Source organism: Petaurus breviceps, unplaced genomic scaffold, assembly GCF_028583685.1.
Source record: "Petaurus breviceps papuanus isolate PSGF00001 unplaced genomic scaffold, PetGlider_PUasm1.0 90205, whole genome shotgun sequence".
Classification (NCBI taxonomy): domain Eukaryota; kingdom Metazoa; phylum Chordata; class Mammalia; order Diprotodontia; family Petauridae; genus Petaurus; species Petaurus breviceps.
In genome coordinates this window covers 1,523,647-1,595,735 of record NW_027187196.1, presented here as the reverse complement: position 1 = coordinate 1,595,735, position 72,089 = coordinate 1,523,647, and positions in this window count along the sequence as shown.

Genomic DNA, 72,089 nt, shown 5'->3' with positions numbered 1-72,089 from the left:
TGCTCAAGGTTACACGGCCAGGTGTGAGGAGGTAATTTCTAAATTGAGTGTTCCGGAAAGACTTCATAAAGGAGAGAACAAATGAGTTGGATGTTGTGTTGGCCACTAATATGTCCATAAAATTGAGGCATTTAGGGTACATGATATCTAAGATCTTATGCAGTGCTATTATTCTTTGATTCTGTGTATTGATGGTTCTATGTGTTTAGCATAGGATGATGGCTAGAATGCTATACTTTGAGGCTAGAAGGCCCGGGTTTCAAATCCCACTGTCAGGCAAATAGCTATACCACTCAGGGCCTCATATGGAAAAATGGATGATAATATATGTTCTAGCTACCTTATCAGGTTGTTTTGAGGCTTAAGTTAGGTAATAGGCATAATGTGGTTTGCAAAAGAATTTTTTAACTTGAAAATGTTAAAAAAAATATTTGATAAAGTTATCTGCCCTTTCCAATTGTTCTCACTCTGTTAAATTAAAAAAGAAAAAATAAGACCCTCAGCATAAACATGTATAGTCAGAGGGTGGGGTTGATATGGTAGAGTAAGAGGTAGCAATTTTATATTAGCTCCTCTACAACCTAATCTTACAACAACATAGAGATGTGCCAGACTGAATTCTGATTGGGAAAGCCAAGATAAACTCACAGTGAGTCCAGTAGCAGTCTATGGAAATTCAACTACACACAAGCCAACAGACCCAAACCTGGGTCAGGAACTTGCAGAGCACAGACCAGGAGGGCAGTGAACAGATACCTCTCCAGATCACACCACTTTGGAATCACTGAAAACTTACAAGCTTCTCTGACTGAATTGGGAAAACAACAGGATGTGAAAAGACAGAAGCTTAGCTCAGACATTCTCCCCAGAAGTGAACAGGGCTCAACCCTTACATAATGTCCAAAGTCAAGAAGTAGGCTAAAAAATGAACAAGCAGAAAAAGAACCTGACCACCATAAAAATTATTATGGTGACAGGGAAGCTCAAGACACAAACATAAAAGAGAGTGACTTTAAGACAGCTACAAACAAAGCCTGAAATGGGATTAGACAAAAACCCAACAAGAATTTCTAGAAGAGTTAATGAAAGAGATTAAAAGAACAAAAATGTATTTTTTAAAAATCAAGTAAGAGTAGTAAAGGAAAATTGGTAAAAGAAATAGGACCTATACAAAAATATGTGAAAAGAGAATTAACAACATGGTAGAAGAGGTCCAAAATCTAACTGAAGAAAATAACTCCTTAAAAATTGTCAAATAGTAAAAGAGGTATAAAACCTCACTGAAGAAAATATTTTATTAAAATTTAGAATTGGTCAAGTGAATGCTAATGGCTCCATGAGACATCAAGAAACAATAAAAACAAAGTCCAATGACTGAAAAATAAAAGACATTGTTAAAATATCTTAAAGGAAAAAAAAACAACTTACTTGGAAAAATAGATCAAGAAGAGATAAGAATCACTAGACTGCTTGAAAGTCATGAAGAAAAAAGAGCCTTGATCTAATTTCAGGAAGTTATAAAGAAAAACTGCCCAGATGTCTTAGAACCAGAGAGCAAAGTAGAAATGGAAAGAATTTACTGGGCACGTCCTGAAAAAAATCCCCAAACGAATACTCTGAGAATTATTATAGCCAAAATCCAGAACTTTTAGGTCGAGGAGAAAATATTGCAAGTGGCCAGAAAGAAGGAATTCAGGTACCAGCAAACCACAACCAAGGATCACATACATTACCCGTAAAACTGAGTGTAATTCTACTGGGGGGGAAAGAATATTTAGTGAAATAGAGGACTTTCCAGCATTCCTGGTAAAACACCTGAGCGGAACAGAAAATTTGATGTTCAAACAGAAGACTAAAGAGAATCATAAAAAGGTAAACATGAGTGAGAAATCATAAGGGACAAGGTTAATTAATTAACAAGGTTAATTAAGCTGTTAGGTTAAAATGTTTATAGTATCAGAACTTTATCATCAATAAGGATCTTAGAAGGAGTCCACCAAGACAGAGAGGCTAGGGGGGCGGAGCCAAGATGGCGGAGTAGAAGCAGGACCTTCCCACGGCTCCGGCTTCCACCTTCCCCAATCCATGTAAAAAGGGGACTCTAAACAAACTTTGGAGCTGCAGAACCCAAAAATGACACAGAAAAGCTAACCTCCCGCTGAGGAGAGCCCGGCAGGCCGGCAGGGATCCAGCACAGTGCTATGGGAGCCGAACCCAGCCCCACATCAAGGCTTTAGGTCCAGGGCGGGCCTGACCAGCCTTGGCCAGAGGGACTCTAGAACAGCAGCAGCAGTGGCTGTTTCCATATTTATCAACACAGAGATGCAAAGGACAAGGTGAGAGGCCAGTGCAGTCTGGACTTTGGGACCAGTAAGTGGGAGTGCGTGGCTATTGCCCCCAGGGCGAGAAGCCACTGAGACGCTGGCACAGCCAGCCAGCACCACATGACGGCTTCAGCTCCTGGCCTGCAGAGTGTAGGGGGAACAAGCCCCAGTCTGAGGGGTAATCGCTCTTGCTTTAACATGCTTGGATCTGGATTGCAGTCTAGGGTAGAGGTCCTAGGGTGTGTGTCCAGCTTGCCAGAGCATGTGAGACCTCAGAGAGGGCACGCATCTAATACCTCCGGCAACTGGGAAAACCCCAGCATTTGGGACAAAAGCTCCCCTGTCTGGAGGCAGAGTCCTACTGTGACAAAAAGCCCAAAAGTCAAGTAATTGAGTGGCAAAATGACCAGGCAAAGGAAACAAAGCAGACAGAAGATTCCAACATTACACTCCTGTTTTAGTGACAACAAGGAGCAAGGCATGGAACAGGAGGAAAACAGTGAAGTCATAACTCCTGCACTAAAGCTTCAAAAGAAAATACGAGCTGGATACAGGCCATAGAGGACCTTAAGAAGCAGATAAGAGAAGTGGAGGAAAAATTGGGAAGAGAAATGAGAATGATGCAAGAAAATTATGAAATGAGAGTCAACAGCCTGACTGAGGAAAATAATACTTTAAAAAACAGACTGACCCAAATGGCAAAGGAGGCCCAAAAAGGCAATGAGGAGAAGAATGCCTTCAAAAGACAAATTTGCCAGATGGAAAAAGAATCTGAAAAGCTCAATGAGGAGAATCATTGCTTCAGAATTAGATTGGAGCAAATGCAAGCTAATGACTTTATGAGAAATCAAGATGCTGTTAAACAGATCCAAACAAATGAAAGAATTGAAGGCAATGTGAAATATCTCATGGGAAAAACCACTGACATGGAAAATAGATCCAGGAGAGATAATTTAAAAATTATTAGACTACCTGAAAGCCATGACCAAAGTAAGAACCTAGAAAGCATCCTCCAGGAAGTTCTCAAGGAAAACTGCCCTGATGTTTTAGAACTGGAGGGCAAAATAGAGGTTGAAAGAATCCACCAATCACTGCCTGAAAAAGATCCCAAGAAGAAAATTCCTAGGAATATTATAGCCAGGTTCCGGAATTCCCAGATTAAGGAGAGAATATCACAAGCAGCCAGGAAGAAACAATTTGAATATTGTGGAAACACAATCAGGATAACCCAGGATCTGGCAGTTTCTACACTGAGGGATCGAAGGGCTTGGAATGTAATATTCTGGAGGTCAAGGGAGCTGGGATTAATACCAAGAGTCACCTACCGAGCAAAACTCAATATCATGTTTCAGGGGAAAATATGGTCATTCAGTGGAATAGAGGACTTTTAAGCATTCTTGCTGAAAAAACTAGAGTTGAATAGAAAATTTGACATTGAGATACAAGAAGCAAGAGAAGCATGAGAAGGTAAACAGGGAAAGGAAACCATGAGGAACTTATCAAAGTTGAACTATTAACATTCCTACATGGAAAAACAGTAATTGGAACTTATGATACTTTTCTCAGTAGTTGAAGGGATTAGAAATATATATATATATATATATATATATATATATATGTGTGTGTGTGTGTGTGTGTATATATATATATGTCTATGTATGAGGGTATGTGGGCATATGAATACATATGTGAATGTGTATATATATATGTTTACAGGTATACATAGATAGAGGGCACAGGACCAATTTAACAGGAAGGGATGATACAAGGTGAAATTAAGAGGTGAGAGAGGAATATAATGAGAGGAGATGGGGAGAGACAGAATGGGGTAAACTATCTCATATAGAAGAGGCAAGGGAAAATGGTTACAATGGACTGGAAGAATAGGAAGGCAAAAGGGAATGGGTCAACCTTATTCCCGTTCAATTTGGCTTGAGGAGGGAATGAAATACACACTACATAGGGTATCTCACCCTCCAGGAGAGTAGGGGGGAAGGGGATGAGAGGGGGGATGATGGAAGGGAGGGCAGGCTGGGGGGGAGGGAAGTTGGAAGCACCCACTTTTGAAAAGGGACGAGATCAAAGTAGAGAATAGAACAAGTGGGAGGTGGGATAGGAGGGAAATATAGTCAGTCTTTTACAATATATCTACTATGTTATTGTTTTGCATTAGCCACACATGTACATCCTATAATGAACTGCTTATCTTCCCAGTAAGGATGGGTGACAAGGGAGGCAGGGAATGAATCTGGAATTGAAAGTTTTAAAATCAAATATTCAAATATATGTACATATATATGTGTGTGTGTATTCATATATATGTGTATATATATTCATATATATGTATATATACTGTTATTAATACCATCTTACATGTAATTGGGAAATAAGATATACAGGCACTGAGGCATAGAGATCCACTGGAAAAGTCGAAAGGGGTATGGGAGAAAATATGGGAGAGAGGAGATTGGAGGAGGGGATATCCTGTGGGACTGCAATTTTGGGGCAGTGGGTGGGGGAAAAGCGGGGAGAAAATTTGTAACTCAAAATCTGGCGGAAACGAATGATGTAATTCAGAAGTTAATAAAGCATTTTTTTAAGTAAAAAAAAAGGCAGAGAGCCTAGGTCTGACTCTGTCATGTTGGGATGATCTCAAAAGAAGAATGGAATGATGAAAAAGGGATATATACTGGGAGAGGAAGGGAGAAGAATGGAGAAAATTATCTTGTGGTATGTTATTAAATTGATCAGAAATCTGAAGTCTCTCAAAGTTGATTTTTTTCCCTCTATAATATTGCTGTCATGATTTTCCTTTCTCTTTAAATAAGCTTATCTAAAAACCCTTTGGGTTTTTTTAGTTTTTTTAAAAACACTTAGTTTTATTCGTCAATTTCATGGAGTTTCTTTCAATTTTATTGATCTCTTATTTAACTTTCAAAATTTCTGTTTTGTTGCTTAGGTTAAAATTTTATTTGTAGTTCAAGTGTTTTTTGGTTTCATTTGTAATATATTGAGCTTTTATTTATCTTTTATTGTTGATTAAAATATTTAAAGATATACATTTCCCTGTAGGAATAGCGTTAATTGCATCCTATAGGTTTTGGTACATTTTCTCATTGTAATTTTCGCTGATGAAATTTTCTGTTGTCTGTATAATTTGTTCTTTGACTCATCAGTTCTTTAGTATTTTATTTAATTTGGATGTATCTGGTGAGAAAAGGAAAGTCTTATGCTGTAAAGATCAGTATTGCATAGCAACCAGGAATGTAAGATCTAGGAACCAAAGTAAATTGGGTATGGTCAAACAGGATATTGAAAGATTAAAATCAACATCTTGGGTGTCAGTGAACTTAAGTGGATGGGAATGGTGAATGTAATTCAGGTGATCACTATATATACTTCTGAGGGCAAGAATCCCTTAGAAGAAATGGAATAGCCTTCATAGTCAAGAAAAGTGTGAAAAAAGCAGCATTGGAATAAACTCTCAAAAATGGCAGAATATCTGTTCAGATCTAAGACAACCCATTCACCATCACAATAAGATAACCCTATGCTCCAACCACTGATGCCAGAGACCAAAGTTGATCACTTTTATGAAGACCTACAACATTTTCTAGAAATAACACCCCCAAAAGATACCATTTTCATCATAGGCGTTAGAATGCTAAAGTAGGAAATCAAAAGATAATTGGAGTAACAGGTGAGTTTGGCCTTGGAGTACAAAATGAAGTAGGGTAGAGAATAATAGAGGTTTGCCAGGATAATTCACAGGTCATAGCAAACACACTTTTTCAGCAACCCCAATGGGTTTCTCCACTGGTTGTAGAGAACTGGTGGCTGTCTAAAGGTTGTCTCTACTTGTAGAATCTTAATGTTCAAGTCCTTAACACGACTGTGGCTTATATAAGGAATATGGATAATAGTCCTGTTGCCCACCTAGTATGCAAATTTAGCGATCTGAACCATATACCCAATGAACATTATTCTATGTGTTAGAATTATTTATTTCAATATGTAACATTTTCATCATTTTAGTAGTATTTTAGAATGTGCATTAGCTTAATAGACTGTTTTTGCTGAAATATGCTGCTGCCATTGATTATAGCAAAACATCCTGGAGGTGATCTGTAAATTCTTTCAGTTGGTGCTTTGCTTTTCTTTATTCAAAAATTCCAGATAGTTTTCTTGTATTATGTCATATATTACTGTATACAGACTTTGGTCAGGTTTTTCTGGGAAATCTATAATCCTTCGGTTGTCTCTACACTTCATGTCTTTGAGATCAATGACTTTTGCTTGTGTAGAGATATGTTCTTTAACATTATTACCTTCTGCTTTTTTCTTCCATTTTGTCCTTCATTTCAGTATTTTTGTATTTCCAATCTGTTATTCTTCCTTTTGCATTTTTAGAGAAACTTGCCACCACAGATTCACATTTTTCTACTCAGAAAATTATCTTTGCTGTGAAAACTATACATTTGGCATTTGTTCCCTTCTAACTTCTTCTTTATGATTTTTGTTTCTCTTTTGCACCATTCTGGGATGTATTGTTCTGTGATTTCTTTATATTTCCTAGGCATTGGTTTCATCCAGCATTGGTACAACTTCCTTTATCTTGTAAAATTTATTAAGGTAATTTTTAATCTCTTGGAGAGTCTTGAACTTCCTTCTGATTTTAGTTTCTGTTCATTTACCTAATTATTCTTTTTTTCCTTGCTTTTTGGAGGGGGGGTAGGGCAATTGGGGTTAAGTGACTTGCTCAAGGTCACATGGCTAGTTTGTGTGTGTGTGTATGAAGTGTCTGAGGTCGGATCCGAACCTAGGTCCTCCTGACTCCAGGGCTGGTGCTCTACTCACTGCACCACCTAGCCACCCCTCACCTTACCTTATTATTCTTTAAGTTTTTAATTGAAATCTTTGGTGGTTTTAAATAAAATGAAATCAAATTATATAATAAAGTGCTTTTTGAAACTTAAAGTGCCATATGAATGTGAGTTGTTAATGGTTATCTCTTTGTATTTCCCTGTCACATATTTATATATACATTTATATACTCTTTCCCCTTCTTTGGTGGATACAGTACCAGGTCTGTACTGCTAAGTTGCCTCAGCTTTCTTCCACATTGGAGCACTTATTTTTCTCTGTCCTAATTAGCTTCTGAAGGGATAGAACTGGCCCCAGCTGGATTTCACTCCTCTTTTGCTGTGTCCTGGTGCATCCTCTCACATTGGCTACATTGTCCTGCTGCCCTAGTTTCTTTCTTGACTCTAATTCTTTCTTTCTCTGTCTGGGTTGAATCAGTGTCTGCTACTTTCCGCAGGGTCTGGGAAGGGTGGAGTAAGTGTTTTAGGTAGAAATTCTGTAACCTTGGGCTTCCTCAGCCTAGGGGCTGCCCCATCCAGAAGGATTCTAATCTCTCCCTCCATATACATACATACATATATACATATATATATATACACACCTGGGAAAAATCAATATTTTTTCTGTTTGTTCAAGGGAGTGGGGAATGGGTAGAAGGTGGGGTGTGCCATCAAAGATTCTGAATCAGGAATATAATTTTTGTGTGGGTCCCAGGCATAAACCTGAGTCTGTTTGTACATCCCTACCAGACTATAGAAGTTAGTGGGGGAAGGGATGCTGATTGGGTATTCTCCAGTTTTAATTATTCAGGCTTTTCCCCCCTTATTAGGCTTCTTGTTTTCTTGTTCTGTGAATTCAGCTGTAATTGAGCTGCTTCTGGAGCATAATTCCTCTTTTGGGAGGGTTTTGAAAATTAGAGAGACCAGGAGAAAATGTATAGTCTTACATCATGTTGGTCACATGACATAGAACAAGTAGTTCCCAAATTAATCAACTGATAACTCTTCTGGTGATGAGGCTCTTCCAGTTTAGGGTAAAATGGTCCTTGGATCACAGACAATCTTTGGTCCCTTAATATTAAACCTTTGTAGCATAGTACTTATACTAGACCTCCCTATGCAAGTGATCTACTGGCATATCCTTGAAGATCCCTTTTAATCTTTTTCATGATTGTTTCAGCAGTCAAAGGCCAACAGAAGTTTGCTAAAGGATCATCCTTCATAGCAAAATAGACTTAAGAGAGAGAAAGCACAAATATAGGAATGACCAGAAGCAGTCATACAAGAAAATGCTTGTGTTTCTTCATTATAGAAATGAGGGGGAAAAGGAGAGCAGTGACGAAATGCTCAGGCCAATTCTGAGATCAGTGTCTGAAATTGAAGCTTTACTTCATAATGGGTCATCAGAGCACTCTAGGAGGTGTCCATTTTGTACTCACTTCTCTTCAGGTAAATTTACTTTTTTATATGACTATTGCGGGGAGATAGAAGTTGAATTAGCACTTTCTGCTACATAAAACTAATGATATTTCCTCCTCCGCTTGTTTATGTGCAGTTATTAAGGCTGGTGGTTGTTGGCTAGTTGAGTAGAACCCCCCCCCCCCCGCCCCGTGCTGTCCAACTATAGTTTTTTAAAGGCACCTGCCAAGGCTTAGCTCCTACTTAGAGAAATGTGGTGATTGAAATGCCTATCTCCAGAAGAGCTTTTCTCAAGCAATCTAGAATGTGCTGAAATAGGTGTTTCTTAACCTATCTGCTTGTTCTTTATATCATGTGCTTGGTAAAATCTCATCATCATGTTGATTGGCTCAGTTTTGATACTCCACACCATCCCAGCTCCCTCTGTCACCTCCCCCCCATATGATTGGAGGGTGGGAGGGTAGAGTGTTCAAATCCTCCCAAAGCCTTCCTTTATGAGGGGCTGGGATCTAAGTTTTCCAGGTAACTTTCCACTTCCTTTCAACAGCTCTGCTTGGTTGCCACTCCACAGAAACATCATGCTTCCCTCTCTGAGTACCCTCTAGTTCCCCCTCCCTTCCTTGCTTTTCAGCTTCTTTTTGTGTATTGTCTTCCTCCAGTAGACTGTGAGCTCTTTGAGGAGGCCAAGGGTTCTATTTGTTTTTCATATTTGTTTTCTCAGCACTTAGCACATCACCTGGTACACAGTAGATGCTAAATAAATGTTTATTGAATTGGATGTCTGTGGGTTTCAGTATATACAGTGTCCTTAGTTTGCAAGTACTTAATTTTATCACACTTAGCTATATCAGCACCAAATATTGAGGTGGATTGAGTTATAGATCTTTCAGTTTTTGGAGGGTAGAGAATCAATCAGTCAACAAGTACTTATTAAGTATTTGCTGTGTGTTAGGCACAGGGAATGTAAAAACAGAAGTGAAATAGAGCCTGCCCTTAAGGAGCTTACATTCCATCAGGAGAGATAGCATGCACATATTTTGTAAGAATACTATATAAAATATATAAATATATTTACATATATAAAACATTTGTATATTAACATTTATACACAAATATTTAAATAGTGAGAAGCAGAGGTGAGTGTATTCCAGGCATGAAGACAGCATAGAGAGAATAAGGTCAATTTGAATGGATTATAGGAGCACAGAGGGAAGTGACATGTAATAAGGCTTCAGAGATAGTTTTGGAGCAGGTTGTAAAAGGTATTAAATGCTGAAAATAACAAGTGATGTTTGAGCCTAAAGGTAAATGATGTCCGTAATTTATTGAGAAAGGGGAGAGACATGGGCAGATCTGGACTTTAGGAGAATCCCTTTGACAGGTTCATGGAGGATGGATGGGGGGGTGGGGAGGGATGAGCCAGGAAGGTCAATGAGGGGGATATTGCACTAGTGTAGGTTAGTAGTCATGAGGATCTGAGTTATATTGGTGGCTGTATGACTAGGATGAAGATGCTACAGATATTTTTAAGGAGAAACAATAAGCTCTGGCAATGAAATACATACGTAGCCATGGTGAGAGAGTGGGGAGCTACACATCACACCAGGGAATGCCAACCTGGGCGACTTAGGAGTATGGTGCTGCTTTCAATAAAAATAAGGAAGTTCAGCAGAGGAGCACTGCATTATGAGGAAAAGACACTTAGTTCTTCTGAATTTGAAATGTCGGTGGGATATCCAGTTGACAGTTGGTGAAATTGCTCTGGTGCTCAAGAGAGAGACTAGGTTTGGCTATATAGATATGAGAGCTATATATATGATAGGTATATATGATAATTAAATCCACAGGAACTTATGAGATTACCAAGTAAAAGTATATATGGAGAAAAGGGACATATTCCTGGGCTCATTGTCCAAATTCAGATCACTGCAGCAGTGTATATGGGAAGACCCAAATTGTGCTTCTGGGCCAGACATTCACTAGCTATAACTGTGGATAGGTTCTTTAACCTCTCTCAGCCTCACAAGTAAAAACTGGATGCTAAACGCTGCCTAAAGTTATGTGGAAGCTCTTCAGAAACTACAAAATAGAATGTAAACTCCTTGAGGGCGGGGCTTATTAATTTTTGTACTTTTTATCTCCAGGATCTAGTTCCTAGTGTTTAATAGCCATTTAATAAATGCATTGATTGATTACAGTGGTCTGTTTAAAAAAAAAGTACAAATCCTAAAACTGGATCCATCTCAATCACTAGTTCTAATTGATGAATTGGAATGGCAGGTATAGACCCTTCTGAACCCCACCCCTCCAAAACAAAACCCAAGGTGGGAAAGTCTTACTATGGAAACTCCCTTCCGAGATGTGGTTTGGTGGCATGTTTGTAATTTACAGTCTTAGAGAGTTGCATGGTGGCAATGAGAGATCACGTGGATCTGCCTTTAGTCACAGAGCCAGTTGGTGTCAGTGGCAAAACTTGAACCTAGGTCTTCCTCGTTCCATATCCATTTTATTTTATTTACTTCTCAGTGGATATATATGGAAGGGTATACTCGATAATAGCTGTGCTACAGTTTGGGTTCTCTGTAGTCTCTGTCTCACATTTTTCTCTAGTTGCCCTGGTTTTCCTCCTTTCTCCTCTTATGCCCAGTTCGTTGATTGGTACCCATTTAAGCTCAGTGTGGTTCCCAGATCTTGCCGTCACTGTAACAAATGTTCACCTGGCTTCCCCATGGAATTATAGGAATCTATACCTTCCTTACTTTCCATTGAGTCAGATGGTAGGATCACATGAAATGGAGTGGCATCTTTGAAAGCACATTATGAACTGTGCCGAAATGCTATGTGATTGAGGTGTGGCATTATTATTCTAGGGTTTGTGGCCCAGCTCCGAACATAGGTGGAGCAGCAGAAGCAGGAAGAAGGCTTAATGTTCTCCTCCCAAAGGGATCTGTGAATGCTTTGGTTAGACTCTTTAATCATGTATTACTCTTTGTAGTCTCTTATTAGATAGCAAGATCTTTGAATGCAGAAACTTTGTTTTCTAGCTTTAGTGCAAGAAGCACTATGACTGAATTGTACAATCAGATATTGGTTATATTGAATTGAATACGAGATTCTAGAGATAGAAGCAACATTGTAGTCATCTGGTTTAACTTCTTGCCTTTATGCAGGTATGGTAGTTTTCTTATGTTATGGAAAGACAACTAAGGCCTGGTACTTATGTTTTGACTTGCTGGATGACATATTGAATCACTGTCTGTGAATTTAGCAGATATTTTCCTCGATGTCTAGGCATTAGTTAGCTTTAGAACAATAAGTGCAGAGGAGGCAAAGGAGAGGAAACCCAGGTGGTCTCGTTTGTAGCTAAGCTGACTTTTACACGAGTGTTCTACTGTCCTGGATACAGACAAATGCTTGTTTTCAGAAAGTACATAGATAGAAGTCTGTCAAGGTGACTGAACCCTGCTAGTGAAGCCAAATAATGCAAAAGTGCAGTAGCATTGAAGTGGAAACAAAGAAAGAATTTCTCAAAGAGAAAATTACTAGAGTTACTGAAAAAATGAGTAAGGTTAAATTAAGTTCTGTTACAATGAATAAAATACTATGAGATAAAAGAAAGAAAGGAGAAAAATCTCAGAAGAAATGAGTAATAATGAAAAAAGAACAGTTCATTCCCAGAAGAGATAATGGAACAAACATAACAACCTCCAGGGTGGCTTAGCAGTTCAGCAAAAGAATATTTGATATCTATAATTATGGTGATAAAAATCTCTTCAGAACATAAAAAAGACAAACATGAGAATCAACAGCTTAGAACAGATGGTAAAAAAATAAAATAAAATAAAGTAGTGAACTCTGAAAATAGAAACTAGCCAAGACAGAACCTAAAAATTCAAAGATGGAAGAACAAGTATCAGATAAAAAAACCAAGAGATAGTGAAACTCAAAGAATACTTCAGATCTCTACAAACTGAAATGCAAAGCTCTGGATGACAACTGAATAATTACTGACCTGCCAGCAAAATATGATGAAACTTAGAGCCTAAATGCCACACTCCAGTACATAGTACAAGAAAAGTTCATGGAAATATTGAAAACAGAGGCCAAAGGGCAAATACATAGAATTCACAAGATGCCATTAGAGATTCTAAATTTAATCATTGAGAAATATAATTGCTAATTTCCAGAACTTCAGAGTCAAAGAGATTTTTAGCATGTTGTTAGCAGCCAAGAGGGGATAATTTTCATTCCATCCATAAATTAAGAGGGTAGGAGATAGATATCTCCCGGCTATAGTTCCCATTTTCCACACAGATGCCAAAGTGTTTTTCTGAAAGGGCATTTCTGAGCAGGTGTAGTGGCAATGCAATATTTACAGCATCCATGATCACAATGAAGACTGGGACTATAAGTATCACATGATGTTTGATTGCAAAGTATACCAAACTCACCAGATAGAGGATAGAACTGAAGCATTTATTTAAACACCAGAAAACCGAATCCCCAAACCAGCAAGCTGATTCCATCATAGTACCAAAGATATTCAGAAGCCATAATAACACTGAGAGCCACAGCATCCTTCATCCTTCCCACAAACCAATACAAGATCAATATTTACTCACAAACCTCTCTATCTCCTTAATGAGTGTCCTCTCTCTCCCACCATGTGGCTAGCTCTGACTAGATTCCTGTGGGCTCTTCTTCCCTTCAGCAAACTCCTCCCACCACAGGCTCCATGTGACTACATTCAGCCTATTAGGGGGCAGAGTTTATTTTCAAAGCAGGGAAGGTCTTCATACTCCCCCCTAGGTCTATTATGGTGCAGAAGATCTTCAAATTCCCATTCCCATTACACTGTGTCAACCCCTTCCCCACATAGCATAAGATCCAGCAGCTCCCTATTATCTCTAAACTCAAATATGAACTCCTCTGTTTGACATTTAAAACTTTTCACAACCTAATGCATTCTCATCTTTCTTATCTTCATACAAATTATTGTCTTCCATGCACTCTACACTCCATTCATACTGGCCTACTTGCTGCTCCTAGCACATGGGATGCTCCATCTCCATCCATGCCTTTGAAATGGCTATCTTCAAGTTCTGGAACATACTTCTGCTTCTTTGAGTCCCTATTTTACTTCAAATTAGTCATTGGCTCAAGGGCCACTTTATAGATGAAGCCTTTCCTTATCCCTCCCAGCTTCCAGTACAACTCCCTATAAAAATTGGCTTTATTTTGTATATGTCTTCCCTGATAGAATACAAGCTCCTAAAATGCAGGAAGTGATGCAGTTTTTTGTCTCCCCAGCATCTAGTGTAATTCCTGGCACATAATGGGTACTTAACTAGTGCTCGTTGGTTTATTGATTGCTTACTTGACGATAGAGGGAACTGCCTCACTGGAATTTTCCTACATCAATGAAAACACAGGTCTGTTCTAAAAGAATTACAATAAGTAGAATTGGCCAGATGATAGTTTTAGAGGATGACTTAAAAAGTTTCTATTTTAGCAAACCACACTAATGTTGCTTGATTGGAGGGAGGCTGATAAAAGTCAACAAAGTCTGTGTTATACAAAGACACTATATAAACTAACTTCTGCAAATTTTTATATAGAGAGATCCTTAGGATCCCTGCTATAAAGAATAAATAGCAAGACTTCTAATTAGATCGGTTATTTGAAAATAGATTGATGTTTTTGCTGTACTTAACAGTATATGAAATCTTAACAATCTAGTTATTTTAAATAGTCTTAATATTTGTCCCCAAGACCTTGTTCCCAGCATTTTAGAATGTCTTTGGTGAATTTTTCTCCCTGAAGTGTATGGTGGTAAATCTTAACTCAAGCCTGAATTATTCCCAATTCTAAATAAGTAATATCAAAATAGTCATGTTTTATTGTAGATAGAATCATGATAATTCCATCCAATGGCAATCACTAGAGCCAAACAATTTGCTAATGCATTGTGGAGTGACAGTGTTCCGTTGGGTGATGATAGCTATTCACATATAGTTAATATTATATTTAAGTCCAAAATCAGTTTCATAAGTACAAGATGGGAGAGGCATGGCTAGATAGCAAATTGTCTGAAAAAGATCTGGGGTTTTTAGTGGACTATATAAGTTCAGTGAACCAGCATTCTGTTATTTCAGCCAAAGAAAAAACTGATGTTGGGGGATGGAGCCAAGATGGTGGCATAGAAGCAGGAAAATTCTGTGTGCTCCCCCCATAATCACCTCAAAACCTATAAAAATGACTTCAAACAAACTTTAGGGCTACAGAACCCACAAAGTGACAGAGAGAAACAAACCTCCCGCTGAAGGCAGCCCGGCAGGTGAAGAGGAAGGGTCCATTGTAGCATGCTGGGAGCAGAGCCCAGCCCAGTATGAGCATGAGGTTTTAGCCTCAGGGAGGCCCTGACCCGCCGGGGATGGAGGGACTTCAGGACAGTGGATCACCAGCAGCTATGGCAGTTTCCAGAATTATCAGCCCATAAATGCCAAGGACAAAGTGAGAGGTCAGTGTGGACTTTGGGAATAGAGGGTTTTGGAGTGTGGTCCGGCCTCTGCCCCTGGAGGGAGAAGTGGCTGAGGTGTGGTGGCCACCACCACATGGCTACTTCAGAGCTCCTGACCTGCAGATTTTAGGGGGACAAGGTGACCATTCTGAGGGGTAATTGCTCTTGCTTTAAGCTACTTGGATCTGGATTGCTGTCTAGGGTAGAGGTCCTGGGGTGTGTGACTAGGTGCCAGAGCCTGTGCAGGCTTCAGAGAGGGTACCCAACTAATACCTTCTGCAGCTGGGAAAACCCCAGCAATTTGGGACAACACTTTCCTCTCTGGAAGCATAGTTCTAATGTGGCAAAAAGCTCAAAAGTCAAGTAATTGAGTGGCAACATGAGCAAACAAAGGAAGCCAAGAACAGCAATCTGACTTTAGATTCCTATTTTGGGGACAAAAAGGATTAAAGCATGAAACAGGAGGAAGACAACAAAGTCAGAACTCCTGCACCAAAACTTCCAAGGAAAATATGAGTTGGCTACAGGCCATAGAGGAGCTTAAGAAGGATTTTGAAAACCAAATGAGAGAAGTGGAGGAAAAATTGGGAAGAGAAATGAGAATGATGCAAGAAAATCATGAAAAGCAAATCAGCAACCTGTCTGAAGAAAATAACACCTTAAAAATAGACTAACTCAAATGGCAAAAGTGGCTGAAAAAGGCAATGAGGAGAAAAATGCCTTAAAAAGCCAAATTTGCCAGATGGAAAAAGAATATCAAAAGCTCACTGAAGAGAATCATTCCTTCAGAATTAGACTGGAGCAAAGGGAAGCTAGCGACTTTATGAGAAATCAATATACTATTAAACAGATCCAAACAAACGAAAAAATAGAAGGCAATGTGAAATATCTCAGTGGAAAAACCACTGACCTGGAAAATAGAGAGATAATTTAAAAACTTTTGGACTGCCTGAAAACCATAATCAAAAAAGAACCTAAAAATCATCCTTCAAGACATTCTCAAGGAAAATTGCCCCGGTGTTTTAGAACCAGAGGGCAAAATAGAGGTTGAAAGAATCCACTGATCGCCTCCTAAAAAAGATCCCAAAAAGAAAACTCCTAGGAATATTATAGCCAGGTTCTGGAGTTCCCAGATCAAGGAGAACATATTACAAGCAGCCAAGAAGAAACAATTGGTATATTGTGGAAACACAATCAGGATAACTCAGGATCTGGTAACTTCTACACTGAGGGATTGAAGGGCTTGGAATATGATATTCTATAGGTCAAAGGAGCTGGGATTAAAACCAAGAGTCACCTACCCAGCAAAACTGAGTATCATGTTTCACGGGGAAATATGGTCATTCAATGAAATAGAAGACTTTCAGATATTCTTGATGAAAAAACCAGAGTTGAATAGAAAATGTCACATTCAGGTACAAGGAGCAAGAGAAGCATGAGAATGTAAACAGTGAAAAGAAATCATAAGGAACTTATCACAGTTGAACTATTTACATTCCTACGTGGAAAAAAGATGATTATAACTTATGAAACTTTTCGCAATGTGATAATAGTTGAAGGGAACATGAATATGTATATATATGTGTGTGTTGTGTGTGTGTATACACATATATATATATATGTCTATGTAGGAGGGTATGTGGACGTATGAATACATATGTGAGTGAGACAGAGGGTTACAGGACCAATTGAATAGGAAGGGATGATACTAAAAAGGTGAAATTCAGAGGTGAGAGAATAATATAATGAGAGGAGATGGGGAGAGACAGAATGGGGTAAATTATCTCATAGAAGAGGCATGGGAAAACTTACAAAGGAAGGGAAGAGCAGGAAGGCAAAACGAAGTGGCTCAACCTTATTCTCATTGAATTTGGCTTAGGTAGGTAATGACATACACACTAAATATGGTATCTCACCCTATAGGAGAGTACGGGGGAAGGGGATGAGAGGGGTGATGATGGAGGGGAGCATGGGTGGTGGGGAGGGTATTTAGAATCACACACTTTTGAAAAGGGGCAGGGTCAAAGTAGAAAATGGAACAAGTGGGGGGTGGGATAGGATGGAGGGAAATATAGTCTGTCTTTCCCAATATATCCACTATGAAAATGTTTTGCGTAGCTACACACATACAACCTATATTGAATTGCTTATCTTCTCAGTAAGGGTGGGTGATGAGGGAGGAAGGGAAAGAATCTGGAATTCAAAGTTTTAAAATCAAATGTTTAAAAACATTTTTTCACCTGCAACTGGGAAATAAGATATACAGGCACTGGTATAGAGATCCATCTTGCCCTACTGGAAAGTTGGAGGAGGGATGGGGGAGGATATAGGAGAGAGCAGATTGGGGGATGGGGTATACAGTGGGGTTGCTGTTTTGGGGTGGTGGGTAAGGGAAAGATAGGGAGAAAATTTGTAACTCAAAATCTTGTGGAAATGAATGATGTAAACTAAAAATAAACATTAAATTTAATTTTAAAAAAAGAAAAGAAAACTGATGTCCTCTTGGGCACCATTAAGAGAGACATAGATTCATAAGGCAGTTTTGATGTACTTCACTCTTGTCAGACCACATTTTTGGTGTGGTTTTCAAATCTTGGGCACCTTTTTTTTAGAAAGGAAATACTGGAGAATGTCCATAGGATGACAAGCAGAGTGGTGAAGTACCTGATGTCTATGCCATTTGAGCATTGGAAAGACCTGTGGAGACAAGATGATGAAGTAAAGACAGCAACCTGGTTGAACTCTCCCAATATTCCCCTCCAAACAACTTTAAAATAACCCTTCAAATCAAATTTTTGAGCGGCAGAGCCAATAAAAAATCAGAGTGAGACTTTTTTTGGCCTAAGACAATTTAAGAAGTTTGTGGGAGAGGTCTGTGACACCTGAATAGAGGCTTGTTTGCAGCACAACAACAGCAATAGTGGTCTTGGAAATGGCTTGGAGATCAAAGAGAGATATATTGTAAAATTTTATTTTAGACTCAAACATCAGAACACAAATACAGAATAGAGAAAAGAAACAACGTATTGTAAACTTAAATACAAAGTAAGAAAGGGGGGAAAGCATATTATGTGCACAGCAGAACATAAGAGATGTTTCAAAATATGTAACAATAAATTTTCATTTCAAAAAAGCCTATGTGATAAATACGACACTTCTTGTTGAGAGCTGGCCATCTTTTCTTTGTTTTCTTGTAAGTTTTCTTTTGTTCTCTGCTATGCATCTTTTTACTTTGTTCTCCTTCTCCCCCAAAAAGGCTACAATTAAGTGTGGCTATATTTATCTATAGCTATAGATACATATACATATGTACATGGATATTTAGACACATACTTTTCCAAACATACTCTATTCCTGATCTTTGTTTTTATGTATTTGCATATCTCTTTGTTTCCTGTCTCTCCTAATTCCCCTACTTTACTTCCACCTGCTACCTTCCCTTTCTGTTACTTTCCTATTCCCCTCCCAGGATCTCTCCCCTAACCTCCCATTCCCATAAATCTAAACACTGTTCTATAGCCCACTATAACCTATTCCCTCACCCTCCCTTCTAGAGATTCCTCCTTTTTTCTCCCACTCCCATTGATCTAAACAACCTTCTATACTCCCTTTTTACTATTCCATCACCCTCCCATCTAAAGATCCCTCCCTTGTCCTCTCCCTCTTCCATATCCCATTACCTTTTTATTTCTTTGGAATTTAGAAGACTTTTTATACTCTTCTAAATATATATGTTTTCTTCCCTCTTAAACCCATTCCCAATGAAATTAGGTTACCAAAACTACCAGTATTCCTCCCCCATCTAATTCCTCTGTATCAATTCTTCCCTTTTACCTCATTTGTATAAAATAATTAACTCTTTTTAGCTGTTCCTAAATGGTTTTACTTTTTAAATTCATATCATATTCAGGTATACCCCAATCTTTCTTATGAGCTACCCAGTTATTAATAAGAATCTTAGACATACATTTTGCATTTTACATATATAAAAAGTAAAAGGTCTGTCCTTATTGAATCCCTTATGTAATTCTTATGTAATCAATCTTTGGTATGTACCTTGTGTTTCTCTTGGCTCTTGTATGTCAAGTTCAGGTTTTTTTATGAAATCTTGAAAGTCTGCCATTTGATCAAATGTCCATTTTTTTCATTCAGGATTACTTTTGCTGGGTATGATATTTTTGGCTGAGAGCCCCAGTTCTTTTGCTCTTTGATATATAGAGTTCCAAGACCTGTTGTCCTGTAATGTCTCAACTGGTAGGTCTTGTGTAATTCTAAATGTGGCACCATCATATTTAAATTGTTTTATTCTGGTTGCTTTTAATATTTTATCCTTGAACTGAAGATTTCAAAATTTGACTATAATATTCCTATGAGTTTTCTTAATTGAATCTTTTAAGTGGTGATCAAATAATTTTTTTTCTATTTCTTTTCCCCCCCTTGTTCTAATGCTTCAGGATAAATTTCTTTAATTATTTCCTGTATTATTGTGTTAAGATTCATTTTTTGCCCATCGCTTTCAGTCAGTCCAATTATTTTTATGTTTCTCTTCTTGATTTTGTCTCCAAATCTGTTTTGGATTTTTTTTTTTGCTTTTTGGAGCGGGGAAGGTAGGGCATTTGGGGTTAAGTGACTTGCCCAAGGTCACATGGCTGGTTTTGTGTTGTGTCTGAGGCTGGATTTGAACTCAAGTCCTCCTGTCTCCAGGGCTGGTGCTCTACTCACTACACCACCTAGCTGCCCCTGTTGTTTTTCTTATAAGATGTTTCACTTTTTATTTTTTAGTATACATATTTTGTTTAATTATTTCTTGTATCTCTTATGATTTCACTGGCTTTTCCCTGCCCAATTCTAATTTTCAAGGTGTCATTTTATTCCTTAAGTTTTAGATCTCCTTTTCTAATTGGTTGACTTTCCTTTCATACCCTTCTCGTTTTTCTTGGATTATTTTCAGTTTTAGTTTTTAGTTTTTCCTCCATCTCTGTCGTTTGATTTTTAAAGTCTTTTTAAGATCTTATATGAATTCTTTTTGGGCAGGTGACCATTTGATGTTACCCTTTGGGGTTAGAAGAGGGTTTCTTTACTTCAAAATTCTCCTCTGTAGATCAACCCCAGTCTTTTCTATTCCCATAATAGTTTCCATGGTTGGATTCTGTTTCCTTTACCTGTGCATTTTTTGTGGTAATAGCTAAATTTTTGTAATCACCTCTAGCCCTGGTATGTGGGGATGGTCCCTCTTGCCCCATATCGTCAGTTCTCCCCTGTAGCCTGGAACTGAAGCCAAACCTCCAATCTCCTGCAAGTGCCCACAGCTGGGACTTTCTGCCGCACTGCTTCTACATTCACTGGACCTGTGCCGGTTCCTTCTGGCCTGGCTACTCTTCACAGCACAGCCGGGTCTGGCATTCCTTGTTAGCAGAAGTTCACTCTATCTTTCCTATCTCAGATGCCCAACACCCCTCACTATCCCAGGGTAAAAGTTCCCCTATGACTGGGGCCAAGGTAGCCTCTCAAACAAATTTACCCCAGGGCTTACCACTTGTTGTTAAAGTGGACTCTACACCACACCCAGAAATAACTGGCCTTGTAACCTTGAGCAAGTTACTTAACCCCAATTGCTTAAAAAAAGGTGAAATTAAGAGGGGAGAGAGGAATATAATGAGAGGAGATGGGGAGAGACAGAATGAGGTAAACTATCTCATATAGAAAAGGCAAGGGAAAATGATTACAATGGAGGGGAAGAATAGGAAGGCAAAAAGGAATGGGTCAACCTTATTCCCATTGAATTTGGCTTGAGGAGGGAATGAAATACCCAATAAATAGGGTATCTCACCCTCCAGGAGAGTAGGGGGGGAAGGGGTTGAGAGGGGGGATAATGAAAGGGAGGGCAGGCTGGGGGGGAGGGAAGTTGGGAGCACCCACTTTTGAAAAGGGATGGGATCAAAGTAGAGAATAGAACAAGTGGGAGGTGGGATAGGAGAGAGGGAAGTATAGTCAGTCTTTTACAATATATCTACTATGTTATTGTTTTGCATTAGCCACACATGTACAACCTAGACTGAACTGCTTATATTCCCAGTAAGGGTGGGTGACAAGGGAGGAAGGGAATGAATCTGGAATTCAAAGTTTTAAAATCAAATACTCAAATATATATACTATTATTAATACTATTTTACATGTAATTGGGAAATAAGATATACAGGCACTGGGGCATAGAGATCCACTGGCAAAGTCGAAAGAGGTATGGGAGAAAACATGGCAGAGAGCAGATTGGAGGAGGGGATATCCTGTGCCACTGCTACCTGGGGGTCGTGGGTACGGGGAGAAACAGGGAGAAAATTTGTAACTCAAAATCTGGTGGAAATGAATGATGTAAATCAAAAGTTAATAAAGCATTTGGAAAAAAAGTAAAGTGGATTGTAGCCTGGAGGTGTTTACGCTTCACAGGGACCAAACCTCATGCTGAGATTTTTCTTCTGATCTTCTCAAATTGTCCCAGGAAAACCCTTGTTGTTCCCCTGTTCTTATTTTATTTTTACATTCACTTTGTTTGCCCTAAGTTGATTTTTTTGTGGGGGAAAATCTTGAGAACTTGGAATTTTCTGACCTACTTTGCCATCTTCCCAGAATCCTCTGATGAGAGATAAATGAATAATTATTGGACTTCCTGAGAGGCACGACCAAAAAAAGGAGCCTAGACATCATCTTTCAAGAAATTATCAAGGAAAACTACCCTGGTATTCTAGAACCAGAGGTTAAAATAGAAAGTGGAAGAATCCACCAATCACCTCCTAAAAGAGATCCCAAAATGAAAATACCCAGGAATATTAAAGGAAAATTCCAGAGCCCCCAGGTCAAAGAGAACATATTGCCAGCAGCCAGAAAGAAACAATTCAGATATTAAGACACAAAAGTTAGCTTCACAGAAAGTTTAGCAGCTTCCACATTAAAGTAACAGAATGGGGTGGCTAGGTGGTGCAGTGAATGGAGCACTGGACCTGCAGTCAGGAGGACCTGAGTTCAAATCCAGCCTCAAACACATAACACTTACTAGCTGTGTGACCTCGGGCAAATCACTTAACCCCAAATGCCCTGCATTCCCCTTCCAAAAAGCAAAAAAAAAAGTCAGAATATGATATTCCAGAAGGCAAAGTAGCTAGGATTAAAAGCACAAATAACCTACCCAGCAAAAGTGAGAGTTATCCTTCAGGGGGATATGGATATTTCACGAAATAAAGGACTTTCGAGCATTCTTGAAGAAAAGACCAGAGATAATAAAAAACCTTTTGCATTCAAACACAAGACTTAAGAGAAGCATAGATAGATAAGCATGAAAGAGCGATCATAAGAGACTTCATGAAGTTAGAGTACTTACATTCCTGTGTGGGAAGATGATAAACGTGACTCCTAAGATTTTATTATTATTATGGCAGTTAAAAGGAGTCTACAGAGAAAGAGGACATGAGTGCAAGTTGATTATATTGGGATAATCTTAAAAAACAAAAGGGGGATACACTGGCAATAGGGTTGGGAGAGGTAGAAGGGGGAAAATTTTCTTACAAAAAACCATGCAAGGAGGAGCTTTCATACTTGAGGAGAAAATGATGGTAGCAGGACAATGCTTGAACTTCACTCAATGGAATTGGTTCAGAGAGTGAAGAATATATGCATATGTACATATACATATATGTGCATATGGAAATCTATCTTACACAATGTGGAAATAGGGAGAGGGGACAAGAAAGATATGGGAGATGATAAAAGGGAAAGTGGATTAAGGGAGGCAGTGATCAGAAACAAAGCTAACTTTTGAGGAGGGACAGAATTAAAAGAGAGATGAAAAAGTAAGAGAAGATAGGCTGGAGGGAAATACACAGTTAGTAATCATAACTGTGAATGTGAATAGGATGAGCTCACCCATAAAACAGAAGAGGATAGCAGAATGGATTAGAAACCAGAATCCAACACTGTATTGCTTACATCAGACACACTTGAAACAGAGAGACCAATGCAAAGTTAAGATAAAAGGTTGGAGCAGAATCTATTATGATTAAGCTAATGGAAAAAAGTCAAAGGTAGCAGTCATTATCTCAGACAAAACAAAAGCAAAAATAATGGGGGTTTTTTTTGCCTTTTGGAGGGAAATTAGGGTTAAGCAACTTGCCCAAGGTTACATGGCTAATTTTTTTGTATGGGTGTTAAGTGTCTGAGGCCAGAACCAAGCTCGGGCCCTCCTGACTCTGGGGCCGGCGGTTTACTCACTGTGCCACCTAGCTGCCCAATAAATGTAATTTTAAAATATAATTAGGGAAACTACATTTTGGTTAAAAAAATACCATGGTAAATAAAGTAATATAAAAAATTTACAGCAAATTTCCCTGGTAAAGGCCTCATTTCTCAAAAATAGGAAACAGTCATATTTTTAAAAATCAGAACCATTTCCCAATTAATAAATAGTTATAATCAGGCAATTTTTAGAAAAAGGAATCAAAGATATCTATATAGTCTTATGAAAAAATGCTCTAAATCATTATTGAATAGAGAAAGGCAAATTAAAACAACTCTGAGGTATCACCTCACACCAAAAAAAATGAGAAGTGCTGGATGAGGGAAAATAGGTTCACTTATAAACTCTTGGTGGAGTTGTGAACTGGTCCAACCATTCTGGAGAGCAATTTGGAACTTTTCGCAAAGGGCTATAAAGCTGTTGATCCCCTTATACTGCTATTATATACTATGCTATAGTATACTATACTATATCCCAAAGAGGTCAAAGAAAAAGGAAAAGGACCTATATATACAAAAATATTTATAGTAGCTCTTTTTTTCTGGTGGCAAAGAATTGGAAATTGAGAAGATTCTCATCAATTAGAGAATGTCTGAACGAGTTATGGCATATGATTGGGATGGAATGCTACTGTGCTATAAGAATTAATGACGGAGACCGTTACAGAAAAAAAAATGCAAAACATAGTAAGACCTATATGAACTGGTTCAAAGTAAAGTGAGAGGAACTGGGAAACTGTTGTGACAGTAACAGCAATGTTGTAATGATGATCAATTATGAAAGACTTGGCTATTCTGATCAGTACAATGATCAAAGATAATTCTGAAGGACCTGTGATGAAAAACTTCTGCCCACCTCCAGAGAAAGAAGTGATGAACTCTGAAAGCAAACTGAATTGTAATTTTCTTGGTTTCTTAATTTTGTTGGCTTGTTTTACAATATGGCTAATATAGAAATATGTTTTGTATAATTTCACATATATATTAGATATCTTTTTCTGCCTTCTCTATGGGTAGGTATGGGGTGGGAAGGAGGGAGAGATTTTGGAACTGGAAATTTAAAAATAAGAGAATGTTTAAAATAAATAAATGATAATAAAAAAGGAAAGAACTGAAAATGTCATCCTGGAAAAGAGAGAACATAGGGGAGACATGATATCTGTTTTAATGTATTTGAACTTCTGTCATATGGACAAAAGATTAGAATTTGTTCCGTTTGCCCCCAGAGGGTAGAACTGGAAGCAGTGGGTGGAAGTTACAAGGAGCCAAATTCCAATTTAACGTTAGGAAAAGCTTCCTAATAATTAGAGTGGTCCATAGGTGAATTGGCTCCCTCAGTGGGTAGTGAGTGCCCCTTCAGTGAAGAGTTTAAAGCAGATGGCAATGACTACTTGCTGGCTATGTTCTTGAAGAGATCCTTTTTCTGGTTTAAGTTGGGCTTAGCTGGACCATTGTGGGAGGGGGAGAAGGAAGAATGGCAGTGAAGGAGAGTGAAAGCATGGGCCTAACTGGAGAAACTGGTTGTTTTGGGGAACAATGGAAAATAAATTTGGTTAGCTAGGATGAGTTTAGAATATTATTATTATTATTGTTATTTAGACTTGATAAACTGCTAATAGGAAACCATTGAAGGTTCCTGAACAAGGTAAGTGAAAGAGTAATAATGAAAGTATATTTTTGGAAACAAAATAATCTGGCACTGGAGAATCAGGGTAGATTAGAATGATGGGTGTCAGAGAGAGAAGTCAGGAGCCCAATTCAGTAATTTAGGCATGAGATGATGAGAGGCTGGGTCATGGTGGTATCAGTGGAAATAGAGAGGAAGAGTCTGATGACTCAAGTATCTCAGTACCCGAATCTGAGCTGATGGTGGGTGGTAAAAGTGAGAATAAAGAGAAACATTTTAAAGGAAGAATTAAGATAACTTGGTGATTGATTCAACTAAATGGACAAAGGAGTGAAAGAAGACTGAATGTTCCAAAGGGTCTAACTTGTGTGACTGGGTGAACTGTGGCAATCACAGACACAAAGAAGGGTGACACATGAAAAAGATGATTGTGGCTCAGGATAATCAGAGAAATTTCACTAGCCCTTTAGTTGAACAGTGTCTATTAAATGAAAAAGGCTTCTCTTCCTTTCTGTGTTGTGAATATTGACTCAAGATTTCCCTCTGCTGGGCTACTAGATTATTGAGACACAAGTGATATCCTGAAGCCACGCGATTATTCAGTGCTCGCGTTTTGAAAAAGAATGTGAACACCGTTTTCGTAAATACCTCTAGAACCAGGAGGAAAAGAAACATACAATAATGAAAGCACCACTAGAAGTCAACCAAGCTCATATTAATTGGAAAAACCAACGAGATGATGAAACATATTTCCCTCCTATAGAATTTATAAGATCTGGGGCATCTTTTATTCCAAGTTTTGGGGTACTCCTGAGGGGTGAAAGTTCCTCTCGAATGCCATTGACTTGAACCCCTATTCCTGTATGTTATCCTTATTATCAATTGCCAGTTAGAATTAGTGTCTCCTTTATGCCTTGGATACTGTTACATTCCTTTCAGTAAAGTGGGGAGAAGGCTATAGGTACAGAATGTAGCTAAAGATGCTTTGTTGATCAGTTTTACTTACTGTTTTTCTCTTTATGTCTTTGTAACAAGGGAAGGTTCGTTCATTGGTTAGGTGAAGTTGATATCTAGAAATATTATGATGCAAAAGCAAAAGACACTGATAAAACTGTAGGGGAAAAATGCTGCAGAATTATCATGAGAGTTCTTAATTCCCATTCTTTACTCTTTGCAATCATAATTGTCAATGCCAGATTTCTGCTATTTTCCTTTCACCTTTATTACCTCCTTGTTCCCTGGGACAAGAATTACAGGGACAAATTTTGGCTTGATGTCACGAAAATCTTCCTAACAATTAGAGCTAGCTAAAGATGGAATGGGTTCCTTCAAGGGTAGTGAGTTCCCCCACAATGAAAGTCTTCAAGCAAAGGCTGAATGCTGCATTATTGGGGATAAGGTAGGGGAAATTCTCAGGTATATATGTGACTAGATGGCTGTTGAGCTATCTTCCAACCCTTAGATTCTGTGCTTCTTTGACCAGTAAGGACAGTGTTGTAATAAAACAAATGAGAAATAATTAGGACCTGAACTACTATGGTGACAATATAAATAGAAAGGAGGGGGTGGCTATGAGGGATATTACTGAGGAACAATCAACAAGACTTGATCATCATGTAGATGTTGGAGATCCCCCCATTAAAGGGCTTTAATCAAAGGCTGGGCGTCACCTGATCAGACTTGTTGTGGATAGTGTTTCTGTTCATGTATGGATTGGACTAAATTACCTTTGAGGTCCCTTCTAGCTCTAAGATTCTTTGATTCTTTTGTATCACCAGGGATTGTGCTCAGATGAGTGTCACAAGAAAACTTACCCAAGGTTTATGGCACTCTGTAAGTGAAACCCCATTGAAAGTCATGGTTCACAAATACCCATTATTGTGTCTCCTTTTACCAGTCAATGAATGCAGTAGTTCAAAGTCAGATTGTTAATCAGACAGCAAAAACTAACAAGATACATAGATAAGATACACTTTCCAAATATTTATTATACCACAAATGGAAGGGACACATACAGAACATATGATCAAGGAACATACCTGGAGGGTTCACATGTATGGAACAAGGGACTATGCAAGGACTATCCTCTGAGAGTTTTGTCTCTTCAAGAATCCACTCTCCTCACCTACCACCGATCCCCAGTAAACCTGTAGAAGTAAGCCGGAGTTCAGTTGTGATACCCTTTGGCCAATATTTATGATCAAGTTCTTAAAGTTATCTCTGTCAGAGATTTCATAGAGTATTGTGTCACTTTATTGTATATGTGGCAGGTGCCTTTAAGGTGACATTTTGCTCTAGTAAGTCAAATAACTTTGTAATAGTCACCAAGCATGGCATCATTTTGTATGTTCTGTATGTTTAAGATAATTGAATGACTATACAGCTTGAGTCTGCAATAGAATGCTGTTTGTGAAAGCTTCCCTTTTTCCTTCACATTTTTTTAAAGATCAGTCCATCAGTGCCCTCAAAGGAGTGTTCTTTCAAGAACCTCGTCTTTGTATGTATATTGGGTCGACTCCAACTGTTCTTATCATCTTTATTTTCTTTAGGGTCCTTTCTGTGTAACACATAGGACACTGATGTTGTAGACTTAAATGTGACAGTTATACTGTCATTGATGGAGAAAAACTTATTATAGAAATTTCGACAGATTTTCTTCCATTTTTACCTGCTTGTTGTCCTCCTAGTTTCATTGTTAAATGCTCTTGGTTTTATACACACACACATACACACACACACACACACACACACACACACACACTTTGGATACCTTTTTTAAAATGATTGTTTCTGTTCTTTTATTCCATAGCAGGGTTGTTAATCTGCGGTCTGTGAACATTTTTATATTAAATTTTATATTTATTTTTAGTTTACATCATTCATTTCCACAAGATTTTGAGTTACAAATTTTCTCCCCATCTTTCCCCTACCCACCACCCCAAAACAGCAATCCCACTGTATACTCCCTCACTGAAACTGCTCGCTCCTATATCCTTCCCCATCCCCCCTCCGAATTTCCAGTAGGGCAAGATGGATCTCTATACCCCAGTGCCTATATATTTTATTTCCCAGTTACATGTAAAAAATAATAATAATGTTTTTAAACATTTGATTTTAAAACTCTGAATTCCAGATTCTTTCCCTTCCTCCCTCATCACCCACCCTTACTGGGAAGATAAGCAATTCAATATTGGTTGTATATGTGTAGCTACGCAAAACATTTTCATAGTGGATATATTGGGAAAGATTGACTATATTTCCTTCCATCTTATCCCACCCTGCACTTATTCCATTTTCTACTTTGACTCTGCCCCTTTTCTTTTCTTTTTTTTTGAAGCAATTGGGGTTAAGTAACTTGCTAAAGGTTACATGGCCAACCCTGCCCCTTCTCAAAAGTGTGTGCTTCTAACTACCCTCCCCCCCAACCTGCCCTCCCCTCCATCATCGCTCCTTTCATCCCCTTCCCACCTACTCTCCTGTAGGGTGAGATACCGTATTTAGTGTGTATGTCATTCCCTCTCTTAAGCCAAATTCAATGAGAGTAATATTGACCCATTCCCTTTTGCCTTCCTGTTCTTCTGCTCCATTGTAATTTTTCCCTTTCTTCTTTTATATGAGATAATTTACCCCATTCTGTCTCTCCCCATCTCCTCTCATTATATTCCTCTCTCACCTCTTAATTTCACCTTTTAAGTATCATCCCTTCCTATTCAATTGATCCTGTGCCTTCTGTCTATGTATACCTGTACACATATATACACACGTTCATATATGTATTCATATGCCCATATATCCTCCTATATATACATATATATATGTATATATACATATATATGTTTATATTCCCTTCACCTATCCTCATACTGAGAAAAGTTTCATGGGTTTACAATTATTGTTTTTCCATGTAGGAATGTAAATAGTTCAACTTTGATAAGTTCCTTATGATTTCTTTTCCCTGTTTGCCTTCTCATGCTTCACTTGCTTCTTGTATCTGAATGTCACATTTTCTATTCAACTATGGTTTTTTCATCAAGAAAGCTTGAAAGTCCTCTGTTTCAACTTTTTAAAATAACGATGTTTCAATTTAAGTAATCCAGAGAATTTACTAAATTGCCCAAAGGATCCATGATACACAACAGTATCAAGAATGCTTAATCTTTAGGGTTTTAGATGTAAGTGAACATTTTATGTTGTCAAATGCTTTTCCCCTAATATCTATTGATATGGTCTTGTGATTTGGGATGTATTATTTTTACTGACTAATGCAACTTGTTTTCCTAATGTTGATCAGTTCTTGCATCACTGGAATAACTGCAAGTTGATCAGAATGAATAATTTTTCAATGTATTGCTTCTGTTTCTTGCTGGAAAAGAGGTCAAAGAGAGATAGTTTAAGAATCATTGGAATCCCTGAAAACCACAATTTTAAAAACCTAGGGAATATATTTCTTGAAATCATAAATAAAAATTGCCATGACAGTCAGAGGGGAAAATTAAGACAAAAATAATCCATTCATCTCTTTCTTTAAAAAAATCTTATGAAATGTCACAGCCACAAGCCACATCTTCCATATCAAAGAAAAAGTATTGTAAGCATTCATAAAAGCAGTTCAAGTATCAAGGAACTACAGTTAGGATCACACAGTAGTATTCCAAAAGGCAAAAGAAGCTTACAACCAAGAATAACTTACCCTGAAAAGCCAAGTATAATCAGACATTGGAACATATGGATGTTTAAGGAAATAGAAGACTTTCATCCATTTCTTTTTTTTAAATAGTATTTTATTCTTTCCAAATTACATTTAAAGACAGTTTTCAACATTCATTTTTTATAAAATTTTGAGTTGCAGTATTTTTCTCCCTTTCATGCCCCTCTCCCCAAGACAGCAAGCAATCTGATATAGGTTATACATGTGCAATCATGTAAACATATTTCCACATTAGTTATGTTGTGAAAGAAGAAACAGAAGAAAAGAGAAAAGCTAGGAAAAACAGAAAGCAAAAAGAAGTCAAAATAGTATACTTTGATCTGCATTCAAACTCCATATTTCTTTTTCATCCATAGTTCATCCAGGATGTGGATAGCTTTTTCCATTATGAGTCTTTTGGAATTGTCTTGGATCATTGTATTGTTGAGAAGAGATATGTATTATAGTTGATCATCGCACAATATTGTTACGTTGTACATTGTTCTTCTAGTTCTGCTCACTTCACTTGGCATCAGATCATGTAAGGCTTTCCAGGTTTTTCTGAAGTCCACCTGCTCATTTCATGCATTTCTGATGAAAAGACCAGAACTAAGTAAGAACTTTAAAATGGGAACACAAAAATCCAGAGAAACCTAGAAAAAAAGTTTATGACTATGTAGGACTAGTGTTCTAAAAGAGGGAAAAGAAACAAGTGTCCCTTTCAGAAAGTTAATGTCTCTAATGGTTATTGAGGGAGTTAAGTAAGAAAATCAGACGTCCTGGCGTTAGATTGGCTCTATTCTGAGGCTACAAAAAGGTCAAAGAAAAAGAATTGTTAAAGGAATCATTAGTATCAAAAGGAGGGAAAGGGGTGTAGAACTTTGAATTTCTCATAATTGGTATGAGTGAGAAGAGTACAAAAGCACAGAGCAAGGGATAGAGGGACTGAGCATCAGATAAGCCATGAACCCCACTTTTCTATGAAATGGCCAAAGAGAGTAGGACACACAATTTTTAGAAATACATCAGACTCAGCAAACAAGTGACGATCAAGAGTAACAGTTAAGGGGGAAAAGAATAGCTTCAAAAAAACCCAACTTGCTGATGCTGAATGAGGGGGGATTTTAAAAAATTCTGGCATGTGGTTTTAATGGAATATTATCACACTATAAGAAATTATGAAAGAGATGAGAATCCCGCATAGTGGAAATTGATAGAGATTGAAGGAACAGGACCACAAGAACAATTTCTCGAAAGACAGCAATAGAAAGAAAAACAACTTTGTAAGATTTAAGAACTCTGGTCACTGCAGTGTCTAAACACATTTCTCAAGGTCCTGTGATGAAGTCTCTTCACCCACCTGATGGCAGAGAAGGGATGAACACAAGGTCCAAAAATCAGACAGATATTTTTTGGACATGGCTACTACTGTGTGCATTTGTTTTACTTTGATTGTTCTTATTTGTAATAAGGCTCTTTCCCCTCTTCATTTTTAATAGTGGGGCTAAGGGTTGTCAGGGATAAGAGTAGCATGAGGAATAATGATGCCAAAAAAGAGGGCTTTTGAAATTTTTTTTTAATTCACAGAAAGGAAGTGGAACAAATTCAGAAGGAAGCACAGAAAAGTAGGACAGTTTTGAAAGTAAAATGTGGAATTCTATATTAAAAAAAAAAAACCAGTGCTATCAAATAAAGGTTCACTGATTAATATGCAATCCTTTTTGAAAATGTTCATTTTGGTGTTTAAGTTCAAAATGAACAAGCATACTTTTTTTTAAAGGAAACAGATTCACTCCTTTAAATTGAGAGACTTTGCCTAGATTAATAATCTCACTCCTATATTTACTATATAGTATCATAAATCTTCCTAATTTTTCCAGCAGCTCTTAGAGAATATCTGTTTTATAAGAAGCCAAGACATCATTAATATCCTGTATTTGTCATTACTTCTACCAGTGAGGAGATAGGGTACTTGATTTGTGTACATTGGGCATTGTAAAATAGATTTTTCATAAGAAGAACAAAGGCAGTACCCAAAATAGTTTTCTATGACGAGTACTAGAAAGATTAATGTGGGATCATGCTAGAAAGCACCGACCTTTCCCTGATCTATAAGAAGAGTTTGAAATGTATGTGTACCTGCTTCAGTCACAAGGCATTATATAACCTTGGATTTTCTCCAGTGAACTCACTATTTCTGACCCAAGACCTGACCTTCTTGGGTAATCAGCATCCTGAGGAATTACTACCTAAGCACATATATGGCATATATGTGTATGTATGTGCCTCCTCAAGTTTTCAAATCATTAAACTGGGGATTGGTTACAAATGGATTTCGTCCTTCTGAGGTTTCAGAAAATTTTCTAACTGCTATTCTGTGGCTTGTCATATCTTTTCATAGTTACTATGGGCTTTTGTAGTTGCCTGTAGTCTTCAGGTTTGATTAGTCAGATGAGAAATGAAAGAGAGATGGAAACAATTGTGTTGATCTCTGGAGAATAGTAGTCTTCTTAGAACATAAAGTAGAAAAAGAAGCTCTGGCAAGTCTCGTAAAATAAAGGCTAACTTTAACAGATTAATAAATCACCAGTGGAATGCACTATAGATAACTCAAGGCCTAAGTAGAAATAGAAGAAACCAGTGTTGTTAAAATAAGTATTTGGGACCTGAAATAAGTGTCAGATGTTAAGCTTTTCAGAGCTGAACAGAAATTAATAATACTGAACCTGGAAGCTAAATAGTACAAAGGCACAGTCTTATTCCCTCCCACCAGTCACTGAACACTACTCAGGATGGTGTCATCCCCAGAGAGAAAGGTTGGCTCCACATTGCTAAGTTCTTTGGCTTGTTGGATTTTCATAGTATATTTTCATAACTAATTTACAGATTGTACTGCTGATGGATCTGTTGTCTAATAGGAAGAATGATGCCAGTTTGGACATAAGTTTTCAAAACAGAAGGTAGCTAAAAAAGGAAAAAGTTGCAGAAATAATTTTAATGCCAAGTTGTGCCCTTTTTTTCTTTTCAGGTCAGGTATTACACCTCTGAGCTTTTCCTGAGAAGCATTTTCAACCTTGTTTGGGTAGGATTTGCACATTTGAGTGATCAAACCACAGGAACACGCACACACACACACAAATACACACAAACACACACGGACAGAAGGACTACAAAGTGAGATCACTGGTGTCTTTCTAGCTAGCTCACCATAGAGAAGACAGTAAATGATCCCTCGGTAGCTGGCATCACTGAACCTTTTCATAATTAGAATTTAGGCCTTCTCTTGTAATTTGATATATACCCTAACGAGTTTTTGTGAAATGGTCATTCAGCTTTTACAGTGTAATTAATTGAAACCTCCTCCTGATCCAGTCTTGCTTCTCTTAGCACATTGAGATGCTGCAACCTGTCTGATGAACCTGTTTTATCACACTCACCTCCATTCTCCAAACAGCAGGAGATGAATGTTTGTGATGGCATGTCAGCACTTTGCTAGTGGGGTTGCTAAGGTAAACTGCTGCACACACAGTCCTCAGTGTCCCTAGGCCCAGCTTTGGGTTACATATTCAGGACAAAATGTCACTGAGTTGCATTACCGACTCAATGGGCATTTCAGTGAAATTATCTTGGACCTCAGAATCGGTCCCAAGAGAATGCAATTCCCTGGAATAATTCACAGGTGTTAGCTTCTAATGAGTTTTCTTATTGTTTACTTTAACAAGCAGCATTTTCATTTTGATGAGTTGTTCATATATTATTTATTTAGTTAGCTAACATGAACAATGGATAGTAGCTTCTGGTGTTCTTCTTGGGGACTGGGGATAGACAAGTCAACTTCTCTGAGTCTCAGTTTTTTTTACCTGAAAAATTATGGTAACAGCTCTGCATCATAGAGTTATTGTGAAAAACCAGTTAATGGCAGCTTCTCATGAAAGGGTTTTAGAAACCATTAAGTGGTGCAGAAGGTGGCAGTTCTTATTATTGCTTTCCCCCTATACCTGGAGGGATATTGTGTCCTTCATTCCAAACACTCTTCCATCATACATGTATCTGTGCCCTCATCTTTTCCATTTTTCACATAATAAAAACTGAGCTTTAGATACTGTTTTAAAATTTGCAAAGCTCTTTAAATACATTATGTGATTGGATCTTCACAACAATCCTGTGAATGTAACCTGGAACTCAAGTTCATTTGCATAAAACTGCCATACTTGTGGAGAATGGTTACTTGATGCTCTGCCATTTTCACTAATGAAATAGTGAAACGATATAAAATATAGAATAAAAATAGTGTAATTCATAGTGTTGCATTCATTCCTACTTTATAGATAGGCAAAATGAGGTTTCGGTAGGTTATCATTGTCACACAACTAGTGTCGGGTAGAATTTGAATCCATATCTCTAGCTGAAATTCTAGCACTCTTTCCTCTATAGGAAATTACATTTATATGTGCTTTATGTTTTATAAAACTAACTTTCTCTGTCTCTGTCTTTCTGTCTGTTTCTTAATCTTGTATTCTGATAGAATAAATAGGCGAAATATGTGGTACAAATACTATTATCTTCACTTTACAGATAAAGAAACAAGCTCAGAGTGTGGAGATGACTTGCTTGAGCCTTTAAGTGGATTGCAGACTTTGATTTCCTGGTGCTCTTTCTGTTACCTCATGTTCACGTTACTGTTTTATGCTTCTTTTGGAAAAGAGAGGTGGTATGGCATGGTGTGGTAGAAATAGCACCGGATCATGAATCAGAATCAGGGCTTTAAGTGTCTCAGGTAATTCGTACCTTCTCTGAACCTCAGTTTCTTTTTATCTGTAAAATTATGGTAAAACCTGCTATACATCACAGAGTCACTGTGAAGAACAAATAATGTCCATTACTCAAGAAACCATTAAATGCTATAGAAAAGTAGCAATTATTATTACTCCCTTTTCCCACCACCTCAGTTCAACCTGCGCTTACCAGTTTCTTCTGTTGATACCATTGTGAGAGAAGAAAAACCACCTCAAGAACCTGATTGACATCAGCTTCTTGGATGCTGCTTCCTTCTTCCTAGGACCCCACTCCCAGATAGTTTAGGTAAGACCAAGGACAAAGCTGGCCCTGAGACCCCATTGGTCCTGGATTTACTGCTGCTGCTTCCTGGTTCTATATAACATATAAAAAAGGAGCATAAAAAGTCACAACCACATGGAAATAAGGACCTCTCAAACTTGATAGGTGCCACACGAATAGCCATATCCTGATAAACTACTGATCGATTCCTTTCCAGATGGATATGGGGAGGGGGGGGGGACTGTACACCTATCATGTGTTCTTGCTGCATCAGAGCAGTAAAGTAAACCTCCTTTGTCGAATGTTCAATTACTTCCAAGTACCTTGTTTTGATTTAGCTTTGGACCTGGACTAAGAAGTTGCTGGAATTAGAGCCATGCCCCCAATATTCCTTTACTTATCAACTCTTTCCATTATATGCCTATGTAATTGATCATTTTTATCATTATTCTTTTTTTTTATCTTTCTACACCCACCCCATGTTCCACTTTGTCCCAATTGGACAATGTCTATAGTACTTTATTTCTGGGGGCGGTATTTCAGGAAGGCCCTTAATATATGAGGTATAAAGCAAGATGTATAAGTAACTGTCTCATGGAGGATGTTTAGCACCAAGGCAGATGGAAAAAACTGATTCTCTATAGGGCTTGAATTCCTCCAGATGCTCCAAATTTTGGAGCATTTGATTGTTATCAAATCTCTGAAATATTTCAGAGATCTCTAAATGAGATCCATAATTATTCACAAGAGTTTATCTTAACTATTCTTGTAGGAAAAAAAAAACACCAAATATATGAAGAATCAGTATGGTCCAAACTGTGATATACAGTTGACTGGACAGCTCATAGAATTGATTCATTAGTTACAATTATCCTAGACAGATGCTGGTGATAGACACTGAACTAAGTCCAGAATTAAACTAATAGAAAAGAACAGCCTGGATTGATTACGTTTGAGAAACTGAGCAACAGTATAAATGTCCCTCCATGAAACAAACAAAAATCACTCTTTTCCAGTAGAATTTTCTTCCTGAGATGTTATATGGCTAACAATCGTGGAACATTTAAAGAGATTAAAGGCATTAAGAAAAGAGGAGAATATTCTGAATTAAGGTTTAGAAAATCCTAGAAATACTACCAAATGTTAATTTATAGTTTTAGTGCTTTACCAATCAGTCTGTTAAAGGGGGAAGGGTTATGGGAGAGCGATTTAATTCCTTGAGGAATGAAGAAACTAAAGAAATATGTTGTAAGGATCATGAGTTAAAGAATAAAAGCCTAGAATAGGCAGAAAGGGACAAAATTAGATAGAATAAAGGAAAGAATGTTTTTGGTCTTTATCAATTTGTTTACTTTTAGTTTACAAGATTCAGTTCCACAATCCCTTGAGTTTCAAAGTTTCTCCCCCTCCTTCCCCTCCCCTCCATGGTAGCACGCAATCAAGTTATAGGATGTGCAGATACTTTCACATTAGACATTAGATTATAAAGAAGGATTGTATCAGATGGAATGAACAATGGGAAAGAGGAAACAAACCCAAACAAGATAAAGAAAGAGCAGGTAGTTTGCTTCAATCTGTATTCAAACTCTGTTCTTTCTCTGGATGTAGACAACTCTCTCCATCATGAGTTTTTAGACTTGATTTATAACCCAGCATTGCTGGGAAGAGTCCAGTCTATCACACATACGTTGTGTCTGCAATTGTGTACAGATTTCTCCTGGTTCTACTCTTCTCACTCAGCATCAGTTCATATAAGCCTCTCCAGGTAAATATGAAGACCTTCCGCCCCTCATTTCTTTCTATGTCTCTCTTGCATCTCATCATTGGAGGCTGAATTTTCCACTGAGCTCTGGCTTTTTCATCAGGAAGGTCTGGAAATCCGTTGTATCATTGAATCCTTCCTTGCCTGGAAGAATATGTTCAGTTTCACTGGGTAGGTGATCCTTGGTTGTAAACTGAGTTCTTTTGCCTTGCGAAAAATCATATTCCTGTTCCTCCAGTCTTTCAGTGTAGAAGCTGCCAGATCCTGTGCGATATGCACTGTGGTTCCAAGATATTTAAATTGTTTCCTTCTGTCTGCTTGTAGTATTTTATCCTTTACCTGGTAGTTCTGGAGTTTGGCCACAACATTTTTCAAACTTTTCAATTTGAGATCTCTTTTGGAGGTGACTGGGGGATTCTCTCAATTTCTATTTTACCCTCTGGTACTAGTATCTCAGGGCAGTTTTTCCTTGATGAAGTCTTGGAAGATGTTGTCCAGGCTCATGTTTTCATCATGATTTTCTGGTAGGCCTATGATTCTCGGATTATCTCTCCTGGATCTGTTTTCCAGGTCAGTTATTTTTCCATTGAGATATTTTACTTCTTTTTCTAATTTTTCATTCTTGATGTTTTGTTTGACTGATTCTTGGTTCCTCATAGAGTTATTTGCTTCAGTTTGGTCGTTTCTAGTTTTTAGCGAATTATTTTCCTCTGTTACTTTTTGGAGCTCCTTTTCCATATCACACATTTTTCTTTTCAAGGAGCTGTTTTCTTCATTGTAATGTTTTTCTAATTTTGCAATTTTGATTTTAAAAGAATTATTCATTTTATCTTCTATCTCTCTAAATTGGTTTTCAAAGTTCTTTTTGAGCTCATCTAAGAATGCTTTCTGTGCTTCAGACCAATTCCCTGTTTGAGGCTTCAGTTGTGGGTGTGGAGTCAACACTGTCTCCCTCTAAATTTGGTTCCTCCCTCTCACAATAGTAGGACTCCAGAGTCTTTGTCTTTGCAACCTGCTTTTTACCCATTTTGAGGCAGGGTCCTAGCCATGCGCTTCCTCTAGGGTTTCCAAGCCTTTACAGTTTAAAGTTTTACTCTGGGGCAATAATTACTGTGTTTTCAGGGTCAGAGGGGGGATTGGAGCAGCCAGGGTGTTCACTCTGCCATCCTGGTCCTTGGAAGTTTAAGTAGGGGCTTTTTAAATTTCCAGGCTGTGCGTTGGTAGTCCCAGGAGTAGCTGCTGCCCCTGCCAGGGGCCCTTCATTTGACTCTTACCCTGCTCTGTCCAGTCCAAGATCTGCAGTGATAGGCCTGGCAATGGCCCTTGTGGTTGGTGGGTCAACTTGCCGTCGTTTTCCAGGCCTCTGTGCCGGCCCCCATGGTCCAGAAAGAATTTTTTTTTTTTAGAAAAAAATTACAGAACGTGAAAAATCTGAAAAAAACAAAAGAAATTGAAAAGCAGGTGAAAGGTGAATTTTATTTACCTATTTAAGAGAAAAAGTGAATAACTCAATAAACTTCAGAAAAAGAATTAACAAAATAAAACTCCAAAACTATGGAAAAGAATGACAAACAGGAGGGGTACCTTGAGTAGGAGGGCAAGAGAGTCTGTATGAATCGGGTACCTTAAAGTAGAGACAAGAGAAAATAAGAATAAGAGAGGAAACTCTAATTCTTTGTTTTTTGGAGGGGGGAAGGCAAGGCATTTGGGGTTAAAGTGACTTGCCCAAGGTCACACAGCTGTTAAGTGTGTCAAGTCTCTGAGGCCGAATTTGAACTCAGGTCCTCCTGACTCCAGGGTTTGTGATTTATTTACAGTGTCACCTAGCTGCTCCAGAAACTCTAATTCTGGGGAAAAAAATTGAAAATAAATGGAGGAAAATATAAACCTCTCGTAACTTTAAATGTTAGTGGGTTAAGCAATCCAATAAAATTAAAATGTAAAAAATTGGATAAGAAACCCTCCCCCCCACATGTTGGTTACAGAAAACACATCTAAAAAACAGACACAATAAAAATGAGGGTCTAGAAAATAGTTTACTGTAAAACAGGTGAATTTAAGAAAGAGGCGTAATTGCAGTTGTGCTATCAGACAAGACAAAAACAAATCCTCATGACATAGAGAGGAATAAACAAGGAAACCACATTGTGCTGAAAGGAACCATAGACAGCCAACCAATATCAATATTAAACTTAAATGCTCCAAATACCTTAACCTTTAAATTCATAAAGGAAAATTAGCTAGACCACAAGATATAGACAGTAATGCAGTAGAGGCAGAAGATTTTGTCACTTTCTCAATTTTAGATAAGTCCAGGATAAAGATAAACAAAAGGGAAAATATAGAATTGAACAAATTGCCAGAGGAGTAGGGCTAAAACATTTATTTGTCTTCTGAATGGGACTACTAAAGAATATATGTATGTCTCCTCATCATGTGGAACTTTTACAAAAATTACCATGTATCTGGGCACAGAGATTTTGCAAATCAATGTAAAAGGGCAGAAATAGTAAACACATCCTTTACTGAACATAACACGATAAAGATAGTAATAAGTTTTGGGAGAACAAATGAAGGTCACAAACCCAGATGGAGACTTAATGATGAAATCCTAAATAATAAGTACATTAAAAGAAATCTTAAAAACAGTTAATAATTATATGAAAATGATAATGATGAATCAATGTGCAAAAATGAGATGTAGCTAAAGCATTCCTCAGTGGGAAATTTTATCCCTAAAAATATATATTGACAAAATATAAAAGAAATCAGTCAATAAGCACTTATTAAACACCTTCTATGTGCCAGCTAGGTAGCACAGTGGATAAAATGCTGGCTGTGGAGTCAGGAAGATCTCAATTCAAATTCATCCTCAAACACTTGCTATGTGACCCTGGGAAAGGCCCTTAACCCTTTCTGCCTCAGGTTCCTTACCTGTAAAATGAGCTGGAAAAGGAAATTGCAAGCTACTGTAGTATCTTTGTCAGGAAAACCCTAAATGGGGTAATGAAAAGTGGAACCAAATAATAACAATATATACCAGATACTGTGCTAAATCAGGATAGGTCCTTTGAAGGTTGTAGAATGTGAGTTGAATCTTGAAGGAATTCAGAAGGTGGAGGTGAGGAGAGGTAGAACAGCCAAAAGGTCAGTGCTGATAGATCTTAGAGTACACAGAGGTGAAATAAAGTGAAAGAAGACTGGAAAAGTAGCAAGCAAGCCACAGATTGTGAAGGCCTTTTTTATTTGTTTGTGGAGGTACATCAGATCTTAATGTTAGGAAGATTCCTTTAGCAATTCAATAGAGGGTGAGTTAGAATGGGGGAGAAACTGAAGGCAGAAATACCAACCAGAATGCTGTTGCAAGAGTCCAGCCATGAAGGGATGAGAGTCTGAACGAGCATGGTAGTTGTATTAGTAGAGACAAAGTGATACGTACAAGAGATGTTGTGAGGCTAGAAGTAACAAGGCTTACAACCAGAATGGATATGTGGGGTAGATATGAGTGAGGAGTTAAGGATGACACTGATTTTATGCTTGGGTGCTTTGGAGGGTGGTGGGACCTTTGACAGTAGTAGGGACATTGGGAAGAGGAGAAGGTTTTGTGCAAAAGATAATAGGTTCTCTTTTGGATTTGTCGAGTTTGTGCTGTCTAGGGGACAATCCAATTAAAGGTGGCTGATGGGACAGTTGTGAAATGAAATAGGGGTTATTTATTTTACATTTTTCTAATTAGTATTTGGAGTCTTTTATCTATAAAATTTGTTTAGAGTCATATTTTACAGGTATTGGAGGTGGTTGGTATGGGAGCTCAGCCAAGTTCCTGCTTTTACTTTGTCATCTTGGCTCTGCCCCCTATTTGAAGTCTTTTTCATGGCGTTTCTACTAGTTTTCATTTCTTTTAAAAATCCTCACATCCATTTTCTACTTATCTATTTGGGAATGGCCTTGGGTGTTATAAATGTGTCAGTTCCCCATATGGCAGATTTTTTTCAAAGATTTTGGATGAAAAGATATTTTGCAATGGATACCTTTTCTTCTTGTAGCTACGTTCAGTCTCTTTGTACAAAAGATTTTTAGTTTAATGTAAGTGAAACTTTCAATTTTATCTTATATGTTCGTTAAGTGGTGCATTATAAAGAGTGCTGGACCTAGATTTAAGGAGACCTTCGTCTTGATCCTACTTCATATACTTACTGATTTTCCGTGTGACCCTGTGCAAGTTTCTTGACCTCCATTTGTCTCAGTTTCCTCATCTAGAAATGGGGTTCAAAATAGCACCCACTTTCCAGGGTTGTTGTGAGGCTAAAATTAGCTAATACTTGTAAAGCACTTTGCAGGTGTTTAGCCCCATATAAATAGTAATTATTATTTCTCTACCTGATTGCTTAATAATTCTCCCACAATCAGTGATTTGAAAGTTTTAGCTTTCTGTTTGCATCTATTTTTGTGTTATGACTTTTTTCTTTTTTGATTGCATAACTGTTTGCAGCTTATTGTATTGGCAGAAATTAGGTTTAGAATAGCACCTTACACCATACGGATTTCTAGTTTTCCTGGCAGTTATTGTCCCCCAGTAATTTCTGTTCTTGGTTTTTTGATCCCTGGATTACCATGTTAATTTATTTCTCTAGGTCATTTGTGGTTATTTTATTAGGGTTCTACTGCCCATAATAGTGACTAGTAAAGGAAATGTTTCACATTTTGTAGGTTAGTAAAAAAGCTAAACTTTCAGAAGTTACTGAACAAGCACTCAGGTTTTACAGTCCCTTGTGAAGGACTTTGAATTCTTCTAGTGAGAAATGAGCAGAGGGCAGATTTTCTTGTTCAAGAATCTAAGGGGAGCCCCACATACACAGAAGTATACCTGCTGCTCAGTAATGAGCCTGGGTAGTTGTACTGTGGCTAGAATGTTTTGTTGACTGTTTTCTTTTCACCTCTGTGCATCTTCTAAGATTGTCCAAGGTGTTTTCTATGGTGTTTTGTAGTTTTATATCTTTTGGTCCCAAAGGCTTTTTGAATCTTGAAAAAGCCAACTGAAACTTGATGAGATGCCCAGTTAACATCAGTTACTTTCTATAGCTAAACCCAGAAGATACTTGAATGTTAAGATTACAGGTCTAAATCACAGATGATGCATGCTATTGGTATTTACATTTAGAAAATAATTTAAAATAAATGGAGATCTGAGCTTGAAAATCATCTATAAGCAATAGAAACATTATGCGGAGAACAGACATTTTAGTCTTTAGAAAGTATTCCTGTATTTTTCTGTAGAGGGGCCAGAAGAATAACTGTTCTTTTCACCAAGATGGATTGAATAAGTTGAAGAATCATAATGGAGAGATTATTGTCATAAAACACTCTCTGGGTATCTGTAATGGGAATGTAAATTTTGAAGATCTTCCCTGCCCCTAGGCTAAAGTGCACCTGGAGCCTGGGGTGGGAGGCTTGTTTTTCAGTAGATACTTCTTGATTGGCCAGTGAGTCAATAAGGTTGTTACATTCTCTGAGCCAGGAGAAGGCTATATAAGCCCTGATGTGAGGCAGGCTTTGTTTTGGGGCTCACTTTGAGAAGTGTTCTGTGATTTGATCTGGATTCTGGGAAGCCGTTGTCCAGAGTCCCCCAGCTTTGAAACCCAGATGTTGTTTGGTATGGATGTAATGGTTGGACAGTTTGGAAATCTGTCTACTAGATCTGTTTCTGTTTTGATAATTCTGTCTGTATACTTTGAAGTTCAGGGTGCTGACCTTTTTCCCCTGAGCTAGGTGAACGAAACATATCTGACTGATTAAAGTAAGCTTGTTAACCCATTTTGAGTTGCTTTCCTTTATCAAAGCAGATCCAAGAACCTGTATTGGCAGACACCCTGGGGACGCTGGGGTGCTTGCTGCTACAGTATCTTAAGCTTTGGAACAGATTAAAATCATGTCTTTTTATAGGTTACATCATCTTCCACTTTGAAATTATGGGCTGTCAGGGCAACTAGGTGGCACAGTGAATAGAGCATCAGCCCTGGAGTCAGGAGGATCTGAGTTCAAATCTCACCTCAGATACTTAACAGTTACTAGCCATGTGACTTTGGGCAAGTTACTTAACCCTAATTGCCCCTGCCTTCCTCTCTCCAAAAAACAAAAACAAAGCAAAAAAAGAAATTGTGGACTGTGAGTTCCCAAATGCCTAGCATGCCGTAGGTAGTTAATATATGCTAGATACCAACAATAGTAATCTGTTCCCTGTTCCAGAAATTATAGAAAAGCATTGTCAGAAATAACCCTCATCTTCAAAGCATAAAGTAATTGTCTTGAGGCGAGTGAGTACTTTATGGAAAGAAGTTCTTTGTGGTACCTGCCAGCCTAGACATAAGGCTGTTATTCAGAAAGTTTTGAGTTAGTTATACTGAGGTGGATAAATAATGACCCTTTGAAGTATTTGTTGACTTAAATTGAATTTGCACACATTTTTCCTTTCACATTTTATACCATTCAGAAAGGAATTGTAGCCAGGCTTTAGGAAGTCCAAGCAACTTCTAAGGGAACTGGATCTGACCAAAGATTCACAGTTTGATTCTTCAAGCTTATGAGTTGGGGCCAGGCAGTCATGAGAAAAAAGTTTTTGGGTCCCTTCTTCTCATGTTATGAGAATACCAAGAAGTGAATCACTCCAGTCTAAGGCTTGATGGGTTCAGTTCATTAGTTGTGTTCTCTCTGTGTTCACTGAAGTCAATACAAGGAGATTAAAAGAAAAAAAATCTTATTGAAACTTCTAATAATAAGTAATATCAATTAAGAACAAGAAAGATTTTAATCTCTTTCGGAATTTTTGCCATCTTTTTGCATAGTCCGTATTTGTAATCAGCATTTATAAACAATCTGTTTAAATAAAATGAAGCATAGCGTGGTAGCGAGGCTACCATAGTCTTGTAAGTATTTTGAATTTGTATAGCACCTTCTCAAAGAGAAGCCAAGAGAATTCAATCTTCTCTTTTTCTCTAGCTATTGTTTTCCCCCAGAGATCTAAAACAAACAAAGATAAAAGGTGGCATCTAGTAGCTGGTATAGAAGTCATCATCTTCTCAGGAGCTTTTATGAGTAATTTGCCTTCTGATATGGCTGCATTGTTAGTAAACTGAGATGTTGGCAGTGCCACATGAAAAAATGGAGGGCTAAAAGTTAAGGGAGGCCAAAAAGAAGGTGAAAAGTGAAATATCCCTTCTAGTCCTGTCTGAGGCTGCATTCCTGGGCACAGGGCACAGATAATGGTTGTTTTATAAGAAATGACAATATGGCTAACAATGGAGGGGGAGGGGACTGGTTAGTGTTTCAGTGTTTGGGGTTCATTTTGCTTTGTTCTCTTTCATTTTTTGGTTGTGATAGGAGAAAATCGTTCTTTCTTGAAGGTACCATTACTGCTTTGTACATTACTGAGCTGCATTGCAGGCAGTTCTGACGAGGAAAGGGAGTGTGCAGGCATAAAAAAGAAATCCATAGATAATATAAAACATTAATTTTAGCCCTTCGTTTTGACCTCCTCTTCCATCACATAATTATGAGAACCATTAACCAGTCAAAGTGATGATGAAGATATGCTATCTTTCCCTTTATTTTTGTTAATTATATAACTGAAAAATATAAAAGAACATACAAAATGTAAATTATAAGCACACTATAACAGATTATTAAATTGCAGATGAATTGCATAGAAGCCTGCAGAAAAATGACTAGTTATAAAATTGCAGATGTTCATAACATCTTCGTTTATTGGCTAATACCACTATCTTATTTCTATGTTATTAACTATTTATCTAGTATCCATAGTTAAGGTGCTGATTTAATATAAGCATAAGGGATGGCTTTCTTTTCCATAATTTTAACCTTGTGCTAAATTTCAAGGTATACCACTAGAGTGTGCTAAAACATTTTTGTAGATGCAACATTATTCCCGTCAATTGGTACTATGATAAGTTGGTCTAAGAAAGAAGTCTAGTTTTTTGTTTGCTTAATATTATAGATGCCACCCACTCTCCTTCCCAGAAATGGGTCTTCGATAGTCAGGAAGACCCAAAGACTAGAGAGAGGTCCAGGCACTCTGCAGGCTAGAGGCCCTTCTCTTTTCCCTGTGTTTTTGGATGGAGCGAGGCTGCGTCCACAGCCAGCTAGCAGCCAGGTGTGCAGACCAACAGTGGAGGAGAGGTGCTGAGCACTCATCTTGGCTGGGGCTTGTCCCTGTTCCCCAGGATGCCCTAATAGGGTCAATGATGAGCCAAGGAGTAGAGGCATTTCAGTGGAGAGCTGCAGTGGAGCATGGTGGGTAAATGCTTGAATGCCAGAAGCAGAACCAGGGAGAAAAGCTTTCCTCTTCTTCCATCTGTGGAGCACGAAGTTGTTTTCCATTTGCCAGCATATCATTCACTTCCTACTTTTTCCTCTGATCTGGTGGGAAGGGTCTGGGAAACAGAAGAATGCTTTTTGTCCCTTCATTGCTGCCAGACAAAGAAGCCTGCATTTGGAAGCTTTATTCCTTTGAAAGTGTATTTTAATTCCTGTGCTATTTTGCAAATGTCATTAAAAATAAAAACTAGATGGCCATCTACAATGAGTTTGTTTGTGAATGCAGGGGCTATGGTTGTGAGAGGGTAAGAGAAACCGAGGAGAGAACATTTCTTTTAGCCAGAGTAAGTTGGGGAGGGGTAAGCCAGTTAGAGAGTCTCTGTAATTTATTAGTAATATATTAAAATGATCTTTACCATATGCGTATTTCTTTGGTTTGAAGCTGGTATAAGAAAAGCTAGTAAGAGATGAGCAGAAGAGCCACATGCCGTGGATCTTGGAGTTGCTCTTTTGCTTGGGACTGTACTCTTGACCTAAAAGCTAATGGTGTTGCTGACCTTGACTGTATAGAGACATGGAGAAGTTACGTATCCCAACCTTCCTCACCCTCTGCCATGGCAGCTGCTGGCTACCAAGACGAGCCACTGGGTAAAAGATTCTTGGCATCATACACAATGCCTCCCCATTTCCCCCCAAGTACCCACTGAGGTGTGGGGAAGGGTATAGAATTATATAAGGCATATCCTAGAATATTAATGCAGCAAAGTTTTAATGTTTATGCTCTGCATACTAGATTTTCTTATTCTTTCTGGATATCTGTATTCTCCCAGCTTGTGACCTTATTACAAATACTAATTATGAGAACAATTGCCATTGTTCATTGCAGCAAGAAATAATGTACAGTGTTTCTCCTTTCCTGTTGCTTTGATGGAAGCCTATGTGAGTAATTCTTTACTGGCAGGGAAAAACAGTATATTTGTAATATATTAATGAAATACACACAATAGTTGTCCCACCTACGTGGCACCAAATAGCAAATGGAAACCTCCACGATTTTGTAAACTTTCCAAATATTTTGTCTACATGACTTCAGATATCTCTGTGCCTGAGAATAGCTGAGATATTGACTGAACTTTTTAGGTCTCGTTCAGAGGTTTGCTATTAGACACATAATGTGCTCTCTCTCTCTTTCCCTCCATATATAGGTATAGATAGATAGATACACACATATCTATATACATATATGTATATATATATGCACATGTGTTTGTCTTATTTATCTTCCTATCTATAATATTATATAATATAGAGAGTCAGCCTCAGAACCTGGAATATCTGGGTTCAAGTCCTGCCTCTGTTACCCTGGACATGTCATACTTAATCTTTCTTTGCTCTGGGAAACCCAGCTCTTAGAACAATTTCCCCTCATGGTCCTAGAGTGCCCCTGAAGGGATAGAGTAATTCTTCTCTAATGCCACTAGCTTGAGCTCCTTTTCTGTCCAACTCTCCACAACCCCATTTGGAGTTTTCTTGGCAAAAATCCTCCAGCTCATTTTACAGGTGAGGAAACTGGGCCAAACAGGGTGAAGTAACTTGCCTAGGTCACACAGTTTAGTAAGTGTCTGAGGCCAAATTTGATCTCAGGTCTTCTTTACTACAATCTCTGCATTCTTTTCACTGCACCCCCTAGCTGCCCCTGATGTGGCTTACCACCATTGTTAACTACCAGTTATTAGCAATACAATTCCATTCAATTAATTAAAATCAATTAGCTTTGCAAAGGAATTTTAATGCAAAGAAAATAGCAAGAAAAAGTTACAAATATTTACTGCTTCCTCCCCCATACCTGTATCCAGATTCTCCCTTATATCACCTTTGTCCTTGGGGAGAGTGGGCTCCAACGTAAGACAGCTTCAGCATAATATTGACTCCACCAAGTTCACTTCCAAGTTTGTTATAGCTATGTGATGACTCCATTTCCTCAGTTACTGCTGAGCTAGATCACTTTGCTCATTTCCTAGGGCTTTATTGCCAAGTTAGATCCCAAAGGTCATTTCTCAGGTCCTTGCTGTAGGGCTGTCTGGCTATAAAAATCTGACATGAACTCTGACTCCTGACTTTGGGTGGTTGGTCATTCTGACCTTTTGAACATCACAAAGTTTCTCCTTCTCCTTTGTTCTTCACTGGAATACAGCAAAGAATAGACCCAAGAGAGACAAAAGAAACAGCAGAGTCATTTAGGCTACATGGCTCCAGTGGTAACAAAGGGATCTAAGGTCTCTCACTCTATTGAGGGTTTAGTCCTTGCCTCTCTTTGTCTGATTAGTACCTCTAGTTGACCCTAGAACTTAAATGTAATACCTGTTTAGTGCCTAGAGAATTCACATCAGCTCACCCACAAACTAGCAGGTGCCAAGTAAATATTTGAACATAAAATATATGTATTGATTAAAACATATAAGGAAGAGAAATGTAACTTCCCTCTGAGCCTCAGTCTGCTCTTGAATTAGGACTATCTTCTTGCCTATCCCCAGAGGGGTCAGTCCTCAGCTTCTCATTAACAAATTCACAACTTGAGTAGGAAAAGTCCCACAACTGTGAGTGGTGTTAGGCTTTCAGTGCATGTGGCATCTACATCTGTCTCAGCTCTAGGCCTACATGCAACACAGCCACATGGTCACAACTCCCACATTGTTTCTCTCAGCTCTTTAGCAGTTATAGCCTGACAACTAATGCCTTCGCTGTGCCACATTCCTAACAGGAACCATGATTCCTAGACCCCTGCCATCATGGTATGTGCTTCTAGCTCTCAGAATTTTTAGCTCCCCGCCCTACAATATACTCATTTGCTTTTGTGCTTTTTAATCCACAGCATGATGGGAAAACATCTCACTCTCCTCCAACAAACATCTGTGCTTCAGGCTCAGGATATTATTGGAAAATGTGTTTTTTGTTAAGTCAGTCAAATGAAACAAAAACTCTAGAGGAAAGAATTAGGAGCATAGGAGAGTAAATGATAAGCCTTAACTCAAGAAATAGACTTCCTAAAAACTAAATTAGACCAAACAGAAATCAGTGACTCCATGAGGTATAAAGAAATATAAGAACAAAAAATAGAAAAACAGAAGAAAAAGTAATGGATACAAAAAAATAACCGACCTAGAAACAGGTCAAGGAAAGAGAATTAAAATTGTTGGAATCAGGGGGTGGCTAGGTGGCACAATAAATAGAGCACTGGCCCTGGAGGACCTGGGTTCAAATCTGGCCTGATACACTTAACACTTACTAGCCATGTGAACTTGGGCAAGCCACTTAACCCCAATCGCCCTGCCTTCCCCCCTCCAAAAAGCAAAAAGAAAATATTGGAATCTCTGAAAACCATAGCTTTAAATTTTTTTTAAAAAGCCTTGAAAGTATATTTGAAGAAATCATTAATAAAAGCTCCTTCATTATCCTGTAAGATCTTTTTAACCTTGGTTCTCCACCTCTAGCCTTAGCCTCTCTGGTGGAAGGTGAGTCATAAACTCCAAATCTCCATTTAAGGAGCTAGTCAGCTTAGACATCTCATTTCTCACCTGGCTGCACTGATTTAAAGCTTCTCTGACTGACTTCACCATTCCCCCATATCTGGGTCCCTTTTTCTTTTCCTCTTTCTCCTCACAAATTTTTAACTTCCTTTTCTGTGTTTGTTGTCTTCTTGCATTAGATTGTAAGCTCCTTGAGGGCAGAGAGGGAGACAATGACTCATCTGGTAGTCCTGTCACATCTGGATATGAACTTGATGGGACCAGTGTTATGCAGAGACTGTAGTAAGTTTGAGTCCATTCTCCACAGAAACTAGAGCAGAATGAGAGAGAGTGTGCCCGTGTAATTGCCGCACAGAAGTAGTTCACACCTTGTTTCAGTTCAAATTTCTTTTGAGCCTTGTATCGAGTCTGTTAAGAAACATAACATGTGAACCCTAGAACTCATGAACTCCTGCAACAGGAAGGGGAGGAGCTAATGACCACATACAAGGAGAATTTCCAGGCTAGAGACAGCGGAACTGAGAAGAGGACTCTTGTGATGGCAGAGTCAAGAAGGAGAAAACTTGTGGTATCCTGGCACTCTGTTTGTGTTGATGTTTGTTTGTGATACTCTGTACAGAAGCCCTGGGACCTTACTGGAAGCCCTGAAAGAGGATTTTCTGGTTGCATGTTTACAGAAGTCCTGGAGGAGGGTTTTAGAGGTCCTGGGACTTTACTGATGATTTGTGCTGAACTCTTGGACCTTGTTTGTGGGTCTGTGTTGATTTCTATGTTGATGATTTATGTTGAGTTCTCAGACCTTGTTGGCCTGAGTTGATTTCACAGGCAGAGAGTGAATTGATGATGGTGCCAGCAATGTGCATGAATATTATTGTGGCTCTATCAAGCTTTGTCTTCCCAGAAACAGGAACAGTGAAAGACCTGAGGTGGACTGGACACTGTGAACTTCAATATGGAATGGGAACTGGGATGAAGAACGACAAGGAGCTGGACAAGGAAATGGGAGCTGCCTGCCTTTGAACCCAGGTGACAGTTGGAGCTGGGCCATGGAAGAGGAACCATGGAAGCTGAGAGCCAGCCTCGAGTCAAGCTGAAGGAAGACTTTACTTGGATACTGTGTACTGACTGAGAAGATTATGATTTACTGTGACCTAGGGTTGGAGAACTTTGATTTTTGTACTTTGTGATTGAATTAAGGATTTTGTGATTGACTAAATAAATATACTTTGGTGAAAACTATGTGACCACTTTGGTGAAAACTATGTGGCCATTTTAGTGATAAGTTGAGTTGCAACATGGTGAATGCTATGATTTGGTTTTCTGTGATAAGTTGTAACATTGTCAATGCTGTATTTTGATTTTTTATGAATTTTTTTCTCTGATTTGTTATTGAATAAATAAATACATAGCGATACTATGTAATCAGAACCTTGAAAGCTATTCACAGCAGCAGTCCTCTGGAAAGCTGCTCCTGTGTGGCTTTACAGCCCCCAAACTGTCAGGAGAAAATGTTTGCACTTCTTTTCTTGCTGTGCATATTTTGAAGTTAAGTTGTTAAGGGGCCACTAGTCAGTTACCAGTACTTAAATGTAGTAAGAAATATAATTAGGGATGCAGGTGATGTCATTAGGGAAAGATAGCCCAAATCTCTCAGAATATCTCAGGAACCACAAAGACATATATAGCCATCCATGCTCTGGTAAAACAAGACCAGAGCATATTAGCTACCATGAGAGGAAAAGTATATAACATGGACACAGCAGGGTTAAATATATAGAGACACACAAGCAAGAAGATGTAGAAATCCATCCAACTTAATAAGGAAACGAACAAGGATAGGGTTGGGGATGTGAGTTTAAGAGGGAAATTATTACTAGGGATGGAACAGTTACAAGCCAAACAAACTTCCCAAACCCTTTAAAAGGGGAAAAAATTGAAGAAGTAGAATCTAAGAGGATGCCTTAGGATAGCTTCTTAGATGAATGGAGACTGGCTCAACTAATTGTGGTATGTGATTGCCATGGAATATTGTTGCGCTGTAATAAATGACCAAAGAGACAATTTCAGAGGATCCTGGGTAGTATAAAATGATGCAAAACGAGGTGGTCAGTATCATGTGAACAATAATGCAGTGTTTACAAAAACAAACACAAAACAACTAAAGGACCTTGAAATACTTAAGAATTCTTATTAATGACAAACTGTGTCTCTAGAGGACCTATATTGAAGCATGTTGCTCATTTTTGGCAGATGGGTAATGGATACAAGGTGTAGAAAGATACCTTATTGGACATCACTACTATATGAATTTCTTTTACTTGACTATGTTTATTTGTTACAAGTTTTTTTGTTTGTTTCTCTTTCTTTTCTCTTGGCTTTTAATGGTGGCCGTGGAGTGACATGGTGGTGGGGAAAGGGGGCTGGGGCCTGGTAGAGAGTGTTAGTGATTGTGATGCCAGAAATTTTTTTAAGGGGGCTATTTTTTTTATTGCCTAGAAGAGAACATGAGGAAGTTCAGAAGGAAGTTCTGTGAGGTAGGACAGTTTTGAAAGTAATGTGTCAGATAAAATGGAGATTCTTGGTTTCATAAAGGATGCTTTTTGTGTTCTTTGTGTGTGAAAATGTTCTTTCATTAATGTATAATTATTTGGGAATAAAAATGTTTGAAAATAAGGAATGGTTTGGATTAAATAACCTCTAAGGTCGCTTCTAATTCTAAAATTACCTTTCTTTAGTCATCTTCCCATTTTGCTGCTTTGTCCCAGGTATTTGCTAGGAAAAAACTGAATTTTGAACTCTATTATTGACCTGGTATAGAGCTGGGAGAAATAGAGAAAGAGTAGATTGATGGTAGCTTTCTAGGGTCTTACTTAAATGAAAACATGTTCTTTGGGAAAATAAGGAAGTTTATTCAAGGAAACGTAGACTGCTATTTTTTTTTAAATGGCTGTTTCCACAAGACCAAAATAATCATAGGAAAACTTTAAAAGTTCATTCATTCAACCAGTTGTTTTAGCCACATAAAATTAGGCAATCTGATCTCCACTTTCTACCCTGACCCCCATGGCGAACTGACCAATTTGTCAGGTTTGGGCACTGTGCAATAAATACTAATACCTGAGATCCGGATCCTTCTTTAAGGAATGTAAACCACTCCATGTGTGTTGCCTCATTTGAGTCTCACAGCAAACATGTGAAGCAAGTATAACAGCAATGACCATTCTCTTCTTACAGACAAGGAAACTGAAGTCAAGAGACAGTGACTTACCCAGCTGTTTAATGAGAGAGCTGCATTTCAAAACTGACCTCTTTTGACTCCCAGTGTTCTTTTGACTGTATCCTGTGACCACATTTATTCCCTCTCCTAGATTTTTATTTGTAATCTGGCATGCATATGCTTCTTGTATGCTATTAATTCTGTATTTAATTTACTGCAGATTTCAGGTAGAAAAAAAACTATTTTTATTATTGTCTTAGGTTGTAGGGATGGATTATGTAAACCAGGGCCATTTCCAACTTAATTAAAAAGCCAGGAACTATTTTCATATAAACTGAAATTTTAAATATTTATTTGTTATCCTATCAAAATCTGGTCTGGAAAATTCTGATATGCATTTATAAAGACAGCTTAAACTATTTGAGGTGGGAGGGGGAGGTGTCATTCTGTCCTTTGACTCAGAACATTCTGATTATTTTCAGTAGAGAATAATGTGTCAACAACATTGTTCTTTAAAGAAAATTTCAGACATTTATAAAATTCATATCTTCCCCCTGAAAAAAGCCCCATTTTTTTCCTTTTAAGAATTTGTAATTATGTCTGCCTTTTTAACCTGTTCTTTTCAATTTACATCGTTTGTTTCTGGTTCTTTGTTTTGTAGTCGATTAAATTCTCTTTCAAATCATCAAATATTTGGTACTTCTGAATTATTTTGCAAAGACTTTTTGACTGCTTTATCTCCCATTTCATTTCCTTTAATACCTACACAAGCTGGGAGCCACACAAAAATGACATTGTTGCTGTGACATATTACCATATTAGAGACATCAATAATTCCCAAAGCCCATACCTACTCTGGTGATTGAAATTTCCAGGACAATATCATCGGCACTTAAAAGATCTGAAAAAGTGACAGATTGTAAAGGTTGTACGTGAGCAATCTCATTCGTTGCTCTAAGGACATCAAATAACTCAGCAGTATAACCTGCTAAGTAATCTAACAACCACACTGACTTTCTGCACTCAGATTCCCTTTGGGTGACTTGCAGAGGGCGAGGAGCCTTTTTGTGGCATTCAAAGGGAGCAGAGAACTCAAGTGGAAAATAATCCATGGAGCTTTCTATAAGCAAATGCAAATTCATATGGAAAATTTCCCTGAATTTTCAGAGTTAATGAATAATGGAAATCCCAACAAAGCATCCTAATTAGTGGTTGCTGAAGCTTTAAAAGAAGGGAAGGTTTATATGAATTTCAGAAGTCAGTATGTAAATTTTCCTTACTGACTAATGTCAGTTTGTCAAGCCTACTGTTTCTCTGTGTAAATAAGACACTGTCATATGTTAGTAGCCAGGTCTTGTGTATCAGAAAATAAAGGGGTTTTCCCAAGTTTCAGGATTTGGGGATATAAAAGCTAGATTTGGAGTCATTGGACTTTGGTCCCAATGCTAGCCTTGATTCAAATCCCAGTCCTAACACTTGCTGTCTCTGTGACTTTGGACTAGCTGTTGATCTCTGGGCCTCAATTTCTTCGTTTCTCCAATGAGGAGTTTTTACTAGATTGATAACCTCTAATTTCCCTTCCAGCTTTAAATCTGTGGTCTTCTGATCCTATGTAACTGTTCTTTAAGATAACAGAAGATTTGGATAATAAAGATGTTGCTTGCTTCCCCTCTGCTCTCATGAAATAATATTTTGCCATTTTTGTTTTCTTCTCTTTTCTTTGGAAGCATGTATCGTAATAGCTCTTTTCTCCCTTCCAGAGTAGCAAAAGAAGTTAATGTCAGGCTACAGAGTGAATCACAGCAAATGTATCTATCAGACATCAGCCTGGAGAATCAAGTGTTTGACACTTATAATCAAAGGAGTCCTTTCAGAGTTGCAGGTAATAGAAAAGGCAATGTCTGATCCATTTCCCAAGCAGCTCTTGATGCTTCTCATTTTATACTCTTAAGTCATGCATTGTTCAATTACCAAACTGAATATGATGACCTCAAGATAAGTCATTATTCAGTCATACTCCTAAATATTTCAATTCTGTAGTAAATGCCAGACTTTCCTTATTATTGGAGATATGAAGGTAGTGAATTATAGGTGAGCCAAAATCATAGATAATTTAAATTACTCACTTTTCTGAATACCTAACCAAAAATGATACTTCCTTTGGAAATAGTTTGTCGTGATTCTAGATATTGACGTGTGAATTTTCCTTATAATGTTGTCATGTTATACCAGTGTTTGGGTTGGTCAACCCAATGAAAAAGAGAAGTGTTCCTAATGCTAAAAGTCCTGTCTAGTAGAATCTTCCCATTTTTCTCATGTCAGAGATAGAAACATAGGATTACATGAAATGACTATATTATCAATAAGGAAACACACAATACATTGTGAAGTCACTTTAGTTTAATATTTTCCGTATAAGTATATAGAGATTTTCAAAACACCTTTGGTTTCCTAAATCTTACCATTTTATAAAAACAGATTGAATCAAGTGTACTTTGGTGCTTTTAGATATTTATTATTTTGAAAGAATGAGATCTCCCTAAGTACTTAAAAAAAAAAAACACCTCAGTTCCTATAGGGTATAACAGGTACTACGATCCTTTCTTAAGCTGCCTATTATAGTTTTTTCCCCACTGTCTATAAATACAACACATAAAAACTCCTTATTACAGAATGCTTTATTAACATCCGAAGACAGTCTTGTGACATGATCTATGGTTGATTGATTTGCCTGAAAGCCACTTTAATACTGAGGAAGAAGATTATTCTTCTCTAGAAAGAATGACAGACTGCAATAAATCATTTCTTCCATCATCTTACATAGAGATGGAGTTAAGGCTATCAGTTGATAAGAACCTAAATCGGGAGATGAGCCTTCTTATAGAAAACAAAACAAAACAGAACAGAACAGAAAATGCATAGATTGCTTTCTCATTTTTGTGTTCCTTCCAATCCTCCAAATATAATCACTACAAATATGATGAAATACGTGCAAATACTTTGAATATGGCTGACACAGACCAGAGCTCTTCTTTCCCTCTTTGCAGTGTGCTTTACATGCTCCCTTAGTGTTTCATCACGTTTTCTAATGGGAAAATGATCTTTAAGAAATCCATGTGCTTGCCTGATTTCTCTGTTGTTTGAAGTAGTCTTTTTGGCTGATTTGGCATGATAGTATGTACAAAATGCACTGTTATCTTGGTGACATAAACTGCGAGCTTTCTAATTTGTGACTTTGAAAATTCTTCCTGAATTTCCAGAATCGATTCTTTATACCAAATGGTCCCTTTTTATTTTGAAAGAACTGTGATTTCTAAGATTGCCCACATTCTAGGGCTGCTATTTCAACTGGGCCCTTGTATTCTAAGGTTAGAGCTACATATTATTTGTCTTCTTTCCAAATGTATGTAATTAGATAATAGGCACCTATTTCCATCTCCCTTATAGATGATTGGTAATTGTTGTTGTCATTGTTGTTAAATTGTGTCTGACTCTTTGTGATCCCATTTGGGGTTTTCTTGGCAAAGATATTGAAATGTTTTGCCATTTCCTTCTCCAGCTCATTTTACAGATGTGGAAATTGAGGCAAAAGGGTGAAGTGATTTGCCAAGGGTCACACAGCTAGTGTCTGAGGCCACATTAGAACTCAGGAAGATGAGTTTTCCTGACTTCATATCCAGCATGCTATACACTGTACTACCTAGCTGCCCAATTGTAATTGATGCCAGACAGTAAAAGAGGCCATACTCCTTTATTGACAGTGTTGCCCCAAATGGCAGACCCTGTTGGCAGCTGCTATTTTCACTCATGTCCTGATCTGCCTTTAGCGACTGTAAGATCCCCATTGCCCTATCATCCAAGGGGATAGTGTTGCTGCTGAGTCTTCTTGTGGTGGGAACTTGTTGTTTGTCCTTTGTTTTTAGAGAGGACCAATCACATCATGGGGTGTGTCTTGACATGTGTGTGTGAATTGAATTTGAGTGAGGCAGAGTTGTACTGATTCATAAGACTCACTCTTGCTTCCCAAGTCATCAAAATCTTGTGGCAAGACAAAAGTCAAGGTGATTGGTGATGGCACAGGATGCAGTGGATGACTTTGGCATCTTTAATGTCTAACCCTGCACTAATTGCTCTACACTGCCTACTTCAGCTGCCTTCATGGCCACTGGAGCACATTGTCCTCATCTTCTCTCTCCACAATGTTTCATGTGCTTGGGGTAGACACCCCCCTAACTCACTCATGGATTTGAGGCCTGTCAGTTACCCTCAGCCTGGTTTAGCCCATCTGCCAAGACACTTTTACTGGAATATGGCCACTGCACATGCTGCAGCTTCTTGGAATCACAGGTCAGAGTGGGGTGAAGGTGGACAGCAAAGGTGGATGAGCAGCCCTCCCTCCAGAGGTGCCTGTTTTCCCTGATGTACAGTTCTTTCCATCACCAACTCTTAAGGAAGTTGTTGAAAACTCCCTAGAGATGCAGTGTGTGACAAGCCTGTAGCATCAAACTCCTACCTGCACTTTGAGCTCTTCTCTGCTCTGTTTTGTGGCCAGGTAGAATTCCACTGACTTCTCCATTGTTTCTAGTTGATGTGTAGGGGTTGTGCCTCTCTCCAAACAGTGTATAAACTTGGGGGTCTTGATAATTTCCTACATGCCTATAAATTATCTTTATATTTGTCCTGACTCTCCCTCCCCTCTAGAGGGCATAGAGGCAGAGATGTAAATCCAGTCCTTAGAATTACATTTGATGCCTTAATACCCCAAAGAAGAGATAAAATCTAACCTCAGAAAGTTACCAGGTGACTTCTCAGTTCTCTTCCAAGTCCATGATGCTAGGTTACAGTATTAAAATAGTTTAGTTTAACCTACTATTTTTTGAATCATGATCTGATTTTTCAAATGCTTTATTAACTTTTGATTTACATCATTCATTTCCGCCAGATTTTAAGTTACAAATTTTCTCCCCATTTTTCCCCTATCCACCACCCCAAAATAGTCCCACAGGATATCCCCTCCTCCAATCTGTTCTCTCCCATATTTTCTCCCATACCCCTTTCGACTTTTGCAGTAGGGCATGGTGGATCTCTATGCCCTAGTGCCTGTGTATCTTATGTCCCAATTACATGTAAAATTATATTAATAATAGTATATATATTTTTAAACATTTGATTTTAAAACTCTGAATTCCAGATTCATTCCCTTCCTCCCTTGTCACCCACCCTTATTGGGAAGATAAGCAGTTCAGTATAGGTTGTACATGTATAGCTAATGTAAAACATTACCATAATAGATATATTGTGAAAGATTGACTATATTTCCCTCCCTCCTATCCCACCTCCCACTTGTTCTATTCTCCACTTTGATTCCGTCCCTGTTCAAAAGTGGGTGCTTCCGACTTTCCTCCCCCGCAGCCTGCCCTCCCTTCCATCATCCCCCCTCTGATCCCCTTCCCCCCTACTCTCCTGTAGGGTGAGATACCCTATTTAGTTTGTATTTCATTCCCTCCCCAAGCCAAATTCAATGAGAGTAAGGTTGACCCATTCCCTTTTGCCTTCCTATTCTTCCCCACCATTGTAAACATTTTCCTTGCTTCTTCTACATGAGATAGTTTACCCCATTCTGTCTCTCCCCATCTCCTCTCATTATATTCCTCTCTCACCTCTTAATCTCACCTTTTAAGTATCATCCCTTCCTATTAAATTGGTCCTATGCCCTCTCTCTATGTATACCTGTAAACATATATACACACATTCACATATGTATTCATATACCCCTATACCCTCATATATAGACATATACATATATATGTGTGTATATATATAATATTTCTATTCCCTTCAACTATTTTCATACTGAGAAATGTTTCATCAGTTACAATGATCATTTTTCCATGTAGGAATGTAAATAGTTCAACTTTGATAAGTTCCTTATGATTTCTTTTTCCTGTTTACCTTCTCATGCTTCTTGTATCTCAATGTCAAATTTTCTATTCAACTCTGGTTTTTTCATCAAGAATTCTTGAAAGACCTCTATTCCACTGAATGACCATATTTTCCCCTGAAACGTGATACTCAGTTTTGCTGGGTAGGTTATTCTTGGTTTTCATCCCAGCTCCTTTGACCTCCAGAATATCACATTCCATGCCCTTCAGTCCCGCACTGTAGAAGCTGCCAGATCCTGGGTTATCCTGATTGTGTTTCCACAATTTTCAAATTGTTTCTTCCTGGATGCTTGTAATATTCTCTCCTTGATGTGGGAATTTCAGAACCTGGCTATAATATTCCTAGGAGTTTTCTTTTTGGGATCTTTTTCAGGAGGTGATCGGTGGATTCTTTCAACCTCTATTTTTTGCCCTTTGGTTCTAAAACATCAGGTCAATTTTCCTTGAGAATTTCTTGAAGGATGATTTCTAGGTTCTTTCTTTGATCATGGCTTTCAGGTAGTCCAATAATTTTTAAATTACCTCTCCTGGATCTATTTTCCAGGTCAGTGTTTTTTTTTCCCATGAGATATTTCACATTGCCTTCTATTCTTTCATTTGTTTGGATCTGTTTAACAGCATCTTGATTTCTCATAAAGTCATTAGCTTCCATTTGCTCCAATCTAATTCTGAAGGAATGATTCTCCTCAGTAACCTTTTGAGATTCTTTTTCCATCTGGCAAATTTGGCTTTTTAAGGCATTCTTCTCCTCATTGGCTTTTGGAGCCTCTTTTGCCATTTGAGTTAGTCTGTTTTTTAAGCTGTGATTTTCCTCAGTCAGGCTGTTGACTCTCTTTTCATAATTTTCTTGCATTGTTCTCATTTCTCTTCCCAATTTTTCTTCTACTTATGTGCTTCTTAAGGTCCTCTATGGCCTGTAACCAGCTTGTATTTTCCTTTGAAGCTTTTGGTGCAGGAGTTCTGACTTCACTTTCTTCTTCCTGTTCCATGCTTTGATCCTTTTTGTCCCCAAAATAGGAGTATAATGTTGGATTCTTCTGTTTCTTTCCTTTGCCTGGTCATGTTGCCACTCAGTTACTGACTTTTGAACTTTTTGCAACAGTAGGACTCTGCCACCAGACAGGGGAGCTTTGTACCAAACGCTGGGATTTTCTCAGCTGCCTAAAGTATTAGTTGGGTACCCTTGCTGAAGCCTCCACATGCTCTGGCAAGCTGGACGCACACCCCAGGACCTCCACCCTAGACTGCAATCCAGATCCAAGCAGGTTAAATCAAGAGTCATTACCCCTCAGACTGGTGCTTGGTCCCCTTACACTCTGCAGGCCAGGAGCTGAAGCTGCCACATGGGGGCAGCTGACAGCCATGACAGCGGCTTCTTGCCCTAAGGGCAAAAGCCAGCACACTTCAAACTACTGGGTCCCACAGTCCACAGTGCACTGACCTCTCACTTTGTCCTTAGCATCTATGTGTTGATAATTCTGGAAACAGCCACAGCTGCTGGTGATCTGGAGTCCCTCCAGCCAGCAGCTGCTCAGGCCTGCCCTGGGGCTAAAACCTCTGGCTCATGGGAGCCTGGGCTCAGCTCCCAGAGCACTGCGCTGGCCGATTCCTGCCAGGCTGTCCTCAGCGGGAGGTTAGCTTCTCTGTGTCATTTTGTGGGTTCTGTAGCAACAAAGTTTGTTCAGGGTCCCCTTTTACATGAATTGGGGAAGGTCAAAGCCAGAGCCACGTGGAGGTCCTGCTTCTACTCTGCCATCTTGATTCTGCCCCCTCCAGTTCATTTTACAGAGGAGGAAATTGAGGCAAACAGCATAAAGTGACTTGCCTAGGGTCTGACAGCCAGTAAGTAACTGCAGCTGGATTTGAACTCAGATCTTCCCATCTCCAGTCCTGGTACTCTATCCACTGTACTACCTAGTTGCCCTGTCAGTGGTCATAAAAAATAAGTAAGACAAGCTGAGGATCTAAGTGGAAAGGAGAAGAAAGAGGAAGGAACTTACCAGCTTACATAATATTCAGAACTTCCAAGTCAAAGAAAAATATATTGTAAATATCCAGAAAGAAAGAATTCAAGTATCAAGGTGCTATAGTCAGAATAATACATGTTTTAGCAGGCACCAATGATAAAGAACAGAGAGCTTAGAATATTATATTTCAGAAGGCAATGTAGATTGGGTTTCAGCCATGAATTGTCCAGAAAAATCTGTATGTGATCCTACAGGGGGAATATGAACCTTTATTGAAATAGAGAATTTCCAAGTATATCTGATGAAAAGACCAGAACTATATAGAAATTGTGAAATTCAAACATGGGTGTTAAGAAAAACATGAAAACATAAACAGGAATAAGCAGTGATAAAGGAATGTTAATATGGGGAGATGATACATATCCTTTCTGAACCCTGTCATCATCAAGGGTCATAGAGGAAGTCTGATTAAACAAGGCACAGAAGTAATTCTGTTATGTTTTCATCATCTTAAGAGAAGAATGAACAGACAGGGGAAGGAGAATATATGGGGTAGGAGGAGGGAAATGAAATTTGGAGAAAGCTATCTGACAAAATCAGGGTGTCCAAATAGATATTTATATAAGCAAGGAGGAAGGAAAGGGTGTGGCTGATACTGGAAGCTTATTCTCATCTGAACTGTTCAAAGGATGGAAGAATTCATACATGCAAAGTTGAGGACATGAACACATTCCATTCAACAGGGAAATAGGAAAGGGGAGAAGGCAGACTTGGAGGGTAGAATAAAGAAGAAACTGATTCTAAGCCAAACAAACTCTAAGCATATACAAAAATATTTATAGCTTTTTTGAGGTGACAAAGAATGGGCATCTGAGGTGGTGCCCATCAAGTGGGGAGTGACTAAAATTCTGTTATGTAAATATGATAGAATAACATTGTGTTCTAAGAAATGATAAAGGGGATACTTTCTGAGAAAACTGGAAAGACTTATATGAACTAATGTAGAGTGAAATAAAAAGGACCAAACAGACAGTTTATACAATGACAACAGTATGGTAAAGCCGAACAACTTTGAAAGAGGAAGGGCCTTATCAGTGTAATGACCAACTCCAGGGGAGTAATGATGAAACATGTTACACACCTCCTGATAGAGGATCTCTTTCATTACAGAATGAGACATCATTTTTTTTTGAATGTCTAAAATAGAAATTTGTTATGCTTAACTATACATATTTTCAGCAGGTATTTTTCTTTCATTCTCATTTGAGGGGGAGGTTACTGTTGAGGGCGAGGCAGAAAGCTCATTTTGTTGATTGAAAAAAAATAGAAATAACTTTGAAAGGTATGAGAACTCTGACCAATGGAACGACCAACCAGCTGTGATTCCAGAGAGCTTATAATGAAACAGAGAGGTTATGGCCTTTAAGTTATGGAATGAGATCTTTGCTTTTGTAAATGGCCAATATGGTCATCTGTTTTACTCAGCCATGCATGTTTGTTATAAATATTTCATTTTTCAGTTGGGTGAGAGTTGAGAGGTAGAGAGGAGGAGATGCTAGAGATAGGGACTCCCCTTCCTCTAAATGAGAAGAAAGCAGAAGGAAGGACTGAAGGAATCAGACAAACAGAATGTCTTTGGGTGTTATATATTGAACCTTTTCTTAACAATGAAAAGCAAGTTCTACCTCAGAAATTCAGTTTGATGTGCAATTATGTTCTTTTGTTTTCGAAGGCATATGGAAATTCTCCTTTAGGTTTAAGTGCAGAAAATTGGGATACATAAGCTCATTTTAATTTTTTTTTTAAATTTTCTCCTTCAAGGTAACTATACTTTAAATTCAGAGTTTTTATTTTAAACTAAGGTCTCTAGAAATTCTGTACCTAAAGTGGAAAAGAAACCAATAAAAAAGAAAACTTCGAAGTTTAAAAAAAAGAGTTGCCTAGACCACTGAGAGTTTAAGTGACTTACCCAACACAGCCATTGTGTGTAAGAGGCAGGTCTTGAATGTAGTTCTTTCTGGCTGCAAGACCAGCTCTATGTCAGTTATGTGATCCTGCCTCTTCTTGACTCTCTTAATTGTCTACAGAATTTTTTTCCATTCTAAGTACATCATTTAATTTACAGATGGGGGCAGTTTTATCTCTAGTTGATATTTATGCCTTTAATTTTATTCTCTTGAGGTTTTTATTTTGTTTTGGTTTGGTTTTAGTTTAAGTTTTTGTTTTGGTTTTGTTTTTTGCTCTCACTAGCATCTTTGGAATTCCACCTAATGATAGAGAGCTTCCATTCTCTTGTTTCTCCATTACAAATAATTCTAGGTCTCTGTTCTAGATGTATAGTTTGGTACATATTAAAGAATACCCTTTCCATACGTATAGTTTTAAATATGAATCTGTAATATATTTTTCAAATATTTTTCTGCATCTATTGAAATAATCATGTGCTTTTCATTGTGTATATAATGAATTATGATAATTGTGTTCCTGATGTTGAACCATTCTCACATTCCTTGAATGAATCTAACTAGTATGTGGTGGATTTTTTTTCTAGATATATTACTATAGTCTCTTTGCAAGCTTATTAGTTTAAAAATTTTGCAACCGTATCCATTAGTGAAATTAGCCTATAGTTTCTTCTTGCTTTGGATGTCAGGACCATGCTTATCACAAAAAAGGATGTAGGGAAAGTGCCTTCTTTCTCTACTTTTGAGAACAATTTCTGTAGCAGAGGTATTTATTTGCCTTTAAAGTATCCATTTGTGAATCTGCCTTGGCCCAGGCCATTCCTTTCTTTCCATGTCCTGTGTATGGACTACTTAAATCAGCTCCTAACTAGTCTTCTTGGATTCAGTCACTTCCCAGCCGCAGTTCCCCACTTCTCAGGGCTTCATGCAAACCACTTACAGATTAATCCTTTAGAACACTGCTTTTTTCATGTCAGTTCCCTATCAACACGCCTTTAGTAGTTCTTCCTTGCCTATAGACAGTAGGTCCAAACTTATTTATTTATTTATTTTTGCTTTTTGGAGGAGGGGAAGGCAGAGCAATTGGGGTTAAGTGACTTGCCCAAGGTTACATGGCTAATAACTGTTAAATATCTGAGGTCAGATTTGAACTCAGGTCCTTCTAATTTCAAGGCTGGTGCTCTATTCACTTCGTCACCTGGCTGCCCCAAGGTTCGAACTTCTAAACCTAATCTTCACAGCAGCTGGAAATATACACAGTTGAAAATTATTGCCATATCCAAATTATTGTAAAACACTGAGACAAAAAAGATGACCATAGCAGATAGATTATAATACCATAACTTTATGATTACTGCCATTCCATAAAATGTAGGGGGAAAAAAAGAATGAATTGGGGCAGCTAGGTGGCGCAGTGAATAGAGCACCGGCCCTGGAGTCAGGAGGACCTGAGTTCAAATCCGGCCTCAGACATTTGACACACTAGCCTTGTGACTTTGGGCAAGTCACTTAACCCCAATTGCCAGCCAAAAAAAAGACAAAAACAAAAAAAGAATGAATTTATGCACTCTGTTTTGGGAAATCATCAAAACAAATTTCCAAGAACTGGTGAAACAGTGGATGAAAGACAAATATGATGAATCTACAGGACAACCACAAGGAAAGAACCCAAGATCTTAACAAGAGTAAACTTGGAATGGTTCAATTCTAAGCTACAAAGATAAGGCCAATTCACTCTAATCTACTAGAAAAAGTGGAAAAAATCCTTTATGAAGGAAATACAGATTTGAACCCTATGATAATCCCTTTTTGTGGAGAGAAAGGTATAATCACAGAAATTAGAATATGTTGCTTACAAAATAAAGATGTGTGGACCTTGAACACAAATTACTTATCCAGAAAAATTCTTTGGGCATATGAAGATAGGAAAAGACTTTTAAAAGTTTACCAAGAGACATATCTACTTCAGAGAGATTTAGTAGCCAAAAAGGTACTGTTGTATCTGGGCTGTTTTAAATCCTTGCTAACAGAATGTGACAACTCTTGAGGTATGGTAGCTTTGCCTTAATTAGTGTTTCAGAAAGAGGTTTTGGAGAAGCAGGAAAAAGAAAAAGAAGTAGAGCAACTGGGAGGGAGAGGGGGCAGGGTAATTCCAAAGTAAAATAACCTGCATGGTCACTAGTAAAAGACAAATGCTTTGTCTATGGTGACTTGGCAAAGTTTGGATTAATTTGGAAATATTAAGAATAGGAAAGTGTATGTGTTTTCTTTTTAATAAACTGTGACTGAAGAAAAGAGAAACCTAATAATAATAATTCCAAATGCAAATGCACTAATTAACAGAATGAATTAAAAGCAGAATTCGACAGTGTGCTGCTTTCAGGAAGCACATTTAATTCTGAAATATTTAAATCTATCCAAAGTGAGAAGCTAGCCTAAATTTGCCATCTTACTACAAAATCATCCCAATCAAGAGTAGCCCTAATAATATCAATCAAAATCAAATGCAAACCAGGAAATATTAACAAAAAAGGATGAATAAAAATATTGTTTTTCTAAAAATATTCTTTGAAAAATGAGTCTATATCATGTGTGTATGTGTGTATAAATTTAACAATTTTGAAGCAAAATTCATCAAGAAAACTTTCACAGATTTTCAAGAACAAATTGATTATAAAAGATACAGATTTCATAAATAGATATTAAATCTCTACTATCAGTATGTGATTAATATAAGAAAAATATTACAATAAAAACAAAGAGTCAAAAAAGTATTAAACTCTATGTAATGGACACATTGAATGAAGTAAATGGGGCAAGTAGTATTTATTACCTTCTCTTTCACGTGCTTGGCCACAAACATAAAGGAGAGATCCTGTAAGATACATTTACATATCATACATCATCCAATGAAACATAATAAATAATGTTGTAATGAATAAAAGACCTAGACCCTCATGAGCATATTTAGAATGATGTAATGATTCAGTAGAAGAGGAAATATGAACATTCCTGATTTCAGCAAAGATAACAAAATGGAGATTTCATCTCAAAATCTATGGGATGGAGTCACAATAGTCCTCACGCACTTGCCCAGGGTCATACAGCTTATAAACTTCTGAGGCAGGGTTTGAACCCAATCCTTACTCTTAGGCCATCACTGTCAACCTCCATTATAACAGGAAATGTCTGGGAGGAAAAGAAATTGACCATTTATATAGGAAGGAGTGAAAACAGATGGACAGTAGGCATTCTGTGCTGGTACTCAAACTTGTTTCGAAGAAGGCCTACATCATGATGGATGTGTAGACGTAAGGGTAGACATGGACAAGAGTCATATAGAGTGAAAAGAAATCCCTGAGTTGTGACCTGCCCATTGTTGGGTGTACTCATGTTGATGAGATTAGAAATTCAGAATCAGAAGCTTTCTAGTCCAATATATACTTGAGGAAGAACTAGTTCCCTCTACAGCACACTTGGTAACTAGCCAGCCAGTCTTTGCTCGAAGATGCCCTTCCTCCCAGCCTCAAGCACACAATAAATAGGCATTTAATGAATTCTTGTTACCTTTCCTTTTCTTGGTAGGAGGAGAACCAGTACAGAGTGGTGTCATATATACCCCAAGAGGAGAGAGTATTCTGGACAGTGAAGACAGCTGACATTTACATAGTGCTTTAAAGTTTGCAAAGCAATATCTGCCATTAAACAACTAGACATTAACATGAACAGAAAAAAAGGTGTATGTGTGGAGGGGGTGTGCCGAGGCAGTTGGTGAGAATAGTATATCCCTGTTAGCTCTAAAACTGCGATACCATTTTATATACAACCTCTCACATAAACCTCTAAACAACTCTTTGTGGTAGGTAGTACAGATATTATCTCCATTTTACTGATGATGAAAATGGGGGTAAAAGAGGTTAAGTGATTGGTCATGTTATGTCCATCTCTTTCTGGGTCTCTGCCCACTGTGGCAATGACTCACCCTCTGTTCTTATTCCATCCCAGGTCCCACCATTTTCCTACCTCACTGCCTGAAACTTAAAACCCCAATTTATTGCTTGTTTGGAGCAATTACAGTAAGACCTTTGGATTCTGATTACTGAAAAGTAGGGTGGAATCAGTGGTTATGGAAGGACATTGAAAAAGCCCTGGTTAGCAAAAGATCACAGTTTCCCTTGAAAAGTCAGAACTTGGTTTCTGAAACTAGGAAGATAATAGGGTATTCAGCCGGGTTATGGTTGGGAAATGGTGCAATAGGTCACTTTCATTGGAAGGTTACATTTTATGGCCCTTTTGTAGCTCCAAGAGTGAAGCCCAAACTTAAAGTCTAACACATTTTTAATATTTTGCATCATTTCTGGATTATTATACCTTGAAATGTCCCTCCTTGAAGGAGTTCTGAAAGGTCAGTGTTTAAAATAGTCACATTTCCCCAAAGAGGAATAAAGGCAAATAAGATGTTAAAAGGGCTTGCAGATAGCAAATGAACCTGACATTTCCCTGTTTAACACAGAGATGCAATACTGAGTTGTGTTGAAAATATATATCTACTGAAAAGATAAATTAATGTGTGAACATATTTAACTACTGACTGATGTGTGTAGGGAAGAGTACAGCTGCACACCCAGACCAAGTCTCTTAGAAGATGTGCATGATAAGGCATCCTCGATGAACAGTTACATTATAGGAATTGATCTGTGATCTGTCCAAAGGAATAGCTCAAAACTGTTAATTTTTTTTTTAAATACTGCTATTTGTTTGCAGGGGAGATAGTCCAACTGTCAAGTAAAATTTTGTTCTGTTTCCATTTTTCAAAATAGTGTCTTTCAGTTTGTTCTACATTATCCCTGGGACCAAAAGCACATTGTTTGTACTTTTGAAGGCACATTTGAGTAAGGTCACTGATCCATTGGTTCTAGAAGAATAGCAACCAGTATGGTGTAGGACCTCAGGTTTGTCAGATGGCAATCATTTGAAAGAACTTGACATGTCTAATCTGGAACAGGGAAGAAAGACTTAGGGTAGAAGGTGTGATAATTGTCTTTAATTATTTGAAAGTTTGGCCTGTGGAAGAAGGATTTGATCTCTTCTGTTTTGATCCAGAGAATAGCAATGCATGGAACAGGGGTTCTTAATGTAGATTTCATATCCCCCCAAGGGCTCTCTGGGTAGATTTCAGGGGCTTAATAGATAGGGAAAAATACACCTTTAATTATGAATTTTTTTAAAACCACATCATATTTTGAGAAGGGATCTGTAGGCTTTACCAGATTGCCAAAGGGGTCCATGACACAGAAAGGATAAGGACCTCTGCTATGGAAGCTATAAAGAGACAAACTCTAGCTTGATTTAAGGAAAAATGGAACAGGCTACCTCACTAAAGGTTTTCAAGGAAAGGCTATTTGAGAACTTGGTTGTTAGGTGATTAAGAGGATTTTTGTTCAGCTATAAGGTCAACTAAATGAAGTCCCTTCTTCCTCTAGAATTCTGTGATTTGGGATGTTGGGTGCTATATGTGCATTTGGAATAGACTTTTTTATGCAAACAGACTTATATGTAGGTTGAACCATGCCATAAACCAATGGTCACCAAAGTGATAGCTGTGACATGACCTCAAAGGGGGTGTGATCATTCAAAGCAGGAAGATGTGTCACATCCCACTCTTTCTCACTGAGCAATCATAGGCTTAGTCACAAGTATATGATCTCCTTCATTCCTTATCAACATTCCCCTGTTTTTCCCTGTCCCACCAATGGTCTCCCTTGATTGTGCCCATAGGGCAGTAATAATGGCCGCCTGACCTAGGCCCCTTGTAGCAGCTACACGGGCAAAACTTCTTCCAATGTCATAGATCGTAACCTGGCTATTGTAGTCTTAGAGACTTTCCTGGATATTAATTAGATGGATTAAGTAACTTGCCTGAAGTTACACAGCTAATAAGTGTCAGAGGTAGAAGTTGAACCTGGATCTTCTTTAGTCCAGGTCCACCCCACCAGCCACTGAGCCACCCTGACTCTTTGGATTCACATCTGGACATACCATATCATATAATAGTTCCATTTCTCTAAGCAGTGCTTTGTAGTTTAGAGCCATCCTGTGAGAGAGGGAGAAACAAGACTGAACAGTTCCATTTTATAGATGAGAAAACTGAGACTCTGAGAAGCAGTAAGTGGTGAGGAGCTCTGATAGGCCTTTTGACTTTGCACTCTATCATTCTCCTTGGTATAGGTAAGATTCTTCACTGCAAAAGAAGGCACCTTTGTTTTGCCCATATGAATGAAGAGCAGTTTCCCCTTTTTGTGTTTAAGCACTTAGTAACTCAACTTACTTTTTTTTAAATGTTTTGTTCTTTTTTTTGCTATCACTTCCCAATGACTGCTCCTTCTCCCTTCACCAAATTGTTTCCTACATCATAAGAAATAAAAGCAGTGAATCAAAACAAGTCAACAAGTCACGTTTGATTAACCCAACTTAGATATTTTCACAAGAATCAAGGCCCAACTTAACAGAAGGTGCAGAAATCCACAAAGAGCGACCTTAAGAGCCCTCTGAAGACTCAGTTGGGCATCTTTATGGCAGGATCCTAGCGCATATTTGGTACAACTTTAGCCTGAATTGGTGACACCATATTTCTTGATGAGTCAATAAATATCTACAAAATGGGGCTGGGGAACCCGGTGAGGCATCAGTTCTGCCTGAAAAAGCAGCTCTGTGTGGACAGCCAATGAATCAGCAATTATTTAGTAAGTGGTTACTGCATGCCAGGCAAGAAATGAAGCAGTCCTGCCTGCTAATGAGTTTACATTCTAATGGGGAGACAAGAAGTACATACAAATATATGTATGTATATGCATGCATTTGTGTGTGCAGATCTACAGCATCAAGATAAAGTGAAATATAAACAGGACATATATCAGTATGTTGGATTGTATTCCCCCTGTTGGATAAAAGAGTGTGTACACAGCAGGCATGCAGGAAATATTTTTTGAATGAATAAATGGCTCTTTTAGCTTGCTGGTTCTGCTTAGTACATGACATAGCTAATGTAGTCACTGCTTTCAATGAGTCAGTTTCCAAAGAAACTGTAATTGACTTTATGGTTTAACTTTGAATCTATTGGACTGGAAGCTGCATGAAGGCAGAAACCAATTTCCCTTTGCCCTCCACAAAAATAACATGCAGGAGGCAGTTATGAAATATTTCTTGAAACATTGTTAAATGAGTACACAAAATGGAGTAGATTCACTTGTCCATTTGAGTAATCTTTGGGCAATTGTTTGGTCAAGTGAGGCACACCTGGACTGCACGTCAGCAGTGACAGAATGAATGTTAATTTTCTGAAGAATGCACTTTTCGTATAGGAACGTTAGAATGTAAATTGGCAGAATGATATGATTTACTATACACAGCTTCCTGTTAGATGCATCTTTTCAGGAGCCAAATTAGGTCAGAAAGTATGTTAACAAATAAGTACGAGAGGACAAAAGTATAGAGCTACAAAATGTAATGCTTCCTCACACTGGAGGGCCACTTCAACTGCATTTGTCCAGTATCTTTTGAGAGTAAGCTCTGTCTTTAAATGCAGATCCATATCCCCCTCCCCCAATTCACTGAATTCATTTTCTGAAAACATTTTGATCATCATGACGACGGTAGTGAGTTTTTCATTGTTCTTGCTGCAAGTTTGGAATGTCATCTTGGATTTTGTGAGAGCTGAAAAATATAATTTGACATTTTTAATATGAAGACCATAATGGTATTTAAAGATGAACTTGAGCTCTGCTAATTTTATTAAACTGCAGCCTACCAATGAGCTATAAAGTCTAATTAATCATTTTGTCAGCTTTGCTTTCTGAAGCTAGTCAATATAAATTTGAATAAATAGGAAGCAGATGACCCAGGAACCTTTGAATATTCTGAATAAAGATGTGCCAGCTGTAAAATATTGTACCTGTTCTCCATTTGGATGACAACACACCCATGTCAATTACCTAGGCTGATTCAGAAATCATTTCAGTGGTTGTTTGAGAGCATTTAGTTGAATAGTTAAAAGATATCCATTTGAAAAGTATATTTTAAGAATACTCAAAAAATTTGAGATTATATAGAAATGAATTTAAGGAAAACGATTTCTAATTGGAATTTTTTGTAACTGACATTGGTCCATGACTCATCATATCAAACTGCATCAAAATGACTGTGTTGTGTCAAAGTAATGCGTTCTGACAGATGGAATCCCAACCATCATAGCACTGTGTAATGAGGTGTGGCAGCATGTTTAGTGGTCACTCTCAAGGAATGCTTTGGGGGTCAAGATACTTAGAAAGATTTGGCATGACTTGAAATGACTATGAATGAGACAAACCACTCTGCTTCCTTGGGGGAATAATCTGTTTGGAATTCATCATCTTGGGCATGTGCTTTCTGTTCTTTATGGATCAGATTTGTTAAAGGTTCCATCAAAATGTACAAGTATTCAAATAAATGAACAAAATTACAAACAAGAGAAATAGACAAAAGCATCCATAGGAAATAAACCAGTAACAGCAGCAAAAATGAACATTTATGTCATTCATACAAACCACTTTACTCACATTATATCATTTGCATCAATTCAGAAAGCATTTCTTTTTTATTATTTATTTTTAGTTTTCAGTGCTCACTTCCATAAGATTTTGAGTTTGAAATTTTCTTGCCCTCCCTCTCCTCCCCTCTCCCCAGGACAGCATACTATCTGATACTCTACTTATACTTTCATATTAAATATATTTTCACATTAGTCATGATATAAAGAAGAATTAGAACTAATGGGAGGAACCATAAGGAAGAAAAAACAACAAAACAGCGTAAGAAAAGGAGAGCCAATAGTCTGCCAGAAAGCCTATTTTGGTGCTGGGTATGCAGAGACAAAAATGCAGAGTGTCTGTGCCCTCAAGGAACTTATGTTGTAGAAGGAATGAACAACATACTGGCAGATCCTTCAGACTAAGTGTTGCCGAGGAGTGTTCATTTGCAGTGAGAGAAGGCATTTTCTCAGCAGATGTTCCCTGTACTGATGAAACCACAGGTGTAGACCAAAAATGTCTCTGTGTATGATGTTTCCTCCTCCCCCTCTGGTCAATAGATTGTAATCTCTTAGAAGGCAGCTAGGTGGCACAGTGGATAGAGTGCTGGGTTGGAGTCAGGAATGCCTGAGTTCAAATCCAACTGCAGATACTGGCTGTGTGACCATTGGCAAGTCACTTAACCTGTTTGTCTGATTTTCCTCATCTGCAAAATGGGGATAACAGCACTTACTTCCCAGGATTATTGTGAGGATCCAATATTTGTAAAGTGCTTAGCAGTGTCTGCCATACAGTAGGCACTTAATAAATGTTTTTTGGTTGGTTCGTTTTTTTTTCCTTGAGGGCACTTTTTTTCTTTTGGCTTTTGTATCTATGGTTCATAGCATAGTAACTGGCACAATCCTTTTTAGTGCATCTCATCAGTGCAGTTATGTTAGTTGGTGGCTGTTAGCAGCCTGGAAGTAAGAGCAGAGAACACAGTGGAGGGAACGGAGAGGGTTTCGATGCTGAGGAAGAGGATAGGTATGAATAGGATAAATAAATAGGATAGGATTGGAGGAAAGAGCTTTAAAAGCAGAGGGCAGTATAAAACTCACTAAGGTGATTCCAGGGTCGGAATATAGGAAGGAAGAAAGGCCAGAGCAGACGTGACAGATGGAGGAAGCAGGTTAGGCAGGGGGTGCTTGGAGGCTGCACCGAGGATGAAGAATTAGGGATAGGAGAGGTGAGGCCTAAGGGCAGGTGGGAGGACAGAGGCTCATGAGGGGGCATTCCAGTGGATAGTTCAGAGGGTGACCCTCCCTGTCCAGGGCTGATTCCGAGTGAAGACTTGCTTCATGGGATGTGAGGAAGTGGATGACCTGAATGACAAGCCAGAGATTTCGAAAACTACAACCACAACAGATGAATAATTAATGGCATATTATTGGATTCAGCTTTGTAATCCATTCTGCTGTCCTCTTCTGTTAGGGATGAATCCATCCCATTCACACTCACAGTCATGAGGATTGGATATTTCCCTCCATCCTGCCCTCTTGTTCTTTTAGCTTTCTTTGCCCCATCTCTGGCTCGTGATCACAATCTTGTTTCTTCTTTCCTTTCTTCCTTCTTTGCTTCCATCCTTCCTCCCTGCCTTTCTTTCCTTTCTATTTTTCTTTCTCTATCTTTTTCTCTTTCTTTCCTTCCTTCATTCTCCCTCCCTTTTTTTCCTGCCTTTTGTTTTTCCCCTCACTTTCTCCTCCCTCCCTTCCTTCCTCCCTCCCTCCCTTCTTTCCCTTTACTGAATCTGTCCCCAGTGTTGGAGTTTGTTTTCTTTATGCCTTCTTCATTTACTATTTTGTCCTCCATTTAACCCATCATTTCCCTGTTTAGAGTAATATATTTCTATACCACATTCTCTGTTTATATGTGTGTGTTCAACCTTCCTCTGTTGGGTTCGCATGAAAATGAGGTTAGTGGTATGATCATTTCTCCAACCCCTTCCTCTGTTTTCATATAGTCTTTATATCATCCTCCCATCGTATGTTAATATAAA